The sequence below is a fragment of the Amblyomma americanum genome, chromosome 10 (genome assembly GCF_052857255.1).
Source record: "Amblyomma americanum isolate KBUSLIRL-KWMA chromosome 10, ASM5285725v1, whole genome shotgun sequence".
NCBI classification, from domain to species: Eukaryota; Metazoa; Arthropoda; class Arachnida; order Ixodida; family Ixodidae; genus Amblyomma; species Amblyomma americanum.
In genome coordinates, this window is record NC_135506.1 from 80,145,714 (window position 1) to 80,217,570 (window position 71,857).

Here is a 71,857-nt window from a genome sequence, read left to right on the forward strand (position 1 = left end):
TCCTTCACGGCGAGCAGTGACTTGATTGTAAAACATTTTATTCGCCGGGAAGAGCTTGGCAAGAGGTCGCGTTAAGTGGTCGAGAGTACATAGCCCTCGACGACTTTGTCAGCCCACTCCACCGCCAAAACTTGCGTTCTGGGGTCAGAGCTAGCCAGCACGGTCTCCCACCGCTCGAGAGAAGGAGCTGTAACTAGATCACCCGGAGGTGGCTCTATTTTGCAGTCCCACAGGATGTGATCGTAGGTAGCACGTTGGCCACAGTGTTTGCAGTTTGGGTTGTAAAGATCTGGATAAATGTGCGCGAGGAGTGATGGGGTGACATAAATGCCAGAAAACAAAGCTTAAAATTTTGCACACAAAGGAGCTTGTAGCTACAAATTAGCTAACCGGCAGTGCATTGACATTAGCAGGAAGAAGTCGCACAAAATGTTTGATGCAGCTTTGCTTGCACGATGGGTCCTGTCATCCAGGCAGCATGGCTGTCAGAACTACTGTGTCTGCATTAGAAACGTCTTAAAACTAATTGTTGTTGCCGGTTTCGGGAATGAGGATAAAATCTAATGCGGAAAGTAGATGCAGAAGTGATGGCGACATCATACCTGCCGGTCAAGTAGCTTTCCCGTACCTGTGTCTTAACTGTTGTTCCTTTCTTTCACTATTTGTTAAGACATTAGCCTCCCTGTCCTCAGGTCCGTTTCCCAGAGAGCCCTTTTGCGGCTGGAAACAGTGTGCACGCATATTCAGGAAAGCCACGGTACCTCAAAAATACGAACACGCAAGTAGTGTGGGAACGAGACGACCGCTCACTGCATCCTGTGTGCCTCACTACATCCGTGTTCGCGCATTTCCACTGTGTACTCCGGAATATGCACCAACACGCACAACTACGCGTATTAAACAGTGCGTAATCCTTGTCGTTTTACGCCATCTCTCGATTTCGCACTTACTAGAATGCAGGCGTGCAAACGTTTCACAGTCACAAAATACAAAAATCTCCCACATCCTGCCGAGTGTCGGTAATTAACATAAGATCATGAGATGCATTTTTTTCGAACGGGTTACAGTGGACAGATAATAAAGCATATTTTCAGACTGATTGTGACAGTGCCTTTAACGAAAATGGTGTAGGTGGTAGGAGGGCTCTTGTTGGACAATAGTCACTGTTAACTAGGCACTCCAGCAATAGCAGTGTCTCTCTTTAACCATAATAATATTTAGAATTGTAAGCAATATTTAGTCTTTCCAGTACAGCAACAAGCCAACTAATGTGGGAACACGTTCTCTTCTCACTGTTGCCTGAAAAGTTATGCTATTGGTCAAAAGCAGAGGTCCCAAAATGTTAGCTTCCATTTCGTGTAATGTTTATCTTTTAACATCCATGAAAGTGCCGCTTTAGGAGAGGGGAGAACACTTGTTAATACGGAAAAAATTTGAAGCACTAGCAAAATTAGGAGAGATGATTTATATACAGTGTTTGGAGGCAGGGACATATTCTGCAATCATGGCTAAAAAACGCGAAAACTAATTGTAGCATTTTAATAAACAAGTCTGCAACTGAGAGTACCCGCAAACTGTTTCAATTGAAATGGCCGCAGCAGTTAGATCATTAAGGTTCAGTAATAGATAACAACAGAAGGCTGTCCGTGTCATAGCGTCCAGACATACAACCATGGAGAGGTTGGAGGAAATCTCTACTTACGCATATAATCGGCAGTGAACAAAGTAAAACTGCAGCCAGTGCACTATACTGATAGGTAACTTTATTGGGAGCGCAGATATTAGGCATGCGGTAAAGAGGCATAACAAACGTGCAATTAATAATAAGAGAGCTGTTAGTACAACTCACAGGAAGAGTTATATAACAAAAACGAAGCAAGAAACTTCAGGCGGCACTTAAGCTCCGGCTTAGGGATTTTATTCAATAGCGTTACGGGGTACTTTCGTTGGCCTGGAGTCTTCTTTCTGCATAGGTCCGGAAACACAGATACTGTTCTTCTTATCACTATCCCATACCGCATGTCTTCCCTTGTGAAGAGAGTACACCGCGATATAATAAGAGATTCGTCCCGCAAAAGTACTCCTCTGTCGCCTACGTACTGCCTACATTCCTATGCATGCGTAATTTGTCATTCTCTACTTTACAATCATATATCGTAGGTAGTCTTCATAGCCTTCTTTGTGCTGGGGTGCCCCAGTTGAGCTATGCACCACTGGTCCGGCAGGTGTCTGTTGAAAACACAGCGGTATGAAAACACAGGGCTATGCGTGATATATACTGCCGGAGTGATACTTAAATCCCGGAATAATCTAGGTCCGTACCAAACATATGGCGACCATACGTGTGCCTGATAACGAGCCTTTACGCAATGTGCACAATTTAAAATGCGTAGCGCTGTCTGCTTGTTTGGACGCTTGTTCTCACAGACCGCTGATGGAACATTGAGATACTACTTCGAGTTTACTTACAGAGGCTTTTAACATCAAGAGACCGGCGGTCTGCTTGGTGGGCCTTTACTTTTTTAACGTGTAGTGTAAATAAATTTTTCCGTAGGCTTTCGCAACGGCTAATCCCTGTCGGGAAACCCTAAGTGTCCAGTTGACAACTTGCAGTGTAAGCCTAGCATAGGTTATCCGTGGTTGATAATTCGTTTTGTGTGTGCTTGTAACATCTACTGGGTTTATATTTTTTTGTGGAACTCTGAATATATGTTGTAAGCATTCAGAGATAAATTAAACACTAGCACATCAAGTGTCTCAGCACTACCTTTGAAACAATTAGAGTTGGCGGCTTCCCTGAGCAAGAGAACGTGCGAATGAGTTCAGAATCCATATCGGCGGGGGGGAATCTCACGGTGCACTGCAAACGCTGTCTCATCGAACGGTACCCTGGCGACCCTGACCCTGTACCCTGCACACCAATTTTGCATGAAACAAGCATTCTAGGAACGCTAAAAACGCAATCGGAACGGGAAATTTTCGAAGCTATGTGCATTGATAAAGAAGGTTCAAAATGTGTCAGCACCCCATCTGTCTCTCTATCAAAAAAAGAATTGTTGTTCTTGAAACGTGGCGTTGCTACTGCGCGTGTGTGAATCTCAGCATTTGAGATGTCTTATATTGAATGTTTTTTTTTCGATTAAACGACAGTTGAAGACTAGCGTACGTCCTGTGTATTTGTGTTCTTGTCCCTTGTGTTCACTAAGCGCTAGAAAATATGAGTTCAAACAATATCTAACTAGCCCAAGTTTCTGCCTTACTAAATGGGTTCAATAAGACAGGTATGAAATTCGAGTTAGGAAGTTGAACAATCGTTCACTTCAAAAGCCATTGCGACTCACTTTTTCAGAACAATTCCTACGGGGGTTAATTCATTTCTGTACGGAACTTCACAGCGAATGGCTCTTTGTTTCAGTGAGTAAGTGATTGCTAGATGAACCTTATAATTCATGCAGATTGCAACCTAGTTTGTAGATTTTTGATAAACAGCTTATGATCTCATTGCTTCTAAGCAGGCGGCTAGCGTTAGGCTGCCTGTTTGCATGTAAATTCAACGATTGCAGTGCATCAAATATCAATTTCCATGAAACTATTCTTGTGAAGCTTCTTATGAGCAATAAGCAAGGTGTAATTCAGGAACATGCCGAATTTCAAAATTTATCTTTTTGAGCCTCCCATTTCCTTCTCTTTCTACAGAGCCAGTTGGCTCAGAATGTACTAATGTTTTTTGTTAATTTCACTCAACACCGCTTTTTTAGATATGGTATCAGGGCAGCTGTATCATGTTTACGGTGATTCAAGCATAAAATGTATTGTTTGTGGGTGTGTGGTACTTACAGCTGAAGAACATTCACATATATTTTGGGGAACATATAGTCGCATTTTCTTATTTTTTGGTCAGATGTGTAGATCCACTAATTGGGAAAATGGCTGTGAGAGGTAAATTTTGTGTGCAGTTGTGCCTTTTTGTGTGCACATTTCGGCACCCAATCAATATACTCCATCTATCGCATCATCCGCAATAACCAATCACGAAAGAAAATAACATTTTTTAGTCAACACTAGTGCATACTTTGTTTTCGCACATAGCAGTGGGCAGGTGGAAGCTAGACAATGCTTTGATTGTTCAAAGTGCATTACCTTAGTCGCCATTATCATTAAGTACCAGTCATTTCCTTATCGCCACATTTGAACCATGAATTTATAATGCTGTGGTCTTGGAAAATATTGTGTTCACATTGGGGGTTCATGTGAACTCTTTCGCTTACAGAAATTCGTCCTCAGGATTGAGCAGCTATGTAATGTACAGGATACTTCACTATGACAGTTTTTTTTCTCTGCCACCGTTTTTAGTTTTCTCAAAGTTTTTTTGTTTTTATTTTCAGTACCCAGCTACTTCTTACACCATGTCTCCTCACGAATCAAGGCGCAGTTTTCCTCTTCATTCCTGTTCAACAAAAACCTCTTCGCTTCAGGAATAAACCTCTTCACAGCATTCTGAGTGTTCTATGTTGAAGACCCTAATGAAAACAACTGTCTTCAATGCATTTTAGCCGTTTTTATAGGCCTGGCATAAAATAAGCCATGCTGCAAGGGTATCGTGGTCATCGATCTATTAAGAACCATTTATTTCAGAAAAAGCTGCCTGTTCATTCATTCTGTACATGGCTCTCCGTCATAGACAAATGTTTCCCGGATGCGTATTTGGGAAAAAAAAATATTAGTTCCCCGCTAGTCAGGCAACTGGTATTTTTCGAGAAGAAACATGTATGACCCCTCGTGGTTTATTGATCTGTATTGAACTGCTTTGTCCGGCCGCACAGAACCACAGCGACGTGTCCGCGTGTATATATCTAGTTGTATAGTAAAGCTTCTAACAACGGAAATGGAACAAAAACTGTGCTTTCATTATGTCCTGAAGATCAAAGTTATCATGTTACATTAAGCAGTTGGCTAAATTGCATAAAAAAAACTATATCAGGAATCCATGATAAATTTGATGTATAGCCCTTCTGAAATGTAAACAGCTGAACGCTCTAACATCTGAGACGTATTTAGTAGGGCCATGCAGCGTGCCTAGATGCCCTAACATTTGGGTTGGTCAGGAAGAAAATTCCTCTACCTTCAAGCCATGCACTACAAGCCGGAGAAGCAAAATTTTGGCCTATAAACTTGTGAAAAAGGCTGTACTTGCATTATGTGGCAGCGTGGACAGTCGAACGACAAATTGGAAAAGCAACGCGGTTTTTACCCTGTAAATCGTCACCCCATTTTTTCTCTGCTCTGCGCTACTGTAGGCAATTCAGTCAGTCTTTCTGCATTTAGTTCGAACAGCTTCCTTCAAATAACATCAGCTCCGTCTTTCTTTAGAGTTCGTCAGTCGTCTTTCTATTATTCAAAATGGCGGAGTTCCTGGCATTTATACATGTTGTGCACAAAATAAACAAGAACAACTCAAAATGATGAAGGAGTTGAGACATATGGGATTTCAAGTACAAAATGTACTTCTACGAAGTTCTTCAGGAATTCAGCTATCTATTTTTTGATAAATTCACAAGTCCTTTTTGTTGTTCAGATGCCAAGGGAAGTTTTTTTTAGCATTATTTTTCACTTTGTAATAAAGTCCTTGCAATACTGCGCCCGGATTGTCACTATTCCGCCAGCTCCTGCATTTGTTCACTGTGTTCGTAACCAAATGGAGACTTAAGGCAAAACACGTAGTTAGCTTAAGGTTTAGCAACTAGGAATATAAAAGGTTAAGCAGTAGATAACACAGCTCAGGACAGCCCTGGACAAATAAACTGAAATCAGGTAATCGTGACAGTTAATCGACAAAGTATTTTCCCATATTTTCATCATGACCTCCCACAAACAAGCCATTAACGATATAGCGCTTGAGTTTTTTCTTGCTGGGTTTATGCATGCAGAAAGTGAATTCAACCAGACAAGTGCAACTAAAGCCTTATGGTTACTTGTAACTTATAAACGGCGGGGTTTAACGTGCCGTAATGACACACGGGCAACGAGGGACGCCATGAATAATGGAAGCTTCAGGGTCAATTCGAAGCACTATGGTTTTTTTAACGGCCGCCGCCCCAGGGCATCGAATAATAGCGACCTTGGGATTGGCAGCTCAACGGAAAGGCACAGAGCAGTCACAACGGGTTTCATGATCACTCCATGAGAATGAGTAGTGCACCTTCCACTCATCAATTATACGCACAACCAAACCCTTCTAACAACGAGTGTCACCGAGTCAAAGCAAGTTGATTTGTAACACTCATGTGGCCTGATGAGAGTTGCCTCAATAAGCCACAATGAAGGGGCACACAATAAAGAACTTGGATTCATCTCAAGCGCTTACGGTAGCAGTATCTCTTTCTCAGACCTACAAATACGACCTGGGCTTCCGATACTAGAAATGCGCCTTAGACTACACCTCCAATAACTGATGTATTTCAAAATCAAAGTTCATACTGTCGAAAGTCACTTGGTTTTGCTGGCAAATTTTTACGAGCCCTGAAAGTTCGAGAATCAGCCAGAATTCGCGCGTAGTCAATAATCCAGCAGGGGCTGCAGCGCTTACAGCGGCACGTCCGGCGATGTGAACCAAAAAGCCTTCCAGGATAATTAGGAGAACTCGCCCGAATGCTTGCTGTCCACAATGTCATCTTGTACGGGCGCGCCGAACAGTACTCACAAACTACATCGCTATTGCTATGGCCAAGTTTTTGAACTTCAGCTTTCGCAAAAAGTGGCACGAGGTATACAGTGTACTAGATTGTAGTAAAGTATTTTCAGATCCACATTTGAATTTTTTTCCTTCCGCCATTATCGAGGGCCCACACCGACAAATAAGTTGCAGATGTACACTTAAGAGGGCGCCTAGGCTACAACTCATCGTCATCATGAGCTTGCAACACCTGACCACTGATGACAAACTGTCTAGAGCACCCACCGTGGTACCTGCGTGATGGAGGCTGTCAGGAACTTGAGGTTCGTTCCGCGTCAAACTCGTTCTGTGATTAATATACACTCGTCATTCCTACCTGCGCGGTGTCTCAACATCCCGGAACGCGAAAACGCTACTGCACATGTATTACTGGCTTGTTAGGCAAGAAAAAAAACCCAGCAACTGCTTCAGACCTCTGTAGACCCCTCATCCGCGCCATATTAATGAGAGGAAGGTGGAGAGAAAGAAGAGAGAAAGAGGTGGCGTAGTCAAGAACTCCGGACAAATTTCGACCACGTGGGGATCTTTAACGTGCACTGACATCGCACAGTACACGGGCGCCTTAGCAGCGTAGCCTAAAGAACTTCGAATGCTCTAAATCCATCCAAGGCATTTCACTAGCGAGCACAGCTTTCAGTAATGGAGGGGCAAGGTCTCCAGACAAGTGCAATGGCGCTACGTATTGTCAAGAATTTCATGGAGTAATGCCAAGCACCAGCTCGCATAGTTATTGTACCAATTAAAGAAAAGCTAGCCACAGCTGATATTTCGTTGAAATGCATATAACTCGCTTTTTCGGCGAGACAAATATACTTACCAGCTGCTTTCTGCCAACACCGCGCTCTCTCTTTCTGGTTGTTAGCCCTGTTAATATCTTAACAAAAAAAACACCTATTTCTCACTACAATTGCTTCCGTCGGACTATAGCAACCTTATGGATGGAAGTTGCGCCCTATGCAACACCACATGGCATTTTTTTTCTCAGTCTGTGCCTGACTTCTGTTTCTTACTAGCGCACTTTCCGCCTGTGAAAAGGCAGCATAGTTCCGCTTTAGCTCTTGCACCCATGTTGCAGAATCAACTTCCTTGTCAAGGCATTCGTCGAGTTCTAAAAACAATGACAGTGCTTAACCTCCGTTACACCGATGGCCTTGGAAAAGCTTTTCCCTCCTTTACTACGTTTCTGCTGTTTCTTATCTCTTGTCTTGTTTCTGGCTGCCATTGGTATTCATATTAATTACTAATTTGCAAATTTTATTCGTTTAACTCGGGTAAAATTAGCTCCGTTCAAATTTGGAGGCCATCATCGTGTAGGCCATAGCCAAATTAGCCTGGGTATCGATTTTGGTCTAAATCAAAGAAATTCTAATTTCGGGTGTTGGGGTGGGCCAAATGTTGGGAATTTAGGTGGGCCAATGTTCATATTGACCAGGGACAAGTTTGGGGACACCGTCGCATTGGCAATAGTCAAAGTATGCTTCGGGACCTCATTTAAGGCTGTTGCTATGAAATCGCTAAGTCCGAAGGAGATTAACATCCAGATTCGCACTTGCTACAGCTGCCGCTCTAAAACTTTCGTATTTTTGTCAAACGTTAGTGACAATTCCTGGAAACAGCAGCAAACTTACACTCATATATTTACAGCCAGAAGTGTTAATGATTCCGCTTGCAACTCAATTCATTATTCGTGTGCCGCAATCATTCAAACGTTTTTACTATAAAGGATGCAGACGACGAAAGACTAAGGAGAAATAAACCTTCTCTTTCTACACTCAGCACCACAACATTCGTCTGGTGCATTCGATATTTTAAGCGCTTTACAAATCCTGCCGGAAAGCTGTTAAGAGCAGCAAAGAGAGAATAACAGCCACAGCAATTCAAGCAGTCAGGGCATGTCAGCAATTAGAATAAGGCCGCACAAAGTCGCTTTGACATGAATTCGCTCTGTATCATTCGGTCGTCCACGAGCATAGCCAGGATTACGAGCACACACGGACCAACGGGTCCGCTAGAGCTCGTAAGTTATCACTAGTGCCATGGAATAATGTATGCAGTCAGCACCACAGGGTTACCCGGAATGCTGGGATGTTTTAAACTCTGATTAGAGATTTTATTAATACAATTATTTGAGATATGTCCGTTTGGATGCCGTTGAGAGAAAATAAGACTGCTGTTACAATGCTGTCGGGTGGTTCGTAGTTTCAAAATCATACTCCTCGATAACTTCCTCCGATACATACTCAGAACTCCTTCAAGCGATAGCGTTAACGAGCTCGCGTCGCAAATCCAGTGTCGACTTCGTAGGCAGGTAGGCCACCTAGTTCACAGAACCTTGTGGTGTCATCACAAACTGCACACCGGATTGCGAGAAAACTAATCACCATAGCAGGTTGCCAATAAATTAATGATTGGTCTCGAGAGGTTCTTAGGGAAGAGCAACCTAGGTCGCATAAGCTCCGCAGATGGCAGAGACCGCCATCGCAGGGTAGTGGTGCATCGCTCAATAGCTGCACCACTCCGAGTTGTGCGGCGTCAAGTAGAGAATGGCCAATTCTGCATATTTTGGCATTGACCAATTAAAGTTTTCACGTCATACACTTAACTGATCTCTCCAGTTTTTTTCCAAGATGACTGACGCATAGAGAAACCTTCGTTGATAAGCACCACATCACTCCAAGATAAACGCATTTAAATTTTATTTAAATTTGATATCTATGTAACAAGTCCACCAGTGTAAGTTCATACAAAATAAAAAACTCATTCTCAAAAAATTGCACACTGAATATTTCATCTCAACCCTTTTAAAAACCCACTGTCGTTTGTTGCCTCACAACGAAATCTCATTTTAAAACGAAGCGGAAATAACTCGCAAACGTCCTCCGATTGGATTCTCGCATACGCGCGAAAAGAATGTTTCCGGGGCAATCTTATTACCGACACTTAACAAGACTCCAACTGCCAGTTGATGCTAGCACATATCACTAGATTTCCGCCTTCTAATTATAAAGAGGCAATTTCAATGGACGCGGAGTTGCTATAAGGTAGAAAAGGGCATCTTAATCCCAGGATGTTTTTGCAAGCAGATTCCGTTGATTTCGAAGCACTTTTGCGCCAATCCTTGAGCTTCTGCTGTACAACTATTCACTCTAAAATGGCCGTCACGGATCGTTATAAGACTAAACGTCGTCTGCTTTAATCCTACAGGAGGGAAAAAGTCTTTGTATCAATAATTCATGGAGCCGAGCTACAGTAAATAGTGCAGTTAAAGAGAAACCAGAAAATGTCACAAGGTGAAAGCACTCACATCGACAGATAGCCGCCTACACTGATCTCCGGCGACGGATGCACGTGTTGTGTTTTGCATTGCCTACGGCTCGCTGAAAACCAGATTGGCGGCAGCACTCTCTGAGGCGCTCACTACCATGACTCTCGACTAGAAATAGTAAGTAAAAGCATAAAATTACCGGTATTGACCAGCTTTCTTAGAGAAATGTTTGAATAGTGGGATATCATAATGTACTCTTATGAAAAAACTTCAGGTAAGGATCTATTCCTCTGATGCGAAGCAAAATCTTTGTTTTTAAGTTTCCCGCCGATCGCATCCAGTAGTTAAGACAGCAATGATAAACCAATCAGGAACGTCTTTGACTACAGCAATAACCTTAATAGCAAAAACATTGAAGCCTTCCGAGGAAAGATCTGCGGGTTTATGATTATTACAGTGGAACCTTTCAATATATGAAATGACCTGATCAATTATTATCCTCTGAAAAATGCTGTTCTGCCGAATAGCCGTATATGAAGAAATGACAAAGGTGTATCCGCGGCTCTTTTTTTCTATCAGCGAGCTACCACATTGTGACAGCGCCATTCTTTATCGCCGGTCAGCACCACATGCTCAGAAAGGACTCTTATTTTTCAGAAACAGTCATACCCAGTGTTAACCTCATGATTGTCTGCACCAGGAATCTCATGCCTGGAGACTTACCTGGCCGCTCTCAGGCAGCCCCCGATTGACGGAAGCGCAGTCCTCAAAGTACCATTGAATCGACTACATAAATTATGACTACATGATTTACAGCACTTCGACTAAACCTAGTGTGGATTACGGTACTTTCTCGCACAATGCGTGGTCTAATTAGTAATTCCGCACACAATAAATCTGCACTAGAAACTATTTAATCGGAGGAGGAAAACGTCATTATGGTACCAATAAGTAATGAATTATTAAATAGTAAATAGCTTCTCCGGCGAGCACAAGCGCGCCATGAACATGAGTTCTCGCTACGGAGACCGCATGTTTCTGAGCTTTCATTCGGCATGTGCGCTTCCTCTATGCCTCAGTAGTTGTGGTGCTCAGCTGGTGACCAGAAAGGCATCGAGTTGGGTCCCTGCCGTGGCGGTTCCATTTCGGTAGCGGCGATGTGCTAGAGGGCCCTGTACTGCGCGATGTCAGTGCACGTTAAAGAACACCAGGAGGCCGAAAATATTCGGTGCCCTCCACAGGAGCAGCCATGCCCCATAGATTGATTCACTTCGGGACGTTAAACCCCGCCAAACAAATCAGGTATTCATGTCATATCATAAATATCTCTCATACCATGCTTTTACACCGATAATTTCAGACGTACGTATTCTCCATAAAAAAAAGAGGTACAGGTGGTATTGGGCAGGAGAAAAATTTATCTCGAGCTTAATAACCGGAAGCACTGTCAGAAAATTATCTTGACCAAGTAAAAATGACGCAGTTCTGACGGGATCAGCGTAATGCTTCTCTTAGCATAATTCTTTATTATTCACGCAAATCCCAAAATCCCTTCAAAATCGTTTCTCTGACAAATTCTGGTCTAACGAAGCGAATTAATGGACACTACACTCACCCGCTGTCTAAGAACAACGAAACAGAAAAACGCATCCTAAACGTTTGGTCCTCAAAGATCACCTGCTCTCGAAGGTCGCTGAGTTCCTCCGAGGGTATGGTTACTTCGGTTTAAAAAATTTTAGGGTACACTCCAGCTCCCAGTTTAGAGTATGAAGCGAAAGCGTAATGGGTTGTGGATTCCCTACCTAGACCAACTTGCTATTCTTTTTTATCTATTTATCATTCCGGGATTTTTCGCTCACGGCCAACACCTTCGGCGCCGCGTGAACCTGATGCTGCTGATGCTACGTACGGTGAAACGGACGCGTGGAGCGTTGAATGACGTAGAAGCGCTACCAAGGTCCTCGCCTAAACTCGCGGGATACAAGTTGCAGTCGTAGTTCGTGTGCACATCGTTCTCGACAAACCCGATACCACGAACGCCAGCATAGCTTCCGCGCCGAACGAGCGGGCAGCGAGCCGCAAGCTTCATAGTGAACGCGCCTTGGATGTGCGGTGCGTTGTTAGCGGCTCGCCGCCTGATTCCTGCGTCCCCGCACGGCCCCACTGCGCCCGAACGAGACGGGAGGCAGGCGCTGCCGTCGCGCTCCATCTGCTGGCGGAGTGACGTACATTGCGAGGAGGAGAATGAGGGAGTGGTTTTAGTGGGCGCCGTCTGATGGCGCTTCCTGAGCGCAAAGCTTACTCGCTTAACTGTGTCTTCTGTAATTTTCATGCTCAGAATTACTAATATACACCACAGTACATAACTCTAAAACGCACTTCTAAGACAACGCCGTATTCACTAGACGCGCCTTTGTTCATTCCAAACCATCGAGCTGGCGTGACGGAGTGGTTAGCGTGCTCGTCTCGCCCTCCGAAAGCCCTGGCTTGATTTGCCAACTCGACCGATTTCCTACTCGGATTTTTTTATTAACGCTTCTGAAATTTTTCGCTCATGGCCAACGCCACCGAAACCGGCTTTCTTGCGACGCGGCGCCATTAGCGCTGTCGCGTTAAATAACGTCCAGTACATGGAAAGCCGGCCAGATATATTTCGTAATAATCCGCAACACTGCGCCCTCTGCCATGGTAGCTGGTTAGTCTACGCAAAAACCTGAGGGCACGCCCTTCAAATCGTCCAGGCTCATGTGTACCACTGGACTTTGCAGGAACATCTTTGAGAGCGCCCGCTTCACTGAACCACTAGGACAACACTGTCAGCTGTCGGAAACTAAAGGCGCGACTGCTTTCTTTGCAGCACACCAAGCCGTGCAGACATTTTCTTCGAGGAATGTAGCTTACGCATGCGCACTAATGAAACGTCCATACTGCACGTGCGTGTTACTCTGCAGACGCCTTTCGGTCTAAAATAATTCTGACCCTCGGCGCATGAATTTCCACATTGGTTGTGATCAATACGCTATCCGTAATGGTGGCCAGAGCACAGACAACCAGCGCTGAAGTTTGCCTTGTCGACAGTAACGCCATAACGCACAGCCTAACGAGAAGAGCAGGCATTTTAACCCTTTAGCGTTAAGTGTCGCGTTAACCAGAGAATCCGGTGTCGCCGTTGTAAACGAGAAACCTTGAGCATGACTCTGGAAGGTGTTGCCCTGACCGCAACCTAGGAGGCAGGTGAGCCTCCTAGGTCACATGAGGCTTTGGCGTCATCACAACCTGCCGCCAGATAAGAAGAAAACTTCCCACTATTGCAAGTGGCATTTAATGATTGGTCGTTTGGGAGAAGCAACCTGGGTGCCGGAAGGCCCTGCCATCGCAGGTCGGTGGCGCCTAGGTTAACTGCTGCACCGCTGAGCCGGGAAAAATATGAGGACTCCCACGGATCTATGAACATAGTGTAGAGAATGACCTCCTGCATATAAGGCAATTAACACATTACGCTATCGGCCCACACCCTTAAGGCACAGCTTAAGTGCGTCCTCCATTTTTTTTTCTTTTCATCCGCAGTGACTACTCAAAGCACTCTACCCACGTTATAGCCATAAGCTCACGTGCTCAATCGAAACAACGCTTTGCACCTGTGAGCTAATTCGTCTACGCCGAGAGCACCTTGGCAAGAATGGTTATCAGCCATAATGCGTTCCTAATCATTTAAATTCTGGTGGCGCGTTTGTCGCGATCCAAGCGGCTGACGGCAGGAATATTAGCGCGATAGCCTCTAGGGCCACGTTGATAAAAAGTTGGACATCCAGTGCGTGAGCGAGAAATCCTGGATTAGGCGGAAAAGTTTGAGGTGGCACGTGAAGCACTGGTACTGAAAAGTGATTAAAACCCCACATAACCTGTTATTGCACGTAGCAACACAACTCAAATGTCAGTACAACAGATAACGGTATAAAGTAAATGAAGTAGGCTTCAAAGAAAACTGCGGTAGTTCAAGTGATCAGCATTAGTTCCCGTCTAGTGCTCTTTTACTCTGTCTTTTTAGACGTCTTTCCTAAAACGATTGTAAATACTTTATGTCAATCTTACTATACCGTTTGTAAATAGTTCACGTAAATAACCGCAGCGTTGGCCAAGTAGTTGAGCATTCGGTATTCGCTTACCTCTTAGGTATACAAACGAGACCTTTTTCGTACTAAGCATCACTTTCTTTAGTCAGACACGCGTAAGTTACACGCGTCTGACTAAAGGCAAGTCATCCCTTTTTCTGCACGAAAGAATAAGATGTTCAGCACTGTTTCCGCTCTGCGTCGGCAAATTTCCTAGAATTTAATTTTTCATCAAATGCACTCACCTTAAGTTGCTCCGTCGTGGCCAGGCCTTTTTCGAGCGTCGGCAGATGCTCTTGGAGCGTGCTCAAGAACTGCGAACTGCGCCGGTACGTGGCGAGTTTGCTCGGATATTGCTAAACAGTACGTTCATTTCCTCATCACTTGTTTACAGTTGCCCCGACACTGACCAGATGTCTGTCATCCGAGGCAATGTCCCGACATACACATTCACCGTCGCTGGCGCTTGGAAACTGCCTCAAAGAAAACTCCCACCGCCAAGGTTAGGAACTTTAACAGCATTGTCCAGATAATCCAGACGTCAGCGCCAGTTCTCATAGCGGCCGAAGAAAATCCGAGCGGATCTTCGTAGCGCTGTCAAGGCAATGGTATCAAGCGGAAAAAACTTCCTACCCGTGCAGTATTCGAACTATTGCCTGCGAACGCGAATTAACTTCATTTCCCGGTGCCGCAGACCATTTGGCCACCTCTGCTTTTTCTGGCGGTAATTGCATGCATTGAAATTATGCTAGTTCAGTGATCTTTTCTTCAGTCATCAGAGTGTGCTCAAGTATTTCGAATCGAAACCAGCTGGATTTTCTTGCCCCTGGCTGCCGCCGCATTGTAGAGAGCGTGACGCATGCTTGCAGGGCGTTTTTCATATGAGCATAAATCTGTTTTCTCCGCCTTCTTTTTTCCTCTTGATTTACAGAAACGCTCCAAACATTATCTGCTTCATTGTTCAACTTCCTCAGGCATCAACACAAATCGCAATAATCGCATGTGATCGCGGCTTCCGTCCAGCAACAAGAGTCGCTATCCTGGTACACCTCTGTTTCGAGAGATTCGCGTCCGAACTTTCAGCTCGACTCCCGTAATTGCGCACGCAAGGCGGTTGCAAACGAGGCTAAACTCTTCTCGGCGTGACGCTGCATTTTATCTGACTGCGGCGTAAAGAGCAACATGTGAAGAAGATACCTGTTTCCCTTTCACTTTCGGCTATCCAAATAGATGAAACGCCCAACGCAGCAGCTGTGTCGCACTAGGCAGGAGTTTAACGCCGACGGCCACCGCCATGCATTTGTAACTACGCGAAACGAGTGGGAGCCTTGGGGGAAAATATCTTGAAACACACATAGTAGAAGTCTAGCAAAGGGAGTGGCCTAGAAATGCGACCGCCTCTGTGTTTACAATGAAACCTCCATGCTAGCCGCAGTGCCTAAAAAGTTCATATCGCTTAACAGGGTGTGGGTTGAAAGTTGTTTGGCCGATCACATCAGAAAAGTGCTTGGTCCAGAAAAGAACAAGCACGTGATAAGGACGAGAACTGCGAGTGCTGAGGTGGTGCATGTTGCGACTTTCGTGCCCGTTTTTTAGTTCGGAACATGCCCTTCAGCGCTCAGGTGTCTGCAGACAGCCGCTCATATCGACAAGTTCTGGATGCCAGTAAGAGAGAGGGAGAAAAGCTCTTTAATGAAACAACAAAGAATATGGCTGGCGTTGATCACTGGCATGCTACTCGGCGCTGGGAAGGACACTTGGAGACAAAGGCGGAAAATGTAAAATAAAACAAATAAAAATGTTAAAAGATAAAATGCAGCCATTAGATGTTTAAAATGTGCATCTGCGAGCAATGGTGTTACCTATCAAATGATGAAGTGCATATTGCGCTAACAAAATTTACTGCGAAAAGAGTGCATGAGGGCAGCGTGCAAGCTGGAGCTATAGCTTGTGGAGATGTCCAATGTTCTCTAAATATGCAAACAAAAAGAGATTTTCCATGCAGTGTTCATAGTACTCACGCTCGTTCGTTTTTTCCACTTTCGCCAAAAGTATTTTAAAAATCCTCCTCACGGCACACTTTATTTCGGAGATGTTTTATTTGCTGGACATCTTGCGCGTTGCCACTCTACACGTGAAGAACACTGGACTCTGAAATGTCGAGGCTGGCTGCATAAAAACATATCAGGAAAGCACTCGCAGTCATGCGAAAAGAAAATATGTGGAAAAAGGAGGAAGAATGTGGGCCACAGACTGCGTGGGTTGATATAAGCGGAAAAAGAAAAGGACGGATAGGGCATCGATATACTATGTACAGAAAGAAACATGTGAAAATAAAGTGCATGTCTTGATACCGCGCCACATCGCATTTTCATACCTACCAAAAAGCAGCGCCACACCTTCATGACAGTGAAAATCAAGAGCATGCAAACCAGCACCGCAGACCCACAATACATGTATGACGGTATACGCGAACACCACAGGGGTCAGGAGCGTGTGCAATATGCGCATCCGGACAGAGAGAACCAAATCACCCGCACAGTTGGGCCATTTTCCAACAATTCCAACATAACCACACTTCAAACTCACGCGATATGTGCCACAGGGGACGCATCTTTACTCAATAAACATCACACCACTAACAACAGCATCAGTACGCACTCCAGCAAAGCCGCCCGCAATATAAAACGCAGAACAAGCACGCGTCCTTCGCCAAGTTCAAGCACACTCTTCACCCCACTAACACTCTACAGCTTCGGATTTCGTGACACAGCTCGATGTCCCAACTGTACAGACGTCAAGGCACAAAGCGATCACATTCTCGACTCGTGTAACATCGTCATTGCCTCTCCTTATTTGCCTCCCCCTCTTAGCTGGAGTGCTTGGCTTCACTCGGGATTGGCAGATTATCATCGCGCCTTTGCGGAACAAGCGCTCTTCTTAATTGGGCCTTAGTGTTGGCCTGAAACAAGTTTTCCTCCTCATTACTCGCCCCGCCGCGGTGGCTCAGTGGTTAGGGCACTGGACTACTGATCCGGAGTTCCCGGGTTCGAACCCGACCGCGGCGGCTGTGTTTTTATGGAGGAAAAACGCTAAGGCGCCCGTGTGCTGTGCGATGTCAGTGCACGTTAAAGATCCCCAGGTGGTCGAAATTATTCCGGAGCCCTCCACTACGGCACCTCCTTCCTTTCTTCTTTCACTCCCTCCCTTATCCCTTCCCTTACGGCGCGGTTGAGGTGTCCAACGATATATGAGACAGATACTGCGCCATTTCCTTTCCCCAAAAACCAATTATTAATTATTATAATTAATTCCTTTTTACTCCTCTGCGCGCCAACAGTGTTTCATGCATGCGTTAACAATACTTGTGCTGCCATCTATCGGGTAAGGTTAAAAACAGGTCACGTGGTTTGGGCTGCCACCGGGGAGAGGCGTTGTTACCGCAACCGCCGGTGCTGCGTTATTGCTGCCGCCATTTTTCTTTCATTCAAAAGTATAAAATTTCCGAAAAATTTTGAAAGGTAAAATAAACACGCGGAGAAAATAGGGTATTCTTCCAACTATCTGATATTGGGAAGATGCCCAAAACAAGAATATACGGAACATTTCTATGCAGTGATGCCCGACGTTTAGCCCGACATTAGCCTTTTCATGTTCCTCTTGACATATATCCTCTATTTCATCGAGCGTTGGCTCATTGAAAACCGCCCCTCGCCGGAGTGTGGGGTCGATGGTGGGGACTGTTGTCGGTAATCAATGTCATGGTGAGGCAGAAGAACATGCCAAGCAATACTGAAAAGGGCGAGGAGTGGCCGCCAGAGGGCCACCTGCTCAATTCCTATCCGACAGCGTTTAAGAATCCCCCCAGATTGCACTCTCTTCAGAAGCCAAACAGGTGAATTTGTGGCATCCAGGAGTGTGCAGTCGAAAGCTGATTGAGCCAAGGAAAACAAGTTAAGAAGTCAATCCCATTAATGCACTTTCAGAAACAACTATTGAGCAGAATCCACTGGAGTCCCAGAATATGATTGATGAGGCACTGATACAAACGCTATTTACCTGTAGGACAGTGTTTTTTTTTGGGGGGGGGGGGGGGGAGGGGTAACCGGTACTGACCTGAAGCCTGCGAGCTTCGAAAGCGTGCATTCGAGCAGCAGTCAATTATATTCGCCAAGGGAGCGAGTCTCGGCAGTTTAATAGAAAAGGTTGATAAGGAAAACTTCAAAAAATTCTTTGATTGCGACCCCGTCACCCAAGAAAGGACCCCGGGTGGACGGCATGGTATGGTATGGACCATGGAGCGTTAAGATTTACGCGACAGACCGTTCATATAAAGATTTATTGAAAATTATTTGTGTCAAAGGAAAATCGAGCTGCACAGAACAATTTCAGAAAGAAAAGTCGAGGACGAAATACTACGAATAGACAAAGTAAGGCAGGCTTAAAAACAATACACAGCCTTTTTGGACTACAGTGACATACATATAAGCCCAGAGTAACAATTGTGCTCAACTTGGAGGTCAAAACATCAATAAGCATAAAAACACCGCGAAGAAATGCTAGGAATTTGCAGTATGCACGCCCTCACAGATAGGCGCAGGGTTGCACATAGCTGTAATGGCCTAACAAGACTTAAAAATATGCGTACAAAATCATGTGGCATGATAATGAGCGCCAAATAAATGAAGGCTCGTATTGGAAGATAAACATGTCTGATCGCCGTCTCTCGTAACAATTAACGAAAGCCTTAATGACTCAGATTTCCTCTAACCTCTCAATTGAGACGAGATCATACTTTGTTCTGTAGAGTTATAAAGAACGTATCAAGGTATTAACACTAGCATCTTATTCATGCACAGTCATGGACAAAAGTTTGCAGGATGCGGATTCTTAAAAGATTTCTGCTCCGTCTCGCTATCCTGTTAGGTTGTATTGTTTCCATTGGATAGAGTATGTATGTATCCGCATAAATCTATGCCTTTCATTAAAATGATTCTGCATTATCCGGCTAAAATAATTTTATTTTCAAACCTCGAATCTGACTCCCGCATACTTTTGTCCAGGACTGCACTACCTAGTAGCACACATCTCTGATCCACCACGACACAAACACAGGATGACAATAAAAAAAAGTGTAGAGCGCAATACCTCCCTGGTTCTGTAAAAGGGGAACTGAATGCAGAAAACTAGAAGCTCAGTTGTCAACACATAGAAAATCAGGTGCTGAGCAGCGACATTCACTAAACATCACTAGAGTGATCCTCATCACCCTCACAGCACAGTAGCGTTTTCTCACAAACGCTTTAGAAGTCCTCTGTGCTATTCCACAATGAGCAGAACAACGGCTAGATGCAAATGTGAAGAGTAGGCAACCGTTCAAATGAATCAGGGCACTAGCTATGGGTTACATCATCAATATCAGCAAACAGCTGAGAGCAAACGAAGTTAGTGCCTTCGCGCTCTCACTTGCACAGAGGTCGTACTTAGACGTGCACACAGGCTTCATGTAGAAAACGGAGAACTTAAACGCAGCAAGATGTCAAGCATTAAACTCAGTGAGAAGGGGTGCTGGTCATTCGAAGTAGGTGCACCTCCTCTCCGGGTTCATGGGTGAGCCACTGGGACAGTGGAATGCCCGAGCGAAAGGCGATAGGTTGCTGACCGCCTTGTTGCAGTCTCCTCCCAGACTGCCGGCAGAGCCCCTGCGGCCGCACATGGTGAAGCAGGCCGTGATGAAGAACACCTGCGTTTGACAAAGGAAACTCGTCAAAGAAGGGACGCGGATATCTGCGGCTAGGTCAAACCGGCATCCATTTTCGACCAGTGATTACGAAGTTTATTTAAATTGTCACGTTGTCATCAATGTCACGCAGCAAGTGTTGGCGAGAACCTGTAGTAGTGTTTGAATTTTTTGTGCGCTCTTATTCCGAGCAAGAACCGTCGGGATTAACTCTTGGTTGAGGCAGTCATGTTTTTATCCAAGTGGAATTCAAAAGATAGCCGTGTATTGTGCAATATCGGCACACGTTTAATAACCCAAGATGGTCAAAATTATTCTTCAGGTGTTTACTGTGGCTCCTCTTTCTCTCTTCGCTCTTTCACTCTTTCTACTACCCATTCGCTCACAGGGAGGCTGAAGTGTTCACCGGGAATGAAATAGCCATCGAGAGCAATAGTTTCCTCACAAAAAAAATTAGTAATATATTCCTGAGGATCGAATATCTACAGCAGTAGCTGCGTGTCGAAGCAGCCTAAATGCAAAAACTAAACGGCTTTCAAATGTCAGTGCCCTTTAAATTATAGTAGGTCAAATTATAGTTAAAATGCACACTGAAAGTAAGACAGCTAGTGAGTCTTTACTTACTTCATGATGAGTTTCAATTTGTGCCTGAGCACTAAAACCTCAAAGCGTGCGTTTAAAAAATACCACGACTTTAACTATGCTTTCAGTGATATAGATGGGAGAACAACACGCTTTTCGCATGAGTGGTTCTCATTGTGCCGATTGTATTATCTGAGCGATTCTTACTGGGTTTTGTCAGATGCCCATACAGTTCGAAATTTGCACCTGAAAATTCTGCCGTCCTAGAGAAGACAGTTAAAGCGTTTTTAAGACGGTGGGCTTTAAAATGGAAATACCTCTGGAACACTTCCGCCTAATTCAACGCGATGTAATCTGATGCGCAAATGTTACTGAGGCTATCCGTCTTTAATGAAGGACAATGGTGTCCTGATAATAGGCGGTCTGCTGTATGCCGGCAGCTTGGATTGTTTCTGGCAATAATGTTCTTGCATATATGAGAGATCATTACTCTCAACGCGAAAAGTATCTTCCACACTTGGCTTCACTTGTTTTTATATAGCTGAATAATCGAAGCGAAAAATATTTTTTTCACAGTTTTAACGTTCAAAATGGTAGTTTTCAAAATTATACAGTTATAATCTAGGCACCTTAACTTATGCCATGAGGAAAGCAATACAGGAAGGAGTGAAAAGGTAATTGAGAAATAGAGGCTTGAGCGGGGGCCTATGGATTAATTCCTATCACGCGGGAATAATAACGCGAAATTGCACTGCACAGAACGAGGTAGCCTTTAAAAGATCTTGCTTCCATCTTAGTGCGGTTGCTAGGAGCGGGAATATGTTACTCGTTCTACGTGGTCGTTAACCAAACGCCGTTAATAGCCATGGCGGCGAGTCGATTGGCAGAACTCACGCGAGGTGCATTCTATCGTCGGTCATCGCAAGAAAGCAAAGGCGCTGAAAATGTGCAAATATATGCGGACCGATCAAAGCTTGGCTGCTTTAGGTTATGAGTGGCGAGAAGGAGCAGTATGTGTCTCACTGTAGTATAAAGATTAACGGAGATGGGAAGGCGTGAAAACAAGTGGAGAAAATGATCTCTGCTACATTCGCCAAAGGAAAAGCAGTGACGCCGAACAACTTCACCTCGCATCCCCCAGCGTCATTAGAAGTTCGGTTCCACAGATCTCTATATTAGGCCCGTAACAACCGAACGGAACACTATATATAAGAATTATTGCTCCTCACTGTTCGTAAGAGTCACACAGCGATGTGTCTACCCATTCTGGTTCTACCCGCTTTGCTTCTTTCGGCAGCCGCCACTCTCCGTTCATCAGTTAGCTAAGTGCGTCATTTTTGCGCCTTGCGGCACCTAGGTTTGACAGGCACACCGCCGTCGGTTACATTCAGTAACTCCTCGGCTTTGTTCTCGAATGATTTCATGGTCGCCATGCATCAATCCGTGCAGAGGGCTGCTGGCTCGTGACTGTGAACTCCTTTTGTCCCGACTGCGAATGCACGCCTGGCTACGTGGATGGCACCGAGGACACAGGCAAAACATCGCACATACCGTTCTGCCCGCTTGCGTGTTCTCAGGACAGCAATTTGCTTCATATTTTAACCTTCGCGTCTGGGCATGCCACAGACAATTTCCGCGGCCTCTCTTCCATCCCCAGATGAGCTTCTGCTTGCTTCCCAAACAAATGAACTGCACACTATGAGTATGTCATGCCCCACAAAGTCACTATCCACTTCCTCCCTTTCCAGCCTCCCCATTAGCATATCAGGTGCTACAGGGACCGGGCCCACCCCGATATTATTACAAAGGGCACAATTTTCAAAGCGCCTAGTTATTGACACATGTCGATAAGAATCCCGGATTACAAAGGCCTTAAATTTCATTTCCAGATAACCATCAAGTAAGGTCGAGAGCTTTAACTAACGGCGGAATAAACCGATGGTGGTACTTCAAACTCTCGAGAAAGTCCTGAATTCGCGGATATCACATTGAAAGCGGCAAAAGTAGGGCGTGCCTGGTGGTCGGACCAGAGCAGAGAGACGCGCGTGCCACCCGCCTCTCGACGGCGCCGCCGCAGGAACGCATCGTGGGCGATGCGCAGTGCGGGCACCTCCGGGAAGATGTCGTCGCCGGAGGGAAGGCAGCGAGCCCTCAGCGCTGTGTGCTCGCGCCACTCGGCCGGCAGCCACGAATCGTCGATGCGGCCAGACGGATCCACCTGCAATCATAGATGGCGAGGAGCGCAAGTCGGAAGCCCTGTGCCGCCTTTAGTTCACTTCATAAACATTCCCCTTGACAAAGCGGCTACAGTAGCCATGCCTCTGAGAAGTATGCGCGTGCTTCGTTCCCGACAGCGGAAAGTTTGATTCGATAAAGCGAAAAAAGAACTGCCCTGCAGAATGATTCCAGGCGTGCTTTAGGATGAGTTCGATTTCTTCAATGTTGCCTCGAAGCTCCAAAAATATGGCGTTCCAAAGAAGGTGTAAGACCTTTCTGGTGAGGGAACTTTTTTGAAGCGACAAGCTTCAATAAGGGTCAGAGCCGAGCTTCGCGCGCGCCGAACTGGTGAGTTATGAGCATGCACGAAAACGAGTGACGTCACGCGCTGCGCAAGTGGTCGCTCCTCGCCGCTCCGCAGCCGTCGTCGCCTTACCTTTCGGCGCAGCCGAGCACATGTGCGACATGTGCATGCGCATGGAGGCTATACAATACGCTTGCCAGAGAATAGGCGTGCACTGTCCACATGGAAGGGAAGGAGAGAGCGGCTGCTGCTAGACTATGCAGAAAAGCTGAGAAAATAAATTCGCTCCATCGAGAAGTACTCGCTTGGGAGTTGGCTGCACAAGAGCGAAAAAATGATGAAGCCAAAGCTAAGCTACGAAGCATAACCATGACGTCATACCAAGCATAACTGAAGCTTTTCGCTTGTATATTGAGGCGTAACCAGAGCTAATTAAGCCAGTGACTAATTTTTTATTTGCTTTCGAGTGGATTTTAATGGTCCAGACATAAAGAACTTGCAGCGAGTTTATTTAACGCCTTCCAGAAATTACTCAGGATCCGTGAAAATGCCTCCAGTCCGATATGTTAGCATATGAGTGTTTCTTGTGAAAATAGTTACCGAGCTATAGGCCACAACATTGGTATGGAGAGTGACATATCGGCCAGGCCTGCATTGACGGTACTGAAAGACTGTTTGGCAGGAAAGACAGGAACCGACCGGTGTTGTTCAGAAGAGGAAGCGAAAAGCGTGGACTAGTTTGTTTTACATTCATGGGGTCGAAACTACGTTATACACGGTACATTATTCCTTGCGCTTAACTATGTGTCGACACTATTTTCGAATTTTACACTGTACAAAGTGTTCACTCTAGCATCCAATCTTCTGGTGCGCTTCTCCATCTTGCAAGCATTTCAACCCAGAACGCCACCTATTTTATGACAGTAATATTCACATATCCTGGGATACCCTTATTATAAGGCCATTATGCAAACATTTCGGTCGTATATATTCGCCGATCTGCAAAGCCTGTGCACAGCACCGCTCACCATGAGCCCCGTGCTGTCCAAAGCCTTGACCAGCTCCTTGGCGAATGTGAACCCCAGGCCACCGTGTGTCATGGCGGGCGTTCCGTAGAGGTAGAACAGTGGCCTTTGGAGCGTCGCCACGGACACGGACACAACGTTGCGGAGGTAGTCGTAGCGGATCAATGGCATGAGGAAGTTCGCTCGCTGCGCCAGCGCTTGAGCGTATTGCGGTTGCTCTGAGAGCTGCCTCAGGCGCTCGTGGCCGTGCACCCAGTAGCGGGCAAGCGACTCCTGTGCGGGAGCGAAGCTGCTGTACATCTCGCTGAGGGCACGCCACTTCAGCAGCGAGTCGGGAGGCCACAGAGAGACGCGAAGCTTGTCCAGCTTGCTCTTGGAGGCGGCGAAAGCGTTGGAACTGGACGAATTCCTACCCAAGGCGACTGTGGCGAACCTTTGCCTCGCTGATTCTGTGATGTCCTCCAGAGTGCGGTCCACAATAGAGCGGGCCTTTGAAAATTTATGCATTTATAAAAATATTCATTGTTATCGCTGCTGAACCAACTCAAAATGCAGTAAACGCACAGTAAGTATGCTACATTCATTTTTCCTCCCGTCAACTGATGAGCGTTACAAAAAATGACAGAATACAACCTTGAAGACATCCTCCCCTCTATAAATCTACTTCTCAGGCACATTCAATAATGTCTCCGGAACCACTTAGTGCGCAGCTAATTTATGTGACAAATGAAAAACGATGCGCAGTACATGAGAAGACAGTAAATGATCGGTGGTATTTTGACAATTCATTGGCATAACAGGTTGTAACAAACGATTCATATGCAAGAACAAAAGCTGGTTTCATGTTACATTAAGAGGTGCAAGAGCTGCGCTCTTCCACGGCTGACAGTGTCCTGGTGTGACAGCTTTTATTTAGGAAAATGACCGATAGACGCAACCAAGCCTATAGTTCCTGCCCAAGAAAACCTCTTATGTTAGCATCCAGGATGAATGATGGAAAATACTATGAGTGCCAAGGTAAATTTTAAGAAAAAGAAAAAAAAGCCGATAATGTTTTTACTCTTGCTTGAAGTATCGTTGCTTGCATGGCAAACAGATTTTGTGTTCAACATGCTTGAATCGAAAACCATATTATGTGATGATATACTGTGCTGCCATTTTAATACAGGGCATATCAGTTAAGATCTGCCAAAATTTGTACAGTAATGCGTGCTATGAATGTTCGTCAGCGCAGAGTTTTATGCATTCATGCTAAGATTCCTTTTAGAAGGTTTACAAAGTGTTTGAAATATACTAAAATTAATTATGTTTTAAAAACAAGAGGAAAACACACATATGCACATTTAATAGAACAACGATATCATTAATAATAAAAATGTTCATATTAAAACCCGCGTCTCCCCTTAAAGGAACCGTGGAATTTAAAACACACTCCTTTTTGCAGGTTCTTAATTGTGTAAAGCACATTGCAGCTTGTCAAGTGACAGTTTTCTTATCGCCTAAATTAGCCCTCACTGCTCCCAGAGTCATTTGCATATCTGATTCATATAGCCAATGAGATTACGGATAGTTTCTGGTTCTTTCTCTTAACACTAAACTCCAGCCTACCACCCTATATAAGTGGTCATCGGTCAGCAAAAATACGCTCAGGTGATTACACAATCCAAATGTGATTACGGTTGCAGGTTTTAAGCACCTCTGCCTTAAGAAACAATATCATGACGCTAACCTTTGTCGTGAAGTGTGCTTCCAGGAACAGCAACCTGATCAGCACGCCGTAGGATGCCTCAACCTCGGTGGCACAGAAGACCGGCCGATTGCTGATGCCGCGATCGAATTCACCGAACACGTTCTTTAGCAATTCGATGTTCCCAAGTGGGGCGAACACCTGCGGCAAAAACCGGTTCTGCGGCTGCACTCTTCTGTGTTTCAATCTCTTTACACCACTAGCTGTTGAAACCCCCCGTTTACCCGATATCTTGTTGTCCCCGTCAAGAATGAATTTACGTCATCACATAGAAAAGTCACAATGTCGCCGGACTTATGGGACAAAGAGACACCGGTAAGGAAATCATACCATGCGATATTTTGCATTTCATACGATGATGTGCCCATCAGGTGCGCAATTTTCGCTGCATGCGACTAGTGTGCCCTTGGCATGTTCCCTATTGGTGCAAAATGTCCACCATCATTGTCTAGAAGGGCTTGCGAACACGAGTGCGGTGGTGGTAGAACAGTACGTGCTTCTAATGGCTATGTCACCAAAAGGGCTTTGCAGCTTGCGAAGAGAATATTTCGCCGTTCTGCTTGCAGAAAAAATGTTAGAGGTATACATGTCGTTGTGACTATTTTACATTTTCACTTACAGAAATACCCCATCCCTCAGGCAAAACGATCTGTAGACCTCTTGTAAAATTATATCCAAACAGATATGTCGCCAGGTGGACGTCAAGTTTGACTGTGTCCTCCTATCAGCTCTTTTGACTCCCCGTAAGCCTGCGGACCCGAAAACTTTGCAGCACTGTTGACTCATTTCAAGTGACTGAATACCTGCACGAAGAACCACGCGATGTGCCGCGCCATCTCGCGTCGGCTGTACTTGGCGAACAGCTGGTCGACCGTCGTGAGAAGCGCCGTGTCCTCGACCAGGACGTGGTCACCAGCACCGAAATCGGGCCACAACGCCACGTGCAAGCCGATCTCGGACAACCACTCGGAGGAGTTTATACACGGCGTCAGGCGTTCGATCTCCGACAGAGGGAATTCAGCCGGAGTCTGCGCAAAGGCCCGTCGGGGCAAGGAAAGAATCGTTCTTCGGGGTTTCGAGTCTGCAGCTGCGTCAGGATGCACTGCTGTCGCGTGACATTTCTCTATTTTGCAAGTGTGGTATGATGTTGCCGATATCGAAATAAGCGTACGAAATCATAATTAGAAATACCCCTGTGTACGACGTATTAAATGAGTGCTTTCGACACATACCCTGCATGAAAAACAATGGAAGCTCCAGAAAAACTTTTCGTAGATTCAACTACATGCCATATAACTACATGCATGCCTAGCTTTATGGGCTTCAGAGTTTGAGCAATTAGCTTAGATAGCTCTCTGTTGTTTTCATGTCACAATAGTTTTCGCAGCATATGTGTGGAAATATTCTTTCTGTTCAGAACCAAGAACATACGAGACGTTTGATGTTCGGAATCCTTTCCATAATTTTCAGTACCCGCCTATAAGAATAATAAGAGTCCATGGTATTTTTTCTTGGGCGCTAGCTTTCCTTTTCGTGCGTTCACAATTATTTCTAAATCACCTGCCTTGTTTTTCCGAATCAGCACCTCCATGAAGCGCCCGAGGATATCTGATTCCATTGCCGCCGTCTTCGCGACTTCTTTTTCAGTAGGCTTCGACTCGTTAACGCCAGCAAAGGCCTCGAAGTAGCTCATGTAGTAGTTGTAGTAGACGTGCTCGGCCATCAGGCTCATGTGGAAGTTGGACCAGAACATCATGAAGTTGCCCGAGCGAAGCATCAGCACGTTCCGGTCTCCGCTATGATCCGGCCACACCTGCAGCATATGAGTGATTTTAAGTTTGGGCCGCGGCAATTGAAACCAAAATGGCGCAGACATGTAAGTTGGTAGGTTGATTTCTGAAGTGTATAAACGTTTCGGTTAGCTGTACTAGTTAAACAGGAGTCACAGCTCACACCGTCGTAAAGGCCTCCCAATGGGTAAAGTCGTCAGCGAGAAAGAGTTTGTGACAGCTTCATAAAGCGCACTAGCATGCAATAAGGCTATTAGGTTTTTTTTCTACACAATACTCATAAACATATGTTAAACCGCAGCGTGCACATTTTAATGAGAGCGTTTCATACTTTCAGAAGTTTCAGAACTTAAGGCACCTGTGGACACAAAAATCAAGACCTCTATTGCACTCCTGAATGTCTTTGGATTCAGTGAATTCCGTCGTTAAGAGATGTCGAAGTAATCACTGCTATCAATTGCGCAAAATGGGAAGGCTGAGGAAAGGGCCCTTGAATTTTATTGCGTGGTTTGCGTCACTTATCGCATCATTTGAATTTGCTTTTGGTTGGAAAAATATGACCTGGGATCCAGCCAAAGATGCAATTTCTCTTCATAGTGTCATTAAAATGATGTCAGTTGAATGCACAGCGAAGCACAACAAAACAAAGAAAAGGACAGCACAGTTGTGGTGAGCTATTTCTTTTCATATCCGGTACCAACAAGCCCTAACTACCATTTTATTAAAACGGTGGTTCTTCGTCGTCGGTAACATACGAATGCGGCAGCCCCGGGACCTTCAGTAGCATGGTTCGCTTAAAAATTCCACTCACCGCGCACTAAAAAAATGTCCCTTCCTGAATTTTTACTGGATAATTCTCTAACTTTTGATCACGAAACAGAAAAAAAACTCGTGGATAACGAAAGTATTTCGTAAATAGATATTCCTTCGCACAAGTTTTTTTATTTGCCGAACCCCACCCCCACTACAAGTTGCTAAAGAGTCCGTGGATGCTTGACACAGCTAATCATGCAACTGAAATGGCACACAGTCATGGTTCATCACTTATTCCAAAATTTTTTCGTTGTCTGGCGAAAACCTTACATGACGAAAGGCTCCTCTTGCGTTTCATAGTGTCTGCTGTAAGGTTTAATTTTACCATTTCATCAAATTAAATAGCACATAAGCTGCGGCAGATTAGCAGACTTGACATTGAGCTGCTGGATCCCAGGTCACTTTATGATATCCCGGACGCGGCGGCACCATTTAAGTACTCTAATCAATAAACGTTTGTGTTATTTGCAAACCACTTTAAAGAACGCTCAGAGCTCGAAATTGCCCCGTTTCCCCCCAATGCATCATCTCTCGCTGCCCACGTGGACCTTGGCGACGTGATATGCCACGGACCACTCCAACAAATGCCACGTGCTGTGAAGGCCACAATTTGTGAAAACAGCACCTGCACGTGGAACCAGAAAGGCATCTGCCAGTTGAACGCCAAGTCCAGGAGGATGCCCAGTGGACTCGCTCTGGCATCGGGCTCTCCGGGCCACGGGATGCGGCGCTGCCGCATGAACTCCTTGAGGTCTGCCATGCCGGTGTCATCAGTGGAACCCATACGCTCTGCGTCCATGCAGGCTCTGTACATGGCCAGCGCCTTCCTGCCTGCGACTCTCAGTTGGGATCCCTTGCTTAGGAGCGTTTCGAAGCCCTGCAGCGGTGACAAACCGAATGGCGCAAGGATTAGGGTTTCACATTGGTACCCTGCAGCTTGCTGAATTATTTTTAACGGAGGATAACTGGACATAGCCGTGAAAATAGCCACAATCTCTTTCAGGGTGCTAGCTCCGTTTACTGGTACAGGTTGGCCTTCAAAGGGCATGCCCAAACATTATAGTTCAAGGACTAACCACGGTGCATGTTTGATGTCGCATTAAGAAATTTTATTCCCCTTTCCTTCGAGACTGCCTGGCTACATTTTAATACGCGCCAGATATCAGTCTGCCAGAATTAGCACAGCTCGTCCAGGAGGTTAATGTGAGCGATTGCGAGACACTGAAGTCCGATTACAGCGCTTTGTGCGCATTCGGGCTCTGCGAAATCCGCGACACCGAAAGTATTTCGCTCTCCGTATTTAGCTAAATCAAGGTTCACTTGTATAACAACGGCCAATGGCATTTATTGTGCGTACATCTCAACCGCGCCAGAGAGCGGACGGAAAGCGCATGGCGAATATGTGTGCTTGTGTGTGTGTGTGTGTGTGTGTGTGTGTGTGTGTGTGTGTGTGTGTGTGTGTGTGTGTGTGTGTGTGTGTGTGTGTGTGTGTGTGTGTGTGTGTGTGTGGATCGTAGGGACCAAGACACGCTGTCGCAACTACTCACAGTACAGCTGTAAGTGGGAAGAGGGTCGGAAAGCTGAAGCCGGACAGATGGATAGCGGAAGTGGGAAGAGCTTGATGCAAGAGAGCGCGACGTCCTTGCAAGGGACGCTGAATCCCCTCGCAGCCATTGCTACCGAGGCCCGCCTGTTTGCAAGTGAAGATGCTTGACGTTACAGCTGGGCCTTCCAAGAACTTGACAGGCACACGGTGCCGTTTGCAGGAGTGGCGACGAGGAACAAAACACGGGAGGCGGAGGGGGGGGGGGGATTGAGGTACGAAAAGTCTTAGACGAGAGATAGTCGCCAGAGGGAAACAAAAGAGAATGGAAATGGGGATAGAGGTGACAGGCAGAGCTCTGGCCGAGTTGTTTTTTACTCTATGATATACACATGAAAATCACTGCAGTTCAGTATTGATAACCGGTTAATTTTCAATAATCAGGCTCGTCTGAATGAGTAGAGTATCTTAAAAGTGGAGAGAAGAACCTGCTGTTTAAGGGCATAGATTGAACAATCACTGTGACCCGGCTTTACAGCCTTAGCCGTTAGAATCTTACTGGAGTGGTCATGATATGGGATTGCGCGAGAGATTATTCGTGAAGTACGGTGTCAGGGAAAGTGACATCATGCTTAAGATTTGCGCGCGGCATTGCCGAAGAATTTTTGAGTCTCAATTTGCGGATGTTTAAACCTGTTTTTTTTTCTTCTCTGTCGAAAACGTTCATTGAAATTTGTCGAATATCAAGCCGACAATAGCTTTCCAATGGTCACACTCTAAGTGATAAAAAAGCCTATGAGACGCTGAAAAACGTTACAAGTTGCAAGAATTTCAAAACAAAGAGACGCCGACCAGTAAAACGAAAAAATTGTATTGACGATTGTATTGACGATTGTGAACAAGGCCCCCGTTCTGGGCGCCGAAACGTCAATACAATTTTTTCGTTTTACTGGTCGGCGTCTCTTTGTTTTGAAATGTATCCCCCCGGCCAGACGGGATTCCGTCACACTCTCGACTTCATCAAGTTGCAAGAATATGCGCTTTAAAGAGATAAGAGATCGCGTTCATGCACGTGCCTTGAACCACGCTTCAATGGCGTCACTTGTGGTGGCCTCGGCGTAGCTCACAAACTGTTTGGACGGGCTCCATGCCGAGCATGCGTAAGCACTGAAGTCCTCGCACGGGTCCACGCTGCCGTTAATGTTTTGGCGCAGGAGTCGTTCGTGGATTACACAGTCCTCGGTTCGGCAGATCTTCTGCGCTGTCACAATGGCATTGCGGTAACGCGCGAACATGGACAGCGCCAACATAAACACCACAAATAGACCTGCGCCGACTGCGAACGCCAACCAGGCGCCGTGTGCCTTCAAGTAAAACTGCCAGCCGTGAGGGGACGTCTGGGTCGTGGGCCCCATCTGCGGAGAGGATAGACAACACATGTGGCATCAACTTTATACCTGGCACAAATACAGTTTTTGTAATATGTAAAGCCTAATGTAATTGCTTGTGTGGCACACTGTGTGACCAGGAACTCACCGCCAGCTGTCTATGTCACTTGAAACTAATGGGAACTATCGTTTTCATCTCTGAAATTCACACTTCATGGGTGGCAGATTATCAACAATAGATGGCTTAGAGGAAAAGCCCCTGTTCTCTTCAGTCTTGACAAAAAGTGTACCTTCCTCGGTTACAGCAGGTAGTATCTATGGAATCATTTTAAGCGTTGGAAACGTAAACATCAGCAGCTTCAAGTTGCAGGTAAACAATGTGCAAACTAACCGCCGCGGTGGCTAAGTAGTTATGGTGCTCGTCTGCTGACACGAAACACCCGTGTTCTAACCCAGCCGCGGTGGTCGCATTTCAGTGGAGGCGAAATGCTGCAGTTCCGTGCGCTGCAAGTTGTCAGAGCTTTTTAAAGAACTCCAGGTGGCCGGAATTATCCAGCAGTCTTTACGACGTCCCTTAGCCCCAGAAGCTTTGGGACGTTAAACCCATAAAACCAAACAAAACAGTGAGAAAAAATTCATGATGCTGCATATGCGCGTCCGAGCAGTGGGATCACGGTTCCTGATTACGGTCGCGATGAAAACATAATAATTACCGATTCACGTCTTTCAGGGCATTTTCAAACAGCTAGAAAGAACAAGCTCCGCAAAACCGTCATATATCAACTGTGAAATCTAATCGACAGCTACTCTCTGGTTAATTGGCGATCAGTAAATAATCCTTGGGATAATTGCGGAGAATTCACAGGCTCCTTTATGAAGCTTTCTTAGTCCTTTATTGGTGATAACAGGAAAGTTTAAGTGATGGTGAATCTCGGGCGTTTTAGCGAAAAAGGTGTTCGAAAGTAAATAATTGGTGTTTTCAGGGCGAAAATATTGGCATTAGATACGGTGGGCGCAAGTTTATATAAAATCACAATTAAGCTACTAATTAGACAAGTGTCACTCACTGACGTTTACATTATCATATTTGGGCGCTGCAGTGCCAGTTAGAGGTTGGATTTTGTTTTGAAATCACCGGCGTGATTTCATAAATCAACGGTACACTACGAAAGACGCTGCTTGCGCGTGTAACGTCTTCTGTGCAATATTTTGTGGGCTTTTGGGGCTGCCTGAAGACTGTCTCATAATACAGAGCTCGTAATCTCAAGCACAGCTGCGCCCACACAAGATTCCTAATCAGATATATTTCGGGAAAGCTTGATTTTTTCCTTGACTAAGCATGCTGCGACTAAACGAACGACATGTGCGCTTTCGTGTCTTACCTTTACAATGCACAACTCAATCTAAACCGACCAGTCTGGGTAGGAACAACTTGAATATTATTGCTGTCTTCGTGCCTTGAAAACTCTTGTAGGCGCCTATAGAAGTGGTCCGCTCGCAAAAGAAAATGTGTGTGTGTGTGTGTGTGTGTGTGTGTGTGTGTGTGTGTGTGTGTGTGTGTGTGTGTGTGTGTGTGTGTGTGTGTGTGTGTGTGTGTGTGTGTGTGTGTGTGTGTGTGTGTGTGTGTGTGTGTGTGTGTGTGTGTGTGTGTGTGTGTGTGTGTGTGTGTGTGTGTGTGTGTGTGTGTGTGTGTGTGTGTGTGTGTGTGTGTGTGTGTGTGTGTGTGTGTGTGTGTGTGTGTGTGTGCGTGTGCGTGTGCGTGTGCGTGTGCGTGCGTGTGTGCGCGCGCGTTCGTGCATGCGTGCGTGTGTGCGTGTGTGTGTGTGTGTGTGTCTTTTGTGAGCCTATTAGCGAGCAAATTAGACGGCATGGCAGAATTCTGCTCCCTCAAGAGCACTGTGCCAAGCCTTTACGTTGTACTCTCTGGTCATCTGACACATTTCTGAACGATGATTTTGGTTTAAAATCATTGAAGAGGTCAACCAAAAGTAGATTTTGTGTGCCAATCTGTTTCATTAACTTTGAATGCAAAATAACAAAAGACCCGATGAAGTCACATTTACCAAGGAGACCTGACCTCAAGTTTACTCATTCGTAAACTTAGTGCTAATCTACTAATACACAGAACTGACAGGAGAGAAATCTCTTCATTTAAAGACTACCTGTCTTTCTTTGCATTTTTATTCGCTGAAGAAAAATTTGCTCGACTGAACTCTCTTCGTAGGGGTGTTGAACCGGGAGCTGTAGTAATGGACCTTTTATACTACAGTGGTACTTTAATATTGGGTACATGGGCTATACGGCGTAATCATAATAAAGGGCTCCAAATTACTTTAGACAATTGTGTTAACGTACCCTGACGATGGAACAGCACACGCACCGTATGGCATTTTGCCTCCATCGAAATGCGGTCACCACGGCTGGCTCATCCTTGGGGAGAACGGAATGATTCGAGGGCCTGCCTTTAGTTATTTATTGTGAAGGTAGGGGGAAGTACACATTACGATATATGGCCCTTCTTTCTCTTTGCCTTGTAATTTGTTTAGAAACAAATTCATGTTCGAAGCATTACGTGATTATAATGACTCATTGATCCAGATTCTTTTGACTAATACGCTGAAATGAACATTTCCTCCTTTCTTTCATATGTATGAGCTGACAGACAGCTCGATTGGCTAGTAGATCTACTCGCATATGACCAAAGGAGGACTAGAAATGATAGCGACAAATCCCAGGAGACTGCAACGACACCAGTGAATCCCAGCTAGACGAAAACGACACCACTGAATCCCAGCGGGACTGGAACGACGCCACTGAACCCCAGCTGGACGGAAACGACACCACTGAACCCCAACTGGGCTGAAACGACACCATTTAGTCCAAGCTTGACAGGATGTTCCTTACCATGTCTTGAAGCTTGCAGGTGCTCTGCCACAGGGCCTTGGCTTCTTTCATTTCTTCGTCGGGAAGGAGGCACACTGAGGGATCTTCCTCCTTGGCGGCAGGCTCCGCTTGCGGCGTAGGAACGTGAGAAGTTCCCTGCGAGAATAACGCATTGGACAACGTTGCATGAAAGCTGGTATCCTCCTCCTTAGCTATTACCGCGCCCACTTCCTCCTCAGTACACTTGTGGGCCGCATGCCAGCAATGGCACGTGACGTTGCTTCCGACTTTTCTCCCGAATATCATCAAAAGGTAAGACGTTTGCTTGCGCAAAGTTTCATTTTTAAGACATTTGGATAAATTGTTCGCGAATTTAATAAGCATGCATCTTGTTATATTGTATATACACTTGTTTCCTATTTTTTATTTTGGGTGTTAAATGGTAACTACAGAAATTTCCTTTGTCTAGAGCGCTGTTTTGGGCATATTGCGCAACCTGTCATACCAAAATTGTTTTCCTAAGAAAGTGAGTCGTGCAGTTGCAAACTTCAAGGTGAAAACTTCAGTTGCAAACGTTTAGAAAGCTCCGTATCAGACCACGCATGAACTTGGCAGCTTGTAACGTAATTACAGAATTTTCCAGTCATGTCTGGCTCTAAGATACCATTAGGTCTCTTCCAGTGGGGCGCCTTGGGAACGAATGGATTACGCGCTATATGCATTGCAAAGAAGGTCAATGCGCGGCTTGTCATTCATAGATTTGCTGTGGTCTCTTGTCTGACATAATGTCGGGAGGAATGGGGAAGGGGGGGGGGAGTACCGTGCCGAAATGCTGCGTAGCCATCGAGAATGCGAACGCACCCACTGAATCTGCAGCTTCCATTCATTTCGAAGTGCCGCCGCCAATGAAAGTTTCACGACATATGGTGGAGTGTTTTTTTTTATCACCGAAAGTGCCAGGGAATAATTTGCCTGGTTGTTTTGCCCTGACTCCGGTAGAAAAGCAATTTTTGCAACAGCTTTTCCACCAGCGCCATCTGTTGTCGGAAACGAAAGGACTGAGACGGTGCGTCTACGCGTACGACCACTCGGCCATTACCACCGCTCATCAAGCTACGTGTTCTGACTGATATTCGCGAAGGCAGCCAAGGAGTCAATGTGCGCTGTCTAGCTGAAATACAAAAGTGGGCGAAAGAGTGGCACGTCCAGCCCTCAGAGGAACATGCCAGTAGCCGTGTGCAGAAGATGTACAATTCATCGACCACCGTATAATGATCTATGCCTTCCCAGCGGAATATTTCATGATTACTGCGACGGCGAGGTAGAGTGCAAATTTTTGTAGTAGATAAAAATAAAGGCAGTTAAACAGTGTTAACAAGAAAACAACGTAGATGCAGTATTTGTTCATATATTTGGGTTCCTCTTGCAACCTGACACCGTTCGCACCCGAGTTTCTTTGCTCTTGCCGGAATTTTTGAAACAAAAACTGCAGGCACAACGCAGCATTCAAATTCGGCTGTTGAATGGAAGTCTAAAGCGAGAAGTAGCTGATCGCTGCGCCACCCTCAGGAGCTCTAGGAGAATGTGAATCGGATTGCGCACACCTTCATCACGCTAAAGAAAATTTTTATGCATTTCTGGCCTCAGAGACTATACTGCTCAGTCGTGCCCACATTTAGACGATTGAATGAACTTTCTTGAGACCGGACGGTGACATTACGAGTATAATTTCTTATGACCAATCAAAATCTGAAGCCTATTTGCTTACTTACAACTGTGGCTAGGACTTCCTAAAGTTTAGCTTATATTTTGCTTTCCAGTGACGAATTACTGAGCAAGTTTCCTACAAGACATGCCCACTGCAACAAAAGGAATGACGACCGGCACGGCGAATTGACAGGAATATTTCACTGCGATAGACCTCGCAAATCGAGCATTTTTAAGCAAAAGAAACGGCGTAAACTTCAGGAAAACGTAATACGCTTCACTATTGTGCCAATTTACACAAGTGAACGTGCCTGTTAATAATTAGCTTCGTCTAGTTTGTTCAATGAGAATGAAATAATGAAAAAACTTTACTGGTTCTTTTAGGAAGTAGTAGCGGTAGAGGACGAAGTCTTCGTCTTGAAGCTTGAGTCCTCCTTGGCCGTGGGTGGGCCCCTAGTCCAGGGCTACACTGAGTCGGGCCACCTCGCTTGCGTGTGCTATGAGGGCCCTTTGGACCCCTAGCTAGCAGCTGGTGAGCCGGCTCTGCCATTGCTCCGCACTTGGTGTTTTGTGTTCGTGGAATGCTTGATTTCTTCCGCACTCCCATGGGACATGATATAGTGTTGGTTTTGCTCCGCACCATGGACAGTTGGCGATATACTGTGTGGGGAACATCTTGTTTAATATGTATAAGTTTGGGTAGGAGCCTGTTTGCAGTCTTCGCCATCCTGTGGCTTCCTCCTTGTATAATGCTTTATGTGCTGGGGGTATTGGAATCTTAGCCCCTTATATTGGTTTAATAATTCCGAATAGCTGTCCCCGCAAGTAATCTGGGGCCCCTCCGGGGTTAAGGACGTTCCTGCTCGGCTGGTCATTCCTCGAGCTAGGTTGTCTGCCCCTTCGTTGCCCCTGATCCCTGCGTGACTCGGTATCCAGATTATGTTGTGTATTGGTCAACCCTCAGGGAGCAGAGCTCTACTGAGGATCTTGAGTGCCGTGCTGCTAATTCTGCCTCTAGTATAGTTCCGGCACGCCTCTTGTGAATCCGTCAAGATGTTAAGGGATCTCCTTGTCCTATATCCTTCATTCGCTGCCAGGGCGACAGCAATCTCTACTGCCTCCGTTATGTTAGATACTTCAGCTGTGAGGCTTGTGATGTGTTCTCCGTGGTAATTTACAACTACTGCTACCGTGCTATTTTTGTGTGTTTGGGGGTATAGGGAGGCATCAGTGTAGACTGTGTTGTCCCGATGCCCCATGTTCCTTTCATAAAACTCTGCCCTAACCTGTCTCCTGTTAGCATGGAAGTTTGGATCCATGTTTCGGGGTATAGGTTGTATGCATAGCTTCTTTCTTAGCGGGTCTGGTATTGCGGCCCTGCTATTTTGTGGCTTTTCTATTTCCCGACCTAGCTTTGTCAGGAGCGCCCTTCCAGTCGTTGTGTTGCTAAGTATTCGTATTTGTGCCTTGAGCTGCCATTCTCTTAATTCTTCGAAGGTGTTGCTGATTCCGAGTTGCATGAGCTTGTCGTTGGATGTATTTCTTGGGAGATGAAGAGCTGTTTTGTATGCCTTCCGGAGTATTGTCTCCGCTTGCTCCTTCTCTGCTTTGATAGTCACATGGTACGGTAATGATTATGCTACCCGGGTGACCACTAGGCCGCTGACTAGCCTGAGTGTGTCCTCCTCCTTCATGCCATACCTCTTGTGCGGTACTCTGCTGATCATCCGGCCTACTTGTCCTGCCGCTTTGCTTAGCAGGCTGAGTGAATGACGGCACTTCCGGCTTCTTTACATCCACATGCCAAAGATTCTGATCATCTTTTGTTCCGGGATGTTCTGGCCGTCTAGTTTTATTTCGAGTGGAGCATCCGTAGGGTACCTACCCACTCTGAGGTGCTCAGATTTTTCCGTGGAGCATTTAAGTCCTCTTTGTTTTGTGTATTCTTCAATGCAGGTGGCAGCCTCATGTAGCGCCTCCTGCTTCTCCCCCAGTGAGCCTTGGGTGGTCCAGATGGTGATATCGTCTGCGTACATTGCATGACTAATCCCTTGGACTTGGCTGAGTTTCTTGGCGAGGTTGACCATCGCTATGTTAAAGAGTATTGGCGAGATTACTGAGCCTTGCGGAGTGCCTTTGCATGGCGTTTGAAAGGTGTCACTCCTAGGCCTACCGTCGCTGTTCTGTCCGTGAGGAAGCTTCTAACGTAGTCATGGACCTTCTTCCCGCTGTTGGTGGTGTTACGTCCTTCCATAATGGCGGCATTGGATACGTTGTTAAAGGCCCCTTTAATGTCGATGGCCATGACAACGTTCTCCCCGTTCTTTGGCATTGTTTCGAGTACCTCTTCTTTTAGTTGTAGCAAGATGTCTTGGGTTGATAAATTTGCCCTGAATCCGAACATGGTGTTGGGGTACCATTCTCCGTCTTCTAGATGCGTTTGTATTCGTCGGGTAACTATTCTCTTGCCTAAGCATGATGTTAGTGAGATCGGTCTGAGGTTTTCAATTTGGAGTTTCTTGCCGGGCTTGGGGATCATGACGACTACGGCGTGTTTCCACTCCGCTGTGACCGTCCCTTCTTCCTATTGTTTGTTTAGGTATAGGGCGAGTTGGCTGATTGCTTCGTCGCTTAAATTTCGGATTAACGAGTTATGATTCTTGTCCTCCCCTGCTGCCGTATTTTTCGTTGTTGCCCTTATGGCCTCAACGACCTCTTCTCTTGTGATGGGTCTTTCCGTGGTTGGGTTTTCTTCGCCCTAGTAGTCGCCTTGGTAGCCGTCTACCTGGTCCTTCCCGTAGCATTTCTCTCGTACTGCCTGGAGCAGCTGTTCTTCTGTACCTTCGTACTGATGAATTCGCCTTTGGATGGATTTGCTGCTTTCCGCCTAGCTTTTGCTAGGATCCATGAGTGTTCTGAGGATCTGCCACGTTCTAGCCGTGCTGAGTGTGCCATTCAGCGAGGTACTAAACTGCTGCCACCCTTGTCTTGCAGCTACGTTGCATATTCCTCTGCTTGCCTGGTGATTTCGGCTATCTTCTTCTTTAGCTTTCTGTTCAGCTGTTGGCACTTCCACCGCTTGGTCAGGCCTCGCCTTGCCTCCCAGAGCCTGAGGAGTCGCTTGTCCACTTCTGGTGCTTGTTCTGTTCGATCCACTTCTTTAGTGTAGAGATCCCTGATTTGTCTAAGCTGTTGGCTCCAATCTTCTGCCGATGTTATGTCGTCCTTAAGTTGTTTGCAGTGGGTGCGGAAGGCACCCAGTCAGTTAGGTTTGCCTTGCCGATCTTCCTTTTGAGGCTTTCTGCCTCTGTGCTGACCCTAATGATGTAGTGGTCGCTGCCGAGATTTTTTTGCAGGTTCTCCCATTCGACTTGCTTAGCGCCCCTGACAAAGGTTAGGTCGGGACATGTGTCCACGCTTACACTATTACCCTGTCTAGTAGGCTGACTTTCATCTGTGAGTAACTCGCAGCCTATGTTTTCCGCTGCTGTGCAGATGCCGCTCCCCTTTTTATCTTCGATCCTGCTGCCCCACTGTGGGCTTTTCGCATTAAAATCCCCTGCTAATATTAGAGTATTCTACCCTGCAAGTTTCTTTGCTTCCGCGAAAAGCTTAATGAAGTTTGCTTTATTTTTAGGTGGGCTGTACAAATTTACCATAAAAGTGCTTTTAGCTTTTCTTTGTCTCTTGGGAACCACTTCAGTTATTATGTGTTCTAGCTGTGTGTCTTCAAACTCCTTATGAGCTATGGTTGTCATTTTGTTGCTAATGAGAGTTGCTGTTCTTCCGTTCTCCTGACATGACTATCCTTTTAGGGTTGAGAAAGAAAAATTTAAGCCTTGGTGGGTCGGATTTGTTGGAGGTCTTAGCGGCGTTCTTTTTTTTGGGGGGGGGGGATGTATCAATGGCTTCTCCTAAAAAAAATTGCAGAACTAGGCATGTTTTTGTGTCAAAGCTATATTGTGGGCTGTATGAAATACGCTGTTGTGACAATATTAAGGTTTATATTGAATAGCAAAGTTTTTAAATGAAGCAAAAATATAGCTACAAAAGGGCTTTAGAATTTTTTTTCATGTAAATGCGTTCAATAGTGGAAGTGCGTTCTCAGAGTACTTCTGTCAAGAGCACGAACGCTGCAGTCACGGTGTCATATGCAACGTACCCTTTGGGAGGCTTGCAGGTATAACTTAAAACTTATGAAAGTAGTAGAGATTTCTTCCACAAAGTTGAAGCAGCCAACAAAAAAATTCCTTGAAACCTACAAAGTCACACGCAAACCTACCACTTTTGTGTCACGCAACTTCAAAGTTAGAACATGCAATCGAGCCGGATTGCCACGGGCTGCTGTGAGGTTCTGACCACGGTGACAGGTAGACAGGTGGTCCAGTGAAAGGACCTATCACTGCTGATGCCTCACGGTCAAGTAAATTGTCGACCCGACGTGATGAAACATGCTAGTTAAGCAAAAGCGCCAACATTGTACGCTTAGGCCTAATTTATAGAGCTAGAAAAAGGACACGATGATTCCAACAAGCTTGTTCAGTTTGGTTTGGTCTATTGGGGTTTAATATTGGAAATTGACGCTGGCTATAACGGACGCCGTAGTGAAAGGCTCCAGAAACTTCGACCACCAGGGATTCTTTAACGTGCATTGACATCGTCCAGTACACGGGCGTCTAAAATTTCACCTCCATCGAAATTCGTCTACCGCAGCCGGGATCGAACCCGCGTCTTTCAGGTCCGCAGTTAGTAATTTCTGCCATTACTCCCTGTCACTGTTTGCTTCGACAGCCAGTGCCGCAACGACTACACCATGGCAGCTCGTTCTGCTAATGGACGAAACTACTGATCACCTGCTAGAGCAGATAATGGCGTTTTAGCCACTGTGGCTACATTGGGGTGAAGAGCATTAACTGGGCGCCTTGCTGGCCGTCGCCGGACAACCTGCTCATCATACACCACCGTTCCGGCCGAACTATCTAACTGATGTACGAGCCTCGATCGGCCTGCCTGCTATAGAAGACAGCAACGAATAAGAAACTTCTCTTTGTTCGCCCTTACAACAGCGGCTGGAAATAAACTGAGTCTTGTTACCAACGCGCACGGAATGTTTTACGCCAACTATTTGTCGTTAACGCGTACCTTTGACCTAAGCCCAAAAAACGATACGACCCCTTCGAAGGCCCTCAGGGTTGACGACGGGGTGGGTGCTGGGCGGACAGAGGGTGCCTCGGGTGGTGTACTGGGTGCACTGTTCTTGGCTGGACATGGCGCTGCGTTCATTGAGAAGGAAAATGGTGTCGCTGTCGTTGGTGGAGCTATGCACACAGCACCTCAGACTCATGACTCTAACGAATTCCCTCAGCCGAATCGCTTTTGTATTCAGCTTTAAGGAAGTCGAACTTGTCTAGTTCGTAAGCACTCATACTCTTGTATATCAGTTCGAAAAAGACGAACACCGAAAAGAGAAGACAACCAAAGCTTTACATTGTGCTTATCATCTTCTCTGGATGTACGTGTTTTTCGAGCAGGTCTGACCCGACCTTCAATTTAGCCTACGAAAATCGTGCACTCAGCAGGGAATATGGTGCCCTTCTCATGTATGCAATAGGAATGTGAACCGGCGTACGATATGTGGTCTTAATGATATGTGTTTAGACTCAGGTATGCAGCCTCAAGGAAGCACAGAAGGAACGAAATGGAGAAACTCCTAAGCACTCTGCTTCGCTGTAACATTAGCATGCAATTGTTTAATTCAATCTCCTAGCGATGGGGATATCCGCAATGTTGCAGAAACACTGTCGGCTATGCGTTTCTCGGCATGTGTCGCCCCGATCAATCTTAATATGTACAGTCGGATACAAAAGTATCTGGAATACGTGTTCCTAAAAGCCGATAGCTCTAATGTTATCCGGCGGTTGGAGACCAGGCTTGTGAAGATGAGAGAACAAAACTTCGTTCTTTAAAAATGTCCACCATTTCGTCTCTAACCGCCAGCTAATAGTACAGCTATCAGGTTTGTTTGAGAAACACGTGGTTCAGGGACTTTTCTTCCGTACTGTACAAGTTCGTTATGATGGCAAATGTTCCAAGGTGCACAACCTTCAAATTCATCAAGCAAACTGCACTCATACGTATTCCCGATATCCTGGGACTAAAAGTTACCACGTTAAACTAGTCTCATCCGTGCCATTGTAACGTTTTAAATTATTACAATTACTCTCTTGGTACCCTGCATAGCGATGGACGGAGCCACTGTGCCTGACATAAGAGAACTCGGAGTGTGCGTGGGCATGTTTTTGGGCACCAGCTCTAGTACCGCACGGGCCCCGGCTTACGCTGGGCACTCGAAAACTCCTATGGTTTTGTGGACACTTTCAGGATCTGGAATATGGGACCAAAAACCTGCTGTCACACCCAAGGAGAACATGATACTGATGTGCTTATTTTCGCTTTGTTCACTGAACGCAGAGTTAAGAATCATCCTCTCTGTGATATTTTACTCACTTCATGTTTGGCATTCTTGTCTGAAACCACGTTTCTTGAAGGTCAACATCTTGCCTGAACATATTAACAAAATTACTCAAGATTATGTCAAGGTAACGTAAGCGGTTTATTAATCTCAACAGCGGTTGCCCAAAGTCAGCGTATTTGAATAAGTTCTTTTATGTTCAGCATTGTAACTTCCTATGCATATCACACAAGCAAACTGTAGAGTGGCATAGTAATGAAACATTACAAATGTAAATCATACAGAGGTGGCAGCACGGATTGATGTTGGAAGAGGCGCACCGGTGCACGAAAAGTAACCGTGTATGGTATCTCTGGTAGCCATCCAGTCTGTTTATATACGGGTAGGTTCACCTTTAGGCTCCCTTTTCGAGTGTTCGGAATTCGCCGGCCCCCGCACGATGGTCCTGAGGATGTTCGATCCTGGTGTCGTCGTGCCCTTGAAGAGTGTTGCCTGCGAGACAAGCATGTTTGTACCTGGTTGCAATAAATGTACCCGTGACGGCTCCGTTATTTGGCTGCGCCATTTGCATTTTGATGCAAGAAAAATGCAAAAAGCCTCTCTGTACTGTGCGGTGTTAGTGCACATTAAAGAAACAAGAGTTTGTAATTATTGCGATTTTTTGTCTCCCACACTCTACTTGCTGCTTTTTGGGCATTAAAATTTAAATACCTTGACATAACTGCAATTGCCACAGCCGCTGAATTTATTATTTTCATCTGAAGTACCGATTAGCACTTGAAGACACAAGAAATCTGAAAATCAAAGTTATTTAAATATCTTCAGCTGGAAACGATGAATGACGATCGCATTCGCTCGTTTATGGGAACACGGAGGATGCTTACATTTTTGTTCATAGTAAACGTCGACCATTGGAGCTTTGTGGAAGTTGATGTGCGTTGAATAAAATTCAACTAATTGACCTGTGGCGCATAAAAAGTCTTGAATTTTTTTGCAACGAAAAACTCTTCTTCGTTATAGCATGATTAGGCCAAGGCAGCCAATTTACATCGGGTTTTTTGGAAGTAAATTTGAGAAAGCAGTATAGGAGACAACCCAAAATAAAAGCCAGTACAAATAAGAAACAGGATTTTGGTCTGGGCTGGTTGGCTCATTGCTACAACTGATTAATCCCGCACGAAGTAAGGAGCAGACGAGAATACAAACAACACAGGGTCCTCCTTATTTCGCGCTTGTTTAATATTATGTAGCGTAAAAAAAATCAGCAATATTTGTAGCACCCCGTGAATACAAATATGGCCACAGCACATTCAATAAACTAAAGAAAACACGCATGTTATCGCTGGAAAATTTTGAATAAAAACGCAACAGTTGATTCTAGTGTCTGCAGTCGAACCAGCGACGTCGAGACCGAAAGCACTCCTTAATGACCTTTTAAAGTTTAGATCTTTGGCACAAAAGCGCAGTGGACATTGCAAATGTTGCAACGAAACTGCTTCCATCTGTGGAAACTTACCGATTTTTTTGCACTGGAACGATCACTTGTATGAACGACGGATCAATTTGACAGACAGATTACGAGATGGCATGGAGACATGTCCCCTGTTTTGCGTGTGCGCTGTTATGGTGCACCGTTTGCCTCTTACCTCGAGCCCCAAGCGTCCATCCACTGGTGATCCCTACTCGGCTGGCGTGTACAGCTGGCGTTTACAGGGCATCAGAGCTATTTGCGCATGCAATAATCCGGCTAGTGCAACGCGCTGAAGTGTAGAGGTGTCGATATAACATTTCTTAATGGTCTCTAGCATTTGGCGTCCGCTGGCGTAATATGGGTTGCGAGAGGCGAATCGGGCTTTAGTGGGACGAAAAGTGCACAGACAAAAACATTGGAGGGGACACTTAAGCTTCGCCATAGGGGCAAATGTTGCGATAACATAATGGGTAAATTCCCATGTATGAAAAGGTCATTTTCTTCTTTACATTCATAGATCCGTGGGAGTCCCGATACCTCTCCTGGCACAGTGGTGCAAAGGTTAAGGCGTGCGCCACTGTTGTGCGATAGCAGTTGTTCCCAGCGGTTGGCCTTTTGTAGTCCAGGTTGCTCTTCGGGAGCGACCAATCATTCTCTTATCTCAGACCTGCCATGGTGGGCAGTTTGTTCAGTATCCGGCACTCAGGCTGTGATGACGCCACGAGATGACGTGATATACGCGACCTCCTGCCTCCTGGGTTACTCTGTTGGGACTACAAGCCATAGACATGCTCGTTATATTTCGCTCACAACTCTGACGCCAACACCGGATCTTCTGGAGAACGGGCCACCACAAGTGACCGAAGGCACGAACGAGGAAATTGAGATGCGCGGTGCACCGAAATCGTGAAAACACGGAGGACGAGGCTGGCTGTTCTGTTTCTCGGTGGTGAGAGGAGTGGGGGTGAGGATAGGTGGAGGGGGAATATGAATAAATGCTTTCAGGAGTGACCGGCTTCACTCCTTATGAATTCTGAATAGTGCTTTACTGACATCAGAATACTCACACTTTGTCGGAGATAATAAATACAATACCATTCTTACACTGCCACTTTTCTATACTGTCTGCCATCAGAGTAATCGGTTCCATGTCTTTAAAGCAATAAGCGTTGGTCAAACAATCAAGCAGGCACTCCGAACTTGCGTTTCAAGTCACGCAAGGCTGTAGCGAAAGGCTATACCTGCCGACAACTCTTCGGATAGATAATCTGAACGGTCTGATAATGTCCTCGGCGTTTGCTTGTGCGAAGGAGCACCTTGTATTAGCCTTCCATCGTAATAAGCAAGCCGCACTTGTAGCAATTTCGTTGCAAGCATACAGCGCTCTTCTTTCTTTTTTATGGCGAGACAATGTGCATTTCTCTATGCTGTGCTAATCAATTGTAAGAAATCAGCAGTCTTTGCAAGGTCTGCACTCCTCCGTGGCGGTGGCCTGCTCACGAACCGAAAAAAGAAAGCAGCACGGCCCTACAAAATGCATTTTTAAAAAGCATGGCCTCAGAGATCCGTGATAAATCGGTCTTTACGTAATAGGAATGTGCTTTCGACAAAAGACAGTATTGGGCATACCTGTATTATCGTTATTTTCTTTCATTGCTTAAATGAATGAGCTTCGTAAGTTAAACAGTCCTCCGTCATCAAAACGCGGTCGTCTGCGGACAGGGTCAACTTCAATTGGTCCCCAAAAAATCAATAGGAGATGGAGAGAACTTTTTAGATTCGATCCTTGGCGCAGGCATATGCTCATGATGAAATGAATGAGCAGCTTTCGGATTCTTATAGTTATTCTGCATTTTAAAAGATCAATTCAAAAAACCTTTTTTTTTACAATATGCCTTTAGCATACCGCAACGCACGAGAGATGAAATTTTTTTAAGTAGCACAGTAAGCGAAATAACACAGTCACGCGTCCCCGAAGAACTGGGATTCTTTTGAAACGTTCGATTCATATTCTACATAAACTGAGTAGCGTCCGCATTCTTCCCCCAAAAAATTTGATGTCTATAGAATGAAAGCACCGATGCCCAACTCTCCGTAACACAGCTAAAGGTAAGGACTAATTCGTGATCCATGACAAAACATTGCAACGCAAAACATAAAAAAACAACCCACAGACAGGTTAAGGCACAAGTTGTCAGGAGTCAGCGTTGTTGTCTCAACTTTACTAAGTTCCATTATTTTATGTTGTAATAAAATTCTTCGTCAACTCTCGGTGAAGACTGCAGATGATTACAAACTGAAGCAAAAAAGAACAAGTAGATTTCACGTGAGTCTTTCTAGGACTCTGCCCAGCCGCTGGATGTTCAGCCACAGGTGCCGATGTTGGGAAAAACGCCTGTTCTGAAGTTGAGCCGCGCCCCAGCCCTGACCCCGAACTCTTCGAAGCGTCCGCTCCCGCAACCGGGAGAACTGGACTCGGTGAGGCCTCTTTCCATGCACCGGTGGCTGCAAAAAGAAGCGTGTAAATAAAGAGCTCCTCCCGAAAAGGGACAGCATTCTATAATTCTATAAAGAAAATAGACTTTGAAAACAGTCAAATTAGTTTTATTTGAATGTATAGACTTTTTAAATAAGAGAACTCTGCCGGTGTTTCACTGGAAAAAGGCTGAACAAGTTTGGTCTTATATGCAGCAACGTTTTTATTTCGTCGATCAAGCTGGAAAAATGGTCACACTATTGCAGTTTCGTTGAATGCATGAAAGGCTGATGGAGTGCCTAGCAGCTGCCTACTAAGCCTTCCATGCTGTACCGCCACGAATATACTTTTCTCTACGTGCTAACCTAGAACAACCGCTGCCGCAGTCTGACACTCCATCTTACAGAATGAATGTCATTTAAAAGGCGTTCTTGCTGTATGATTACTAATGGTACTGCTTAGAAAGTATATGCACCCTGCACGTTCCACGGCGAAGTCACCAGCGTAGCTCACCGTTGCTCTCTCGACTTATTCTACGTGAAGTTTGAAACGGGCTCTGAGTTAATCTCTTTCGTCGATGTTTCTTTCGTGTAGCATTCCTTCGTAAAGCCCTGCATGGTCTATAGTGGGCCTCAGAGATTTCGTCCTCATGAGGGAGCAGGTGGAATGCAACACAGCTATAGGCTCCACCCCTGCCGGAATTCCTGGCAGATTTCGGAATTCTTGGCAGCTTGTAGTGTCCTTTACAGACCGTATAAACCACGAGGATTCAATGAGACCGAGAAGGCTATACCGACGGTTGTAATTAGACTTTAGCTCTTCTCTGTCAAGAGGCTAGTGGGCTGAATAAAAACCTCTTTTTGTGAGACCCGGCGCTCCAAACGGCCTAACACTTCATGCTGAGAACTGTTCGTTTGCAATGATGCCTTCAGACGGCTATGATATTTGTCTGCAAATTCGAAAACTGCCATCATTAAAAACAAGCCACCGCCGGCTAATGACAACGGTTTTTTGAATAAGCAGACGAAATAAGCTCTAAATTGGGCCCAACACCCCAGTAACTCCAGTCGCAAGAATCATATGTTACGCAAAAATATAGATTACTCCTCTCTGTGCTAAACCTGCAGGATTGCGAAACTGAGTCGATCTTCTCCATGCTACACTCACCCGGTTCACGGTGTACGGCTGTTAGTGGACGGGGCTTGGTAGGCCTGGACAGCTTGGACTTGGCCTTCTTCCGTTGGCTGATTTTCGAGCTACCCGCGGCGGATTTCTTCGTCGCCGATAAGCCTGTACGGTTGGGGCTCTTCAGGGAAGTTGCAGCTGTCTTCCCGGCGGAATCCATTTAGTATTTTCGGCCTCGTAATAAAGAAATTTGCCCTGTGAACGTGTGCTGTTTGTCAGAGGCTCTTTCTTCTTGTCACGCGATCGGCGCGGGGCTCGTGACGGCCTCATTTTTCTCATGCTTCGAAACACGTGAAACTGACACATGCGCAATTTTAAAAAGAAACTTATTACTAATAGTGTGTCGTTGTTTGATGACGTCCACCAAACAGGAAAAGATTATCGCTTAAATGTACTCTTGTTACAGCTCAGGAAATCTGACCTGAAATTACTGGCGGGTATTCTCCCGCCGTGAATATATCGAGGACTCCCACTTGGGGATACGCAGGACTGACGTCGTGAGGCGCTTCAGCAAAGGTGATGATGATGATCATGATGATCATGATGGTTGCCCCACAAGGATTTCTCTTTGCTTCTACGTAGGAGTTCTGCCCCTGAAAAGCGATCAGGAAGACTGGCGTTAGGAAGAAACCATGCGGCGCCACAATTCCTGAAGAAAATGAAAAAGCTCAACAGAGAAGCCCTACCCAGTGGCTTGATATCTTTGTCATTCACACAATAAAATAATATGAAACATATTATTTTTTTAGCCACCGCGGTGGCTCAGTGATTATGGCGCTCGGCTATTCAACCGAAAGACGCGGGTTCGTTCCCGGCCACGGCGTTCGCAATTCGATCACGGCAAAACTTTAGAAGCACGTGTACTGCGAGAAGTCAGTGCACGTTAAACAACTCCAGGTAGTCCAAATTTCCGGACCCCTTCACTACGGCGCCCTTCATAGGTTGAGTCGCTTCGGGACGTTAAACCCCCATAAACTAAACGAATTTATTTTGTTTTCAGATAATATATGAACGAATCATTTTATGTAGTCTGCTAAGTAGACAACATGAGTACTTGTCAAAGCAGTGAACCATAATTGCCTAGTAGTTTTTCGTTGTACATGTACCAAAGCACCGCTGACTTCAAGCGAGTAGCGCGCCAGAACGCGAGTGTGCTTTCATTTTGTGCTGAGCATAACAATAGATATTGAAGAATGCATTCAAATTTATGGAGGAATTAACAACATCAGATTGGGCATCGCTGCATTTAGGCAAATTGAGCAAGAAATTGCCTGCATTTATCTATATATAATATAAACTGTGCAGATACGGTGACACGAAAGCCAGGTATTTATAAAAGCATGAAAAAATGCGAAATGTGAATTGAGCATAAGTGGGATTTTTTTAATACTAAAAAATTTCAAACATATATGCGAGAACCTTCATTCCTCCTTGCATGCTTCGATAACTTGGGAGCGCATTTTGAGATCTGCAGCTAATGATGCCAGCTTCGCGCGAATTATCTCTGAAGATCTCCATAAGCCCCTAAAAATTGATTCATAGGCCTTATGCAAGCTCATCTATCAGTTCACACGTACACTGATTGCTGTTCCAAAGCTCCCGATTGTGTCTTGCGTAGCAAAGAACGCGATGTGTGGCTTTTGCGGAGGCGCTAAACAAAACAGATGAAAAGAAGTGCCGGCACGTTCACTCAAGAGATAATGAAAATTTCGACAACAGCCTGTGTGCTGCGACACGAGTAATCCTGTTGGGGTGTTTTAGTAATTCGGTACGGGTGAGGAAATCTTAGTAACTACGGAGTCTTACTTAGAAATCTGCATTAGGAGGACAACCATACTGAAAAAGAAGGAGCCGCCGCGGTGGCTGAGTGGTTATGGCGCTCGGCTGCCGGCCCGAAAGACGCGGGTTCGATCCCGGCCGCGGCGGTCGAATTTCGATGGAGGCGAAATTCAAGAGGCCCATGTGCTGTGCGATGTCAGTGCACGTAAAAGAACCCTAGGTGGTCGAAAGTTCCGGAGCCCTTAACTACGGCGTCACTCATAGCCTGAGTCGCTTTGGGACGTTAAATCCCCCATAAACCATAAACCAGAAGAAAGAAGGCAGGAGACAGAACAGTTAGTTATAGCGGATGGCACTCATGACGAATGGTTTTCATGCACGTACCATATGAAGCTGCAATGACAAGCAGGAGAGGAAGAAGGCAGGGAGCTGTGTTAGTATGGATAGCCGATGCTTATCGGAGTGCCTCTGTAACTTTGGGTAATGAAGTGGGAATTTCTGTACCTCGTTTTAGGCACACGTAGCAAAAGTGCAGTAAGTGTAATTTTACAGCGCCAAGGTCTTAGATAATAGGTCATCACAAGGATACACACACGACAGAACAAGAGTGCATGTGGGATATGTGCCTGGCCCGAGAGGCACTAGTGTATCACACAGTGAAGCATCAAGATCTGAGGCATTTCGCTTTGCTGTGTGCGCTTATCCGTCTGTTGTGGCAGCGAGAGCCTGGATAACTGCACATCACGACTTCAGAGATCCTATGACATGGAAGAGCGTATGTAACAATGCTGCTTCTACTACTCACAGATGCCACGTGACCCATCGCAGGAAATATGCGCAGCATGCACGACTAGCGTATGCGCAAGTCATGTGATGGATCATAACTCGCAGGAAAGCAGAAAGTTTGCAGTATTGTTGATAAGGGTATGTGTTGCATGGTTAGAGCAATTGAGTTTACAGATTTTTTATCCGCCGATCAGCTTGAAAACCGGACGACGTCCGTTGCCGTGTGCGCGGAGTTTCACCCGCCGCAACGTCACCAACACAAGCGCACGCTGTCGGCGTCGGGCAGTACAGGTAGCGCCATTAAGGAAGCCCCGAAGCGCTGCCGCTGCGAACCGGCGAGAATCGGCGGCACTAGGCGCATGCGCAGAAAGCGCTGCCGGCCGTGCTTGCTGAACAAGCTTGTTCGCTGCCGATTGTTTCCAGGTTCGCAAAAGCCAGAGGACACGCGCTTCTGTCTCATGTTTAATTTCATGTTGCCGATCCGTGTAAGTACATCAGAGGGAGAAGTGTTCGGCAGCCTTTCATAAGCCTTGCTCCCGACAGGCACCACTATGGAAAGAATCGCGCCGCTCGTGCAGTTTATATCAGCAAGCTTTTCATTGAAATGCGGCCGCCGTGGTCCGGACTTCATCCAGGGACTGTGGGATGAAGAGCCGAATGTCAAAGCTACGGAGCGACCGGAGCGACACCGGACAGTTGGCTCTTAGCGCGATGGCGTTGAAGCCTCCGTTCACGAGACAATCCGGTGCTGGTGTTGTCGGCGTCGGCGTTGTGAGCGAAAAATTAGGAGCATGCTTCTGGCAGGTGCTCACTACAGAGCAACCTAAGAGGTGATTCGGCCACTTAGGTCACGTGACCTTGCGGCGTCATCAAAACCTGACCTCCAGATAGGCGGAAAACTGCCCACCGTGGCAGGTGGCAGAAAATAAATGGTTGGTCGCTCCGGAAGAGCAACCTCGGCCGCCCAAGGCACTTCTCGGGAGCACCTGCAATCGCAGGGCAGTGGCGCATTGCTTAACCGCTGCACCACTATGCCGCAGGGGTATGATGACTGTCAGGAATCTATGAATGTAAAGAGGAGAATGACCTTCTGCATATACGGAAATCATACCATTATGTCATCGCCTAATGGCCTTCAAGATGGAGTTCAAGTGGCCCCTCCATTTTTGTAGCAAAAGTTACGCTAGGCTAGTCAGCAGCGCACTTCAGACGGTCCACGCTGGTCACTTCTACGCATGCGCCGTAACCATGGTAACCAGCTGTGCCGAGTCGCAGGTGCTCTTCACACGCCGTTGCCTTGACGGTCTCCGCGGAGTGCCGCGCATGACGTCAGCACTTAGTTGTGCGCCTCACTGCGCATGCGCTATCCTCAGCGGCTGCGCCGCGGCGGTGACATAAGCCGCGGAGCAGCCGCTCGGCTTGGGAGAAGGCGCAATGGAATTAGACGCGGCTGGCGGAAGGTGCAGACGCTTGGCGAGACGTTCCTCACGTGTCTCAGGAGTCTCCGACATGCGCTTAGTTCTCGGCGCTTGATTCTTACGTGGACGGGCAGCTTTACGCCGCGCAATTACTTCGGGGTCGGTAGAGGCAGTTTCCCGCAGGCTCTGAAGATGCCGCTTGCAATACACGCGGCCACCAGCCGCGTCCTATCCTTCCACTGCGCCTTGTCCCAAGGCGAGCGGCCACTCCGCAGCTTTTATCCTCCGCGGCGGCATAGCCGCTACGAGCATAGCGAATGGCCCTTCCTTTCCTCAAAATCATCGGCGCCTAGAAAGTTGTCAATGCCAACGTCAACAAACACAATGAGCGCCGACAGCTTTTGTTTTGTATCTCCTGGGTTTGCTACGCCAATCCACATTTATTTTTCGTTTTTAGGTCAGTATTTGTTGCATGTTTCATATAATAGATGCTTTCCTTTAACTTGGTGTTTCTTCTGGTGACTTCTGCATATTACTTCTCTATTTTTTATGTGAACTTGAAAAGAATAATTATTGGGACACATAAGCTCCGCCTTACGGGTATGACGTAAAAGTGTGAATCGTTAATAATGAATCCCTCACCGTCGATTGCACCGTCATTCCTCAGTGATGTCACTATGCTCTTAATGACGCCAGCACTACACCATAAGATTTGGATGTCTACAGCAAATGAGAAAAAATAAAAATTCCTCAGAAGGTACCGGGACTAGAGCTAAGGACCTCCAGATTTCGAGACGCTCACGCAACCCATCGACCAAAGAACGGCGTTCCTTTAACTGAATAACTGTGAACCTAGTGTATGCGCTTTGTTACGTGCGTACGCTAATAAGCAGTCGTTTCATTAGGAAGGGGGGAATCTTCAATGAGCATCGCAGCAGAATTCATTTGGAGGCAATGCTTTCGCAATCAATGCGCAAAGGCAGTCTCAAGTATATATTGTAATTTTTGCTACTTTTTCTGAATTGGTACCACTTTCTGTTCACACTGATTAGTCTATAACAGTATCCATACTAGGCCACGTGGTAACAAACCAACCTGTCTCAATGGCCCCGGGCCAGCCAGTCTGACTGCCAACGCAAGGGTCATGGCTACTATTCCCAACTCATTATCCCAGATTTCTTTAACACGGAATAATTTACTTTATTTCATATACGTCACAGTGACATTTCAGTCATGCTACGACCTCATCATCACAATTTACCTCAACCTTTATAGCTTTCTATCCACACAGCAAGGTTTGACGTTACAATCCTCGCCGCCAATCTTGAATTGCTTTGACCACTGGCACGGTTTTTCCTCCCAACGTACGCTCTAACACTGCTGCGTTAATATCACATTTGCCCTGGTTTTGTTTACTTGTGCGTGTTGTTTGTTGCTGGTGCCGCATGATGGCGCCACACCAAAAGTTAAGAGGATATCTGCGAAGGTTATCTGATTGGTGGCTAAAATCAAGACAAGAATAAAATTTCACAAGTCATGGCTCGGTGGCTGGAACCACCGCCCGATTAAAAGGGTTATGCCTTATCCATCCATCCAGAGAGCGTGGGAATGGTCGTCAGACCGGCAGTACTGGGTGCAGCAATCACATAGTTCACTTTTTTGCGCTTGCTACGCTGTCTAGCTGCTGCAGAGGCAGAGTACTCACAAAGTTCTAGCCCGCTGAGCAAGCCCACGGTGCATTGAACGACGTAGCTGGATTTCCACACCTACGAGCCATACCTGAAGAGAGCCAAAGTAAGTAGATCTGCTCTTTTACGCAACCCTCCTCTCGCGTACTTATGCTCATACATCGCGAGAAGCGTCGCGCGCTCCTGCCTGTGTCTTACAGTCGTCAGCACACCTTCCTAGAGCGCTGGAGTAGTGGGCTGCGGAATCAACGGAAACCTTCCCTCAGTTCATCTATTGCTGATGATGAAGGGCAGAAAAGAACCGCGACAGGAACCGGGCGTGGGAAGAGAAGCGGACAAAATGAGCGGTGCCGCTCGTCAGAGCAAATTGTGCGTTACTCTTGCTTCGTTCCAACCCAAGCATTGTGTTTAGGCTGCATACCTGTTGAAATATTACCCTGCCTTTGTTTGACAAGGCGGCGTTCAAAACATCTAGACAGACGTGCTGACGACTGTGTTAGCCGCATGTTTTCTGAATGTAGGCAAGGAGCCTTCACCTACAATGGCAATTACCTCAAGAAGCACCCTGGAGCAATTCGGCCCAGGTAGACGAAGCCGACGGTGCCTGAAATGTGCAGTGTTTCGTATTAGAAACTAAACCGTCAGCTCTCGCCCAGGCAACACTTTCTCGAGCGATGCCAATTCGGAATGAATTTATATCTGCTTCTGGCGGAAGCTCAGACCGCCAAGTGAACAAAGAAAGTGGCTGGGTATTTCAGTCAACTGCTTAAGCTTCCAAAATGGTTCGGAATGTTTGGTGACACATTAACGCCGTCATGCGGCTTTATCGCGTTGTGGCGCATGATTCAACGAGATTTACCTGGAATTACCGCAGCCAAGCACAAGTTTTGTTTGAACAGCGGTATTGCTGACATTGCTTTTTACGTTTTACCTTGGAAGTTTTTTTTTAAGATACAATAAAGCGCGGTTGTGGGCAGTGGTGATTCTGTTCGCAGACGGTCGGCGAGCAGGGCTTTTCCTATCGCCGGTGGCTGGTTCTTCGAATCTTTGTGGGCGGAAGTGAGCTCTTTATCGGGTGCGCTTCAAGCTCTCTATAGGTCTTTGTAGAGTGCGCCACGTAAGACTACTCGTTTTTTTCACAACGGCTTTATCATCACTCTGTTTGTTTTTTCTGAGTACCGGGCCCCCTTATTTCGATAGTGTCATATTCAATGGTGACCGCTGGTTTTATGGTTCTACGGATTCAAAGGGGCCGTTAAGCGAAGATGTCGGCATCGGAATTGGCGTTCGAGAACATCGCGATTGATCAACCTAGTTATTGCATCAAAACCACGTGATCTAGCGCGGGCAAATTCTGACACCCAATTTCGTTGAAAGGAAAAATGGGGAAGCGGGATTCGAACCACTGCTCCTAAGGCCGTAAGCCGGTGTCCTCACCTCTTAACCTTTGAGGAGCCTTGCTTCGACATGGTTAAGGAGGAGGGGAAGGGGGGCTTCTCTCTCTTGTGCAAAAGAAGAAAATAACTCGGCAAAAATAAAAATTAGGTACACGCCATTCCCAGCGCCTACGAAATTATGGGCAAAAAAGGAAACCAGGCCACTGAAATGACTCATTATGGCTATCGTGTGATGCCCTTCAGGTGGAGATTGTCCCCCTAATTTTTTTCTCCTGATACTTAGCTGCTTCTGCGCACAGCAATTCCTTGTTATTCCTGTACCGTCTGAAGAGCTTCGGCGTGGCTTATCTGCGATTCTGTGTAATTAGGGGGGCGTGTTCTTTCGTGTTGTAAGGGTACTTATTTTCGGATTCAATCTCGATGAGTATTTCTGTGCTCACTCATGGAATGGGTCTTCTGCTTCAATGTATTCTAAGCTCCCTGTAAGTCATACCCGTCCAGATGCTTTGGAGGCATTTTATTTGGCTTATTCTTTGGACCTTGGTTAGTTCTGCTCCATTGTGCAAAACGTAATGGTGCAGTTGCTGGGTTGATGTTTTCGACGCTAAACATATAAACGAAGATTTGTATGAAAATATTATCGACACATTGAGGCTGTACATTTGTGTTAGGGCAGCAACGCTACTGGCCAGCATGGTAAGGTTTTCACCTGATGAGGAATTCTAGCACAGTTCGTACGGTTTTTTTTTCTAAGAGGCCACCTCGTCTGCTTGAAGTAACAGGTAATTATTTGAGGGGTAGCAAAATCGGTTTGGTTGTCCATCTGAAGGAGGTTTAAGCCGAATACTTCTGGCATTTCCTTATTCGGCAAAGGCATACAGCTCGTTTTCAGCGCTTTTCTGGGTTCGTTCTTCACGGCTCTTGTTCGTATTTTTATCACAGTTCCGATTTCTCCGCAGCGCAAGTATTTGCCTGCATTGCGTTTTACTTCTCAGCGTTACTTTAATAACTTCTTGTATATTTTGTTGCGTGTGGTGGTCCAACCGTTTCGCTGATCATATCAGTACATCGTCCGCATATAGGGCGCGCCTCACATTAGAAATTTCATCCAGCCTTGACGAAAACCCCAACATCGCTATCTGGAGCCATTTCTCCGAACCCCGCGGCGTCCCTTTTCCTGTCAGGTTGATCGTGTTGGTTAGTGTGGCTGTTCTCAAGGATAGCAAAGCTCTCACGAACAATTTCCTCAGCTTGTTGCAGCCAGGCCTCATGAGTCGCATTATCAAATGATCCGTTGAAGTCTACTGTGAGTACTGCTTTAGTCATTTTCCTTGCAGGGTGTTATATGGCACACAGTTTAAATTACAGAAGTATGCCTGCATTAGAGGGATGCCTTCGGGAAGCAAGCATTTTGTTTTGCTTGTTGTGATATTGTGCCCTGTGTGGGGCAGATAAACACTGACTATTATATCAAAATTATTTTCCTCAGAAAAAGAGCTATGCGTGCAATATCCAATCTCGCTCTCAGTCAAAACAAAGAAGCAGTTTCTTCTTCAAGTTAGGTTACTTGGAACTGACAAAAAAATGTATCGTAAGAAGCTTTCTATATACATAAGAAACCGAATAAGACAAAGCAGACAAATTTTCGAAGAAGTCTCTCTTGACACCCCGCAAATTTGTAACTTTCGATGTAATTCATTCCACCCTTCTAAGTCCCGCCCATATTACGGCCATAAACAGCTGGCGTCTATAATTCCCCTAGTTTTACATACCTACCTCGAGCTATTCACCCCGATGTAGTAATCTCAGATAGACTGCATGTTTGAACGATTTGTTCGTAACCAGCTATTTTTTGAAGTCTTCTTACTATTTCGTATGTAGATCGCACTGCCCAATCATGTACGCAAACGTTTTGAATTGGTCATTATTATTTGTGTTAATTGTTGTTTGTCATTCGAGTGTATAGAGTACTTTAGTTAAAAGCTGGCATTGCCAAATGTGTGGAATTTTTTATAAGAAGCCATGCCTTAGACAGATATTTTGGAATGCCTTTTCCCTACATCCGCTTGGCTTTTGCGTTGTAAGCCAAACATTGAAGAGATAAAAGTTCGTTGTTTTCGAGGCGAACGCGTAGTGGACTGAGTACTGCGTGTTCGATGAGATTCTGAAGGCTGCCCGGCTTGCCCGGCTTGGGGATGCAATTTATCTCCTCATATCGCCATCCCTCTGGGAGTGGGTCCGTTCTCTAGACTCCATCGTGATACACTTTCTATAGTGATACGCGTGTCCTGTGCCTTTGTGTGTCTTCATTCATTACTGTCCCCTCTGTCGCATACTGTTAGCTCGGGTACTGCTGCCTACGGCCCTTCTCTCTGTATCTGTCTTCAAGTACGCGAATGATCGCTTCTCTCTCGTGCGTCTCCTTGTGCAGTAGTTTAGAAACCGCCTTGCAGGTCTCCGGTTTTGTTATGGTTCCTTATGTGAGCCCTATGACAAGAGCCGGTGTGGGGCTGTCGCCATTAATGCGTGTATTTTATCGCTCTCTCGATTACAGTTCGTTTGTCAGCTACGCAGCATACAGCTCTAGCTCAGTCGTTATTGGTGTTATCCTCAGTTTTAGTTTGCCCTTTATCTTTTTTGTAGACGCCACCTTCGGGTCAGCCCTCTTCTCGCCTCCCACGTGGGGAGCAACTATAGGTCGACTTCAGAAGAATGGCAGACTGAGTGCGTTGGAAATGCACCATATTATCCGAACAGCGCTAAGCAACAAGGAAAAAAGCAAAGGGAACACACACAGCGGAAGAGACACAGCACACACGTAAAATGTTTTTCCTTTGTTCTTGGTCGTTGTTGCTTAGTGCTGTTTTAATACTATCGTTCGACTTCCGTATTGTTTGCCGTAGCCTAAAGTATTTGTCACACCGGTTATATCTGCCTAGAGTTTACAGAACAATTTTGCAAGAGCAGACTTTTTCCTCTTTCTCTCGGTCCACGCTCTGGTTCCTAAAGCATCCCAGGCGGTCAGTTTTAACGTACGTTTTCTTTTGGACTGCATTATGCAGTATAAAATGATTTCTACCCAAATTTTTCGCTCAATATCACCACCCGCACTGTTTTTTGAATCCATGCCAGAGTCAAGTCTGGGTGCGCGTCCAGATTAATGCTCTTTTCCAGTCTTGTCGACTGCTCTTGTTCAGTTTAGCAATGTTAGTTGTTTTTGGGCCACAGGTTCTCAGTCCTACACCCGCTTAGAATGTGAGCTGAAATAAAGTGCCCCATTGTCAGGAAGGAGTTTCGTCTAGGTATAGGGAGCATGAGTGCGTCATTGAAAAACTCCTCAGGCGTGTCTCATTTCCATCTTCCAGGCGCTTTTGAGCATTCAGTACGAACTTGCTCTCTTCCTTCACATTGTACACTAATTAGAGCAGGACGTGAGATATGCTCGCGTGTCGGACCATAGTAAGATCTATGACTGTCTTCTTTTGAACCTGGCAAGCTACCCACAACCCGGTGAACAGGCTTCAGATGACCAAACAGGCAAATGAAGCAAGAAAGAGCACACAACTGTTAAATGCGAGAAAAGCCACTAAAAGCAATACTGCACTAAAAGCTTCACGGGACACTTAAGCTCTTTCTTAAGGGTGTAAGGCCGTTGCGAAAATCGGTCCCTGAAGTGGCTTCGAGTCCACATTCTTTCCCTCTAGAGAAGCAAGCGCTGCAACCAGCCACAGTTGTTAAGGTGCATTCGTAAAGATTGTGTTTCTTAACTACACCGCTAGGATCCTCAACTCGACGCCTCTATAAACTTCCCTCTTTCCCGTTGGTATAATATCCGCCATAAATCCTTGGGGCACACTTCACCTCAGGGCACATTTATAAGGGCACATCTGGAGGAGGAACTTGGGAGTGTGGTGGGAAGGGAGTGGAAGTATTTTTCAGACATGTGTGGACAGAAATTTGGATTTAGCACGGTTTTCTTATGCAAACTTTTATGATGGATGAGGGAGGGCGGGAAGGCCGGCCGCCTCCACCCCTACACGTACTTAATGTATACTGCTCCCCGAAACTGAAGCGAGTGACAAGCGGACCTCTTTAGCCGTGCACTTAAAGAGGCGGGTTGCGACCCCCTGCTGATTGTGGGCGACTTCAACGCCCCTAGCCAGCTATGGGGCTATCGTAAGGAGGAATTGCGCGGACGCATGCTGGCGGAGTTGGCGTCCACACTGGGGCTCACCCTCCACACTGACCCGGCATTTCCTACGCGCGCAGGCAACTCGGTGACCCGAGACACATGCCCGGACCTCACCTTCACTCGCAACATAAGACACGCTGACTGGATTAACACCAAGGAAACCCTCGGCAGCGACCACTGCATCCTCAACACCACTGTTTATACACGCCCCCTCAAGCGCCCCACCACACAAGCACACATCCCCAATTGGACCACCTTTCGCCAAAATTTCCCATCCGACGCCAACACGAACATCACAAAGCAAGGCTACACGAATTGGTCCCAGTTAGTCATATCGGACCTTCGCTCCCACGAGAAGCAGATACAGCTCACAAAGGCAGTCACGGACGTGGACAACCACCTCCTCCACCTCTGGCAAGCGCGCCGCGGCCTTACGCGCCGCTGGAAGCGCCAGAAACACAACAAGAAGCTCAAAGCGCGCATTGCGAACCTCACCCGGCAGGCAGCAGAGTACGCGGCCCAACTCGCTGACTCCAACTGGGTGGAACGCTGCAACACGGCGGCTAGGCAAATGTCGAGCCGCAACACATGGCGGCTCTTCCGAGCCCTCATCAACCCAACGCAGACCCGCACAGAAACGCGAAAGCAACTACACAAAGCCATGCACTCATTCCAAGTAAATACAACGCAGTTGGCACAGGCACTCCGGGATCGCTACCTGTGCACAACTCAGGACGGCCGCACATCGGCCTTTTCCTACGCAGGCAGGGAAAACTCGGAGTTGGACAAGCCTTTCCAGCTTCACGATCTGCGGGCCAGTCTGGCCATAATGAAGAGGGGCACCGGGCCGGGACAAGGTTACCGTCAAACTTTTGGCGAACCTTCCTGATTCAGCGTACCAGTGCCTTCTAGAATACATTAATGCGATCTGGACGGGGGAAATCCCCCTCCCCATAGACTGGAAGACGGCCCTTGTCACCTTCATCCCGAAGGCCGGGAAACCAATCGACACGGACAACCTCCGCCCCATCTCTCTCACCTCGTGTGTGGGCAAATTGATGGAGACGATGGTACGGGATCGGTTGTCCGAATACCTCGAACAACACCACTTCGCGGACACCATGTTTGGATTTCGCCCACACAGATCCGCACAGGATGTCCTGCTCCAACTCGACCGCGAAATCTTGAACCCCATCACATACCCCCAAAACGACAAAATTGTCCTCACGCTCGACCTGAAAGGAACGTTCGACAATGTAACTCACGAGGTCATACTCACACACTTGAGTCAAACTCACTGCGGCAGCAATACCTGCAATTACGTGAAGAAATTTCTCACGGACAGACTATCATACATCAAAATACAGGACCAAGAGCATGGACCTTTCCTGCTCGGCACGAGGGGAACTCCACAAGGCGCGATGCTGTCCCCTCTGCTATTCAACATAGCCATGATGCGCCTACCTGCCCTGCTGGGTGCCGTCGAAGGGGTCCAGCACGCGCTGTATGCCGACGACATCACCCTCTGGGCTACGCAAGGATGCCTAGGGGACATGGAGACCAGCCTGCAAACGGCCGCCAGCATAGTGGACCGCTATGCCCGGGACTGTGGTCTGCAATGCTCCCCGCAGAAATCGGAATTCGTGCATCTGCGCCCCTCGCGCACATGCTCGACACAAATCAATCTCTCCCTGCAAAGCGGCCCCATTAACGAATCCAAGGAAATCAGAGTCCTCGGACTCTTCATACACAACCAGCGACGTTGCGACCCAACACTCGCCAAGCTCCGGCAGGTGGGGGACCAGATGGGCCGCATGGTCCGCCGGGTTTCCAACAAGCGCGGAGGGTTACGATGCAAAGACGCCTTACGGCTGGCGAACGCATTCGTTACCAGTCGAATCTTGTATTCGACTCCCTACCTCCACCTGCGGAAACAGGAAGAGGATGCTCTCGAGGTCATCCTCCGCAAAATCATGAAACGCGCGCTGGACCTCCCGGTCTCTACCTCTACCAGCCACCTCATGGGACTGGGGATAGTGAAAACTTTCAGGGAGCTTCGGGAGGCCCAGCTCACCAACCAATACACTCGTCTCACAAAGACAGGGTCGGGTCGCCGCCTTCTAGCCCGACTTCACATCCAGCACACCCAATTCACAGAGGAGAGATTCCGCCTTCCCGTACACTGGAGACGTGCTCTCCACGTGCGGCCTCTCCCCACCAACATGTCCAAAGAGGACCATAATGGCAGGCGCCAGGCGCGGGCGGAAGCCTTGGACCGCCTTTTCGGGAATAAACCAGGAGTCTTCTACGTGGACGCCTCCGGCCCGGACCCCAAGGGATGGTACACGGCCGCGGTAGTCCACGAGGGCAAAACAGTAGACGCCCTTACTTTCAAGGCCCAGTCAGCAATTCACGCAGAAGAGGTCGCCATCGCCCTGGCAGCCTCCGACTCCTCCTCCAAATACATAATCACCGACTCGCGAGGGGCTTGTCGAAACGTCGAGCAAGGGTGGGCTACTCCCCTGGCTTATCGCATGTACCAAAATTGTAGCCGAGACTCCGATCCTGCGCACCGATCTATTATTTGGGCTCCAGGTCACCAAGGCCTCCACGGAAACGAAGGAGCCGACGCCGCCGCCCGCGCGCTCTCTCTCCGGGCGTTTCCCTCGGGACCCGACGATCACTAGGACTCCGATTTCAATCCGGTTTAGACTTTTAAGGAAATATGCGATTACTACAAATCCACCCACCAAACTCTTCCCACTCCTTGCAAAGGGCTGGGGAAGGCCAACGAGCGGGTACTCCTGCGCCTGCTCACTAACACGATGCTGTGCCCGGCAACTCTAAAGCATTTCAATCCTCAATTCGACGGGCGGTGCTCACACTGTGGGGAGGTGTCGGACACCTACCACATGGTGTGGGCCTGCCAGCAGAACCCATCCCTACCCCCTATCCCAAACCCCACCCGAGAGGACTGGGAGGCGACCCTGTCCGGCTGCTGCACCCTCCAGGCCCAAAGGGCCTTAACGCAGCGTGCCCGGGCTGCGGCAACCGCCAATGGTGTGCCTGACTAGGCATCCCCACCTAGTGGTTGTAAGGGCGTGACCCTTCAGGTCACGGACCCCAAAGCCTCTCTCTATAATTAATAACTGTTTTTACCACCACCACCACCACCACCTCCACCACCCCCATGCTTAACATCTGTATGAAGGGTGTGACATGAACGCATTATTGGGCCCCTTCAGCAGCCTGTGCTCCTCCTTGTATGTCATTTCGCAGCAACCGCCGTTCTGCTATTCACATTCATAGATAGCGGGCAGTAACGGTACCATTTTCTGAGGCATTAGTGCCGCAGTTAAGCGACCGGCCAATGCCCAGACGGGCGCCAGATAAACACAGTGCTGAGGAAAAAACCATTTTGTTGTCCCAAACGTACGGTGCATGAACTTTTTAGCGTACGTAAAGACAGAGGCAGGTAATTAATGAAGCAGTAAAAGAAAGCGTCAGAAATTTTTCAAGTTAGCTTCTATAATGTCATGTGCTCACAGCAATGATTGAAAACTGGTAGCTAAAAAAATATTTTGCCACGCTGCTTATGGAAGTGATCACTTCAACACAACCATGTACTCGGTCCAACGTTAAAACTTCTAAAAAAAGCGAGAATCCCGTGAAGGGAAACACAGCGCTGCGTAGCGGGGTGTCCGTAGCTTCCTAAGCGCATCCCTGAGGAAGTCAGGAGCAGGGGGACGCTTGCACCCATTTTCACCGATAGAGCGAATGGCGCAAAGAAACAGCGCTAAGTAGCACCTTTTGCTCACAGCTGATGCGATAAACCGTGCATTATATAAAATACACTAAATATTCTTGATGCCACGGTAACATTTCCAGGTAATTATATTACTAGCTTTACATATACTGGCGATATTTACGAGGTATCAAAGTATCGACGATACACGAACGAGTGTCTGCGCTGGAAGTCAATTTCAGATCTGTACCTTTTATCCGTATCGGAAATACAATTATCGCCTGTATCGGGTACCAGTATCGAATATACTTTTTTCAGGTTTTTTGCAGAGGCCTAAACGCAGAACTAGCGGCTACCGTCATGTGAAATGGGTTGCGCGGCTTCGGGAGCTTTGGAACTTAGCCGGATATCTTCAAGATGAGACGCATTACTTTTAGCTTAAGAGAATCGCTCTTTTCTCGGCTGAGTTCTTTTTTTTTCAGTGTTTAGGGTAAACGTCAAGATTTGCAGCTCTTCAAAAGCATTAATTCGTTTTTTTTCTGTATATTACTTCAATGGGTTGCACATTGCATTGAGTGTTGGTATTGTACGTCACATTTTTATTGCACCAGCTGTGTTTAATTGCCACACTATAGATGACCTTCTGGCATGCTGTGAGATTTGTGCTAAACATATAGATATTGGGATGGGCTTACATGCAATAATAATTTCATTCGTCAACAGGAAATGCCTCATCGAATAATGTACCGTTTGCTTAACAATGAAGCGAAGCAGGCAAATATTTTCAATTTTATCGGAACAGTGCTCTTTAGAAATGCCCGCTTTGCAAACGTGTTTCCGAAAAATTCAGATTTCTCTGCAGATAGGCCTGTTGAAGGCTCTAGCATTATAATCATCGTTGAGGCGAAAGACCATCGCTTCTACAGCGTTCTGCTCCGGCCCAATGTTAAAGACATAGTTCTACAGTTCGTTATTATATGGATACAACTTTCCACGGGGCTAATTAAAAATTCTGCGAACACTGTTCACACATAACGGGCATAATTTGAAAGACTGCATAAATACACTGCTTATAGTTCTTGATGTAGTCGACGTAGTGTGCTTCCTCAATTTGCCTTTTTTTCTGTGTTAACTTAGCATCAGTCTCTGTCCGAATATTGTTTCCCTGCAGCCAAACGGCCGCCACGATTGGGCCTTTGAATGTAAATTTAGATGTAGGATTAAGAAAGACAAACACACCGATTGTTTTACCGTGCTAATTATACTAACCTTATTTCCAGAAGCGACGAGCTTTTCCTCAATTTCGTCACACAAGTTTGGTTCCGGGCACATTGGCGGCAACGACCAGCGTGGAAGAGCAGCGAACGCAATTCCAGCAAAGGCGCTTAGTTCTCGAATTATTTGATGGAAAGCAGTAGCTCAGGGGTGGAGACCTCCGGGAAAAGGAGATCTCTTCATGTGCGATCAATGTCCATACAATTCAGCGAACAATGCCGATGTTAGGAGACACGAGCAGTGTCACACGGGAGCACAGCCCTTTGAAAGCCCGATACATGCACTGGCGCTTGTGAAGCGTGACTATAGCAGCCCAATGCCGTGCCATAGAGAACAGCGACCATTTAAATCCGAAATGCGCCCTTCCACAGCTGCTGAGTCTAAACCTACCACTCCTGAGAAGCCTGCAAAAACGAACGTGAGACCGTACCAGTGCGACAACTGCTCTTTTGCATCTTACTGGCCTGTTAGTCTGCGTTTACACATGCGCAGGCATACTGGCGAGAAACCCTACAAGTGTGAATTATGCCCTTTTGCTGCTGCTCAGCATTCAAATTTAGTAAGCCACCAGCGCAGCCACAACAGAGACGCACCCCTCATTTGTTTCCGGTGCTCATTTGCAACTACTACGCGTCAATCTCTCAATCTCCACATGCGCTGGCATTCAGACGAGGGACCCTTCTAGGGTGACTTGTGCTCTTTTGCTGCTATTCAGTCTGAATATTCAGCACAGCAAGCGCAAGCGCAGAGTGACGAGCGGCTATACAATATGACAAGTGCTCTTTTGCAGCCTCTGCATCTCATAAATGAAATCCGTATTTATATCTGCGCTCACTCGCACTTGCAAGAGACCCTTCAAGATTGACTTGTGCGGTTTTGCTGCTGGTAAGTCTGCAATTTAATAATCCACGAGTTCAGGCACAGCGCGGAGAGATCCTTCAAGTGCCACAAGTCCTCAAATACACCAGCCAAGTCTTCTGATCTCACTGTCCACAAGCGCACGCATAATGGCGAAACCGTTCATTTGTGAATTCTGCAGTTTTTTGCTGCTCAGTCTATAGCTTTAACTCAGCTCAAGAAAACACATATTGGAGAGACAAGCAGGACAAGCGCACTTTTTCAGCTCTTGGTATGCTAACCTGTGTCCATATGCTCAAATATGCTCAACTAAGCACAAATGCAGCCACAGTGAATAGAGGCCCTTCAAAAAGTACAAGCTTTATTTCCCATCTTCTTGGTCTTGTAATCTCTGTGCTTTCCCATGTGCTTGGTCTGATAATCTCATTGTGCATATGGAAACACATACTGGTGAGAGACCCTTCAAGTGCGACGTGTGCCCTTTTGTAGCTGCTCATTCTGAATTCATATCAACACAAGCGCACGCATACTGGCAAGAGATCCTTGAAATGTGACATGTGCCCATCTCCGGCAGCTAATCTGAAACTGACTAAGCACAAACCCATACAGTGATGAGTGACCCGTCAAGAAGGACAAGTGTGATTTCCCATCTGCTTGGTCTTATACTCTCATTGTGCATATGGACACACATACTGGTGAGAGGCCCTTCAGGTGCAACTTGCGCCCTTTTGCAGGAGCTCATTCTGGATCTATCTCAGCACAAGCGCACGCATACTGGCAAGAGATCCTTCAAATATGGCAGGTGCCCATCTGCAGCAGCTCATCTGAAACTGACTAAGCACAAACGCATATACAGTGATGAGTGACCCCTCCAGAAGGACAAGTGTTCTTTCCCATCTGCTTCGTCTTATAATCTTAGTCTTCATATGCGCACGTATACTGGTGAGAGACCTATCAAGTACGACATGGGCCTTTATCGGTCAGCCGCGGGTACAAAGAAGATCCAGCTTCAAACTGTGATGGTGGGCAGGTTCCAAAGTGGAAAACAGGAAATCCTCCTCTCCGCTCGGGAGGGAACGGTGTGGCCAGAAAGTGAATAGCAGTATAGCCGGAGGATGGCAAAACACTACACGCTAATGTCATGAGATGGGAGGTTAGCGGCGTTGGTCTGTTTTCAAACTCCGCCTCACCGGGCTCGAACTCGGGTAAAGCGGAGCGCATATATTTTTAAACACCAATTTCACTCAAGGTTGGAAATGCATGAGATTTAAAAACAACGTACGGGCAATGACGTCTGAGCCAGGTCGAAACACCGCCGCGGTTTATAAGCACGGGCCAGAGGGAACTGTGTGCTTTTCCCTTAACTGTTTCTAACACATACCACCAAGCGGCAATTTTCAAATTTTTTGATCTGTAGTGATTGGCAAACGCTGCAAAGGATTAAGGGGGGGGGGGAGACGCCGGCGAGAGGGCCCGCAGACGCTGCGTAGGCCCAGCAGTGCCAGCAGAGTGTTGTTGTGCCACGCCACAGAATGGACCACCTCCGGTCTAACACTAGGGCCTTGGATTCTCTTTAAACAAATACGGTGCAATCATTTATAAAATCGCCTCTTTAAATTGATACTCTGAGCGCCAACTATGTTTTTGCCTCCACTGTTTCTCAATGTGCGATTGAGAAAGAGAAGACGCCATGGTGAACGCCTTCAGAGTGACTTCAGTTGAGAATATCGTGAACTTGGGTTGAGTTTGTGGCTCACTTTGGTTTGCGAATTGTGACTTGGCTCCGCTCTCAACAGATTGAAGCAGATGTTTGCATATTCGCACCTCTGACTAGCGTTACACACATTCTGCGTCGACAAGGCTGCCGTCAAGGATATACCTGAAGCCCGATTTGGCATCACTCTCGGTAAAAGCCATGGTAAGTCTTTATGTGTTAAAAAGTGTCGCGGGTTTCAGACATGGCATGTCTTGTCCTGAACGCTCGAGGGAATAAAGAACAGTATTAACGCACTTATACAGTGTTTGGGAAACGTCTTTATGCAAGTTTTTCTCGTTTGTGGGGTCATTCGTCTGCATTCGAGCGCCATTGTTGTAAGATAATCTCAGTAGCTGCGCGTTGCAGTCTCCTTTCTTCACACCTCAAAGCACCGCAGAAACATTCTGTACACATATTTTCACATCTGCACTCAACTTCCCAGTTATAAGGGGAGATAGGTTTTCGACATTTTTTTTATTTAGCGCACTTGGAAGCACTCGTCTCATTTTTTCCCCTTGGCCTGGACCGGCTTCCTTATTGGCTGCGCGTATTAAGCGACATGTGGCATCGCTAATTATGCATCTTCTGTTAAAAACGTTTGCGCTTTGTGACAAATGCGGTAAAAATACAATTTCGCCTATTGTGCACGTCACAGCAAACACCTTATCGCGACGTTTTGTAGCGATAGCTACATTATGGTAGCATTTCGAGCCTTCAGCGTGGCGGCGCCATGGCGGCGCTGCCACCCTGTGTCTGCGCCGCCGCGCTTTCACGTCGTTGGTCACGTGACCAAGTTCCACTCAGCCAGCTGTAGATATCGCGTCACTCCAGGTGTAACCAAAGCTACACCACCGCCGATTTTTTTCCGCTCACCGATGCCGCCATCATTATTAGCATTCAATCCTGATTCCTCGTCAGTTTCAGTATGGCAGCAAAATAAGATGTCACTCCAAAAAGTGCGGAAAGAGAGAAAGATTCCTGTCAGGTCTCACTTCTGCAGCGACAGCTACACTGCGCCAACTCATGACCCTTCAGCGTGACACCACTTGAGCTCCGTTTCTGCGTCCTTGTTCACGTGGCTGGTCACGTGGGTTGATCACGTAGTGCGGCTGTTGGTCACGCTGTTGGTCATTTGGGTTGGTCACGTGGTGTGGATCAGCTGCAGCTGCCGGCGGTGCGGCGGGCAACAACTGCAACAGCTGCGCGCATGAGCCGTGACAAGTGGGACGAAGATGAAGGAGCGCCAGCGAAACGGAGTGGCGAACGGCTGGCATTGCATTTCGACTGAGCGAGTTCCACTCGGCCAGCTGCAGCTATCGGGTCACTCCAGGTTTAACCAGAGCTAAACCACAGCCAATTTTTTCATGTGGGGCTAGTTACGTCCTAAGCACGATATGTATAGTTAGTAGGGCCTTTAACTTTCCGTTAAGATACACCCGCTGGTTCAATTACCAAGGTTTATCGTTAACGGTGTTTAACGTTCCAATGCGACTCACACTATGCGGGACGCCGTAGTGAAGGGTCCCGGGAATTTCGACCACATGGGGTTCTTTTAAGTTGCACTGAGGTCGTAAAGTACACGGGCCTCTAGAATTTCGCCTCCATCGAAGTATGACCGCCGCGGCCGGGATCGAACCTTCGCTTGTCGAGTCAGCAGCAGAGCGCCTTAACCACTCAGCCACCGCGGCGGCTCCAGTGGAAATTTCATCACTACTAACTGTTCGGAAAAATGAATAATCTCTTCATGAATAAACAAAAGGCAGCGTGTGAGTACGCTACTTTTGTCACAATAAATAATATAGCCGATCTATGTGTTGCACTAGCTCCCTGTCTTGAGAACAAGAAATTCAGCATGCCGCATAGAAACTGCATGAATTCGATGCACAATAGCATTAAGAAAAAATGGCAGACAACTTGTAATAACGAAATAAACAGGCTGAATTATGTAAAGCCTGTTCTGGGGGAACGGAACACCTCCATGCACCAGGAACTTTATGTCCACTTCACTTTGGACACAATCTTTTAAGCTCATTCCTGCTGACAAAATGAATGACATCGGTTTATGAAAATTCTCGAGGTTTAGTTCCAGAAAATCGCATTTTATTCTTCTATGCAAAAGTATAATAACTAAAAAATCACTCTGGTATAACTTATAATAAATGCATTCCTTTTCAAACAACATCGCTCTTAGGGGATTATGAAATTCGAGGCACGTCTTCGGTTTCCAATTTTCAAGAGAAGCACGTTTTTTTCGATAAACTTTAAAGTATGACCGACTGCTTCGACTGATCTATTTATATCGTCTACTTTATCATTCCAGAGAAAATAGCTAACGCCTTTAATTTATTCGTTGGGAGCTTCCCGATTCTTGAACAGCCGACAATGGCCGCTGAGGTCACCCGACCTTCTTTAAAACTTTCACTACTAGCCATTTATAAGATTTCTTTCCTCTCTCATTACGAACTAGACAGAATTAAATTTTAGGCCCTCTACGTTGTCGATATATTCTGCATAAGGACGGAACAGCGGCTTGTAGCTATGGTGCTTGCCTGCAGACCAGAAAGAGGACAGTTAGATCCCGGCCGCAGTGGTCTCATTTCTATGGAGGCGAAATGTTAGAGACCCGTGTACTGTGCACGTTAAAGAATATTAGGTGGTCCAAAGTATTTGAAGCCCTTCACAACGGCGTCCCTCACAGCCTGACGTTAAACACTATTCCCCCATTTTTTACATATTTGTAAATTTCTGCGGAAAACAATTTTCCTACACTTCGAGCTCGGCGCATTATGGCCTTGGAGGCTTATGAGCCACTAACGCAACACAACACTTCCTTATGTTCTGTGTGTCACCCACCTTTCTTTACTCTGTTTCAGTTCATTCAAGTGACTGTGACACTAGTAGCAAATAAATATGGATTAAGAAGCTTTGTGTCTTTTATACAGCACTGCAGTAAGCTGTTACAGATAGGAGCGACTCTGAGGCATATCAAAATATTTTAAACAGGCTACTCGTGCTAGTTTTACACTTAAAATGCTTCAGGTGCTAGAGAAATGTTTCTTTGTGGCAGCATACTCTCTTTTTCTGGTATTGTGTATGCGAGTTACGCACTTCAAGCCAGGGTGATCAGTTTTCTTTTAAAATGATGTCATACACCAAATTGCATATTTCTCATTTTGGAAATACATTAAATAATGATAATAGTTTGTGCTTGAAAAGATTGTTACTTTTTACTTCTGCATGCTGCTAAAGCAGAATACAGTGATTTTTTTCTCATTTGTTTCAAATCTCTTATTTATTTATTCGTAACAGTCTTCAAGTCACCACATCTGCCGACAGTTCCGCAGCAGGCCATGAAAACTGAACAGACAACTCACGGTGGGTAGCGTAAAACTTTATACGTATAATGAAACAACCTGTTACTTGAGCATTGCTGAACAGCCGTAGTTCTTCTCAAGACGTGCAGTTAACCTATAATAAGGGGAGCAAACAAGAAAAAGAAGAATGACTGCAACAAATCATTTTTCATACATGTACTGCTGAATCGGTTGTGATGTACAGATCTGTTGAGATCTCAGTAATGTAATAGTGAAACTTCGCACTAACCTTTATGCGCGATTTTTTCTTTTGATTTCTTCTTTATTCAATGGTAGTTTAAGAAGCTATGTATTTACTGACGTTGAAATGTCTAGTCTGAAGCCCCAAACATAGTTTCTTCAATTCTAATGCACATAAAAAAGGTATTAAAAATTTTGTTTCCAAGTTATTGTTGTGGTAATACTATTTTCCAAATGTGCTTGAAGTTCACAACCGATTACTGCATGCGAAAGCTTCACTTAATCATTAAGAAAAGTGGCGAAAACCCACTCAAACAGACCAATACCTTGGAACTGCACTTCTAGTATTACAAGTAGACTAAGTAAATGACTTCTTGAACATATCTACAGACCAAGGTTCGAGAGCATTATGGTGTGAAAGAAGGCATTCGTCTATGGAACGAGAATAAACATTTCGTGATTGTACACGGCAAGATTATTTATATAAAGGAGGCCTACATATCCGTTCCCATTTCTGAACGCTGCCAAAGGAAGCATACTAAATTTTGCGCTGTAAATTCCCTCTTTTAACGCCCTTCACTATCTGATTTTATTCGAGAACTTATATGAACTGCCCGCTAAGCCATATTCTAAATAGACTTCCTTATCTTTGTCACAAGTTTGAAGGAGGCAATATTAATGCCAAGAAAAGTTGGTACTCACGAAGCTTGCGCAAAATCTTTCTAATAATTTGTACTATTTGAACTAACGGTTAGAAACAGTTAAGTAATGTCACGCATACTGTCTTCATTTAGGAATCTTGTCAGATCATTTACTTTTTGTTATTCTTCCGATAATGGTTTACAGTCGCTGTTCACACTGACTTCGTTGACATGAGTTCTATCTTGCAAAGTTCTGTGTCTTCTAGGTGCATTTCAAAAAGGAACTTTGTTAGGCTAGCAACTGTTCTTGATTATTATTTAATTTAAGGGATGCTTTGTGTTAATAAAGTGACTGCGTTATTTGTCATTCCAGGAATTACACGAAATTTGTGTTCTCGTCTTCTTGCAGACTACACAATGAAAGAACAATGGCATGCTGCATACTTCGTGCTCTTTCAAGATAACTACTCATTGTTTCGAGCATTTTTAATCGATGATAGCTTGGTTAAAGCCAGAACACTAGAAGCGAAATATTTTGACGAAAAGCGGAACACTGTTTTGTGCAAGTCTGACAATTTATGGATTGATATCTGTGTTTTGCATGGAATAAATATTTTCTCATGGGCAATGCCTTCTCGCCACTGCACAGATTGATGCATTTTTGATTGGTGTGTTGCTTGATGAGGCGAACGGTGTGTATTAAAGCGCCTGAAAAATGAAGCTTACATATTCATGTGCAACGTATGTGCTGAAGCCAATTGGGCAATGAAACATTGTTGTTCGTGCAGCTCCGACCATCAGTAGAAAAGGGAGAAGTGCAAACGAAAGTGTTCTTACGCACCGAAAATGTGTTTACTTGCAGAGTTCTCCTCAAGTATTTATAATTTCTCTATTACAATTGTTTTCCGATCTGCCTTGCAGGTACCTTTCTCAGCACCTCCCCTGAGCTACTGCTTCTAGCCAGGTGTCTGCATATTTCTTACCTAACTATGCAGAGCTCTTGGTGGGTAAGCACTATGCCTTGTGACTGTTTTTTCTAATCGTGTCATTCATGTAGCGCTGCGGTATACTGAACCGACACACAAAATCTGTACCCTTGAAAAACAGGGGCAGTGATATTGCACTTTAAAACATACTGTGCAGCCAGCTATATTCTGACGGCTCTTCAGTTGTCCAACTACTTAAACAAATTTTACTATAAAATCTCTAATTAGCAATAATAATTTCCAATATCACATTGTATATTAAAAATACTAGTGATATGAGCAAAATAATGTTAACATCTGGTGGGAAAGCGTAGTTCGAGAAATTGGCT

General features: G+C 46.1%; 2 protein-coding genes and 1 non-coding gene across 3 annotated transcripts; 1 reads left to right on the plus strand and 2 right to left on the minus strand.

The window, feature by feature from the left end:
* The first annotated feature begins 17,105 nt into the window (after positions 1-17,105).
* Positions 17,106-17,177, plus strand: TRNAS-ACU (transfer RNA serine (anticodon ACU)). The gene has a single exon. It is a non-coding gene; the product is annotated as a tRNA-Ser (tRNA).
* A 2,505-nt stretch (positions 17,178-19,682) lies between these two features.
* Positions 19,683-31,181, minus strand: LOC144108445 (endothelin-converting enzyme 2-like). Its single transcript, XM_077641682.1, has 8 exons — positions 30,948-31,181; positions 28,954-29,205; positions 27,290-27,538; positions 26,529-26,753; positions 25,708-25,866; positions 23,982-24,467; positions 22,447-22,650; positions 19,683-19,853 (listed from the first exon to the last, which is right to left on the minus strand). Exons 1-8 carry the CDS (start codon positions 31,179-31,181, stop codon positions 19,683-19,685), a joined length of 1,980 nt encoding a protein of 659 aa, XP_077497808.1.
* Positions 31,182-42,619: 11,438 nt separating this feature from the next.
* LOC144106597 (uncharacterized) lies at positions 42,620-47,655 on the minus strand. Its single transcript, XM_077639444.1, has 3 exons — positions 47,436-47,655; positions 46,119-46,297; positions 42,620-42,813 (listed from the first exon to the last, which is right to left on the minus strand). The coding sequence occupies exons 1-3, from the start codon at positions 47,611-47,613 to the stop codon at positions 42,694-42,696; spliced, it is 477 nt and encodes a 158-aa protein (XP_077495570.1). The 5' UTR covers positions 47,614-47,655; the 3' UTR covers positions 42,620-42,693.
* Between the last annotated feature and the right edge of the window lie 24,202 nt (positions 47,656-71,857).

Excerpts from the sequence above, each read along its gene's own strand:
- LOC144108445 (XM_077641682.1), bottom strand. The coding sequence starts at position 31,181 with ATGTTGGCGCTGTCCATGTTCGCGCGTTACCGCAATGCCATTGTGACA. Across the intron at positions 25,867-26,528 it reads TCGCGTGGTTCTTCGTGCAG|GTGTTCGCCCCACTTGGGAA; the intron begins GTATTCAGTCAC and ends TTTTTGCCGCAG. Across the intron at positions 19,854-22,446 it reads TGCTCTGGTCCGACCACCAG|GTGTTCTTCATCACGGCCTG; the intron begins GCACGCCCTACT and ends TGTCAAACGCAG.
- LOC144106597 (XM_077639444.1), bottom strand. The coding sequence starts at position 47,613 with ATGGATTCCGCCGGGAAGACAGCTGCAACTTCCCTGAAGAGCCCCAAC. Across the intron at positions 46,298-47,435 it reads AGCCGTACACCGTGAACCGG|CCACCGGTGCATGGAAAGAG; the intron begins GTGAGTGTAGCA and ends TTCTTTTTGCAG. Across the intron at positions 42,814-46,118 it reads AGAGTCCTAGAAAGACTCAC|GCAACACTCTTCAAGGGCAC; the intron begins GTGAAATCTACT and ends CTTGTCTCGCAG.